General features: G+C 39.0%; 2 protein-coding genes across 2 annotated transcripts; both read right to left on the bottom strand.

The window, feature by feature from the left end:
- Positions 1 to 288: 288 nt before the first annotated feature.
- si:ch211-210p4.6 (malignant fibrous histiocytoma-amplified sequence 1) lies at positions 289 to 7,185 on the bottom strand. Its single transcript, XM_063471094.1, has 10 exons — positions 7,124 to 7,185; positions 4,550 to 5,423; positions 3,537 to 3,834; positions 3,242 to 3,428; positions 2,957 to 3,150; positions 2,120 to 2,619; positions 1,426 to 1,583; positions 1,159 to 1,333; positions 527 to 594; positions 289 to 424 (listed from the first exon to the last, which is right to left on the bottom strand). Exons 1-10 carry the CDS (start codon positions 7,128 to 7,130, stop codon positions 408 to 410), a joined length of 2,478 nt encoding a protein of 825 aa, XP_063327164.1. The 5' UTR covers positions 7,131 to 7,185; the 3' UTR covers positions 289 to 407.
- A 2,127-nt stretch (positions 7,186 to 9,312) lies between these two features.
- LOC134625821 (guanylyl cyclase-activating protein 2-like) lies at positions 9,313 to 11,865 on the bottom strand. Its single transcript, XM_063471138.1, has 4 exons — positions 11,544 to 11,865; positions 11,301 to 11,450; positions 10,410 to 10,518; positions 9,313 to 10,288 (listed from the first exon to the last, which is right to left on the bottom strand). The coding sequence occupies exons 1-4, from the start codon at positions 11,748 to 11,750 to the stop codon at positions 10,161 to 10,163; spliced, it is 594 nt and encodes a 197-aa protein (XP_063327208.1). The 5' UTR covers positions 11,751 to 11,865; the 3' UTR covers positions 9,313 to 10,160.
- Between the last annotated feature and the right edge of the window lie 60,224 nt (positions 11,866 to 72,089).

A 72,089-nucleotide genomic window follows, 5' to 3' on the forward strand; every position in this document is an offset into this window, starting at 1 on the left:
CAGCTTAAATATTTTACATGTAGCAGTTGTAATTTTTCATGTAACACTGTAAGGTGTACAACTTGTCTTCACAAAGAAAAACATAGCTGACAGTCTTCAAGAGCCAGCAGAGGCTGTCATTGTACACATAAACACTGAAACGCTGCATATCAAAATAGAAATGCAAGTAGTCTAACGGAGTATTTTTTAATACATCTATTACAAAACATTTATTACAAAATCAGCCTCAGCCCTGAACCTAATACTTCGTGACACTTGTCACAAAATAGTTTCCAAATAATACTCATATCAGTCACCTAAAAAAGGAGATAAAATTGGCTAGCACAAAAAACATTTTGCCACTAAACATATTGCTTAAGAGGTTGTGATGCTGTGTTTGTCTTCTTTGACGTCATTTTCATCAGTCATCACTGCGAAGTGGCAGCTTTAGAGAAAACACAGTGGTGATTAATAACAATATAAACAATCCCCACATGTTGTTGTATTTTCCCCTTTATTTTATAGAATAAAGCAGACATCAATTTACCTTTTGGAAAAATGAATTCCGTTCGTCGTGTATGGCCTCCCTGGCAAACTAATTTTTCCTCCTTCACACTGTAAAAAATAAAGAGATATAAACAATAACCAGATGAAAATACACAATGAAACTGGGGGAGGAGAAAAACAAGTCAATTCTAGTTATGTGTGCTATCTGTTACAAGCTAACAGTAATTTGTTTTAGCACCGGTGCTAATGGTAAAAGTCGGAGGGCACGGAACATTGGAATTCTGATCATTGCTAGTACATCAGAAGACTTACACAACACTTTCGCCTCATAAAAATCAGAAACAAGCTGCATTTTCACTGTACTGTACAGTTCAAAAATGTATGCAGATGCTTTACAGGCATGGAAGCAAAGCCTAGTCAAATGTGATTTGTTAGTAGTTTAACTAGAAAAATACAACAACCACAAAAACTTCAGTAAACAAGAATGAGGTTTTGTCACAATTATCAATACTGGAGCAGCTACACAGTATATTCATACACATTTAAAAATGTTGGTTTTGATCAGTCCGCAAGTAACCGAAATATCCTCACAACTCTGTACATGTGATTAAACCATAGTCTAGGATTCTGAAAAGCCATCAGGGATGAAATCTTAAGGGATACAACACTTACAGACTGTAAAGGTTGGTGTTGTTCAGTTCCTGCCAGTCCCTCCAGGTAAAATAATGCAGACAGCCTCTCTCTGGACAGGGAGTGTGCACCTGCTGGGTCAGTCCTGGCCACTGCCTTGACAGCACAAACAGCTTGGATATCACTGCCAAGATCAGATCCCACATCTGCCGAAACTCTGAGAAAAGAAATGAGCTACATGTAGTTCTACTGTTGCTGTCGAGCTCTTTTTGGTCCTAAAATAAAAGACACCACAGATTTTCATTTTACCTTCATCCTTCTCAGGTCGTCGGCAGCGTATCTCTATAAACGAATCTCCATCGTTGTCCCCCTGTCTAATCAGAGCAAGTCTGTTTCCACAGCAGAGGAGACACTGCTCCTTTCCCACCCAGTGAGTCGAGTAAAGAGAGCACGTCTTAATGATCAGTCTAAGGGTTACGTGTGGTAACCATGAGAGATCAGAAGATTTATAGTTCATGAGGTTTTTGAGTGGAGTAAGAATAAGAAAAAAAACAATAATTTAGGATTATAAATCAATGAAAACATTGGAAACTGAAGAAATTTACAAAGAAAGTCTAAATGTGAAAGTGTGCCATTATACAGGTGTGTGTGAATTTCATTGTACATATTTGAGTCTTTTATATAGACTCTGCCTTGAAAACTGTGAAAACCAACATACAATTGAAAATATACTTATCTTATAGACCGGGGTAGACAACTCCAGGCCTTAAGTGCTGGTGTCCTGCAGATTTTAGATCACACCCTGGGTCAAAACACCTGAATTAAATGATAAGTTCATTACCAGGCCTCTGGAGAACTTCAAGACATGTTGAGGAGGTCATTTAGCAATTTGAATCAGCTGAGTGCCAGTGTCCTAAAACCTGTAGGACACTGGCACTTGTGGCCTGGAGTTGCCTACCCCTGTTATAGATAGTGACAAACGATTAAATGTTTTCCAAGCTACCTGTGAAAGAAGCCATGTGGAACCTCAGGAAGGATGTACACATGCACTCTGAGATCATCCTGTTTGTTCTCACCCCATTTCTGACATACTATGAGGTCATCCTTCAGATAGATGGGGAAGAGGCAAGCTCCATCAGGGTCTCTCTTCGACTCCCTGCCTGACTCCCAGTGATTTTCTCCTGGGATGAACTCTGGTGCTTGGGGGTTCATGGGGCTTCTGACAAGGGTTGGGTGGCAAACCTCAAAGTGCTGCAACAGGGTGAGAATTATGCCTTCCTCCCTTTTGTTACCCACTACCTCTCTGACCAAATCATCATCATCTATGACCAGTTTCTCTAACTCCCTCCGGACTAAGATGCGCAGGGCTGCATTGTGCAGGGTGCCTCTGCACCGCAAGTCCTCCACCCAGATGAACTTTTGTTTCATCAGAGCTCCTTCTTGCATGAGTAGGTCTCTTGAGATTCCCTCAAGCTGCTGCACCAGGTCATGTCTCACAATGGTCTGCAGTCACAGAAAGCAGTTAGGAGAGTAAAACTGTGGTAACAGTAGTTTAGTGTAGTTTGTAAATTCTGTGGAAATCTTCAGGCAAAGGGATCACAAGAGTGTAGCTGCTTGTTTGACCGTGGCCAGTGCTATCTTTTGGTCTTACCTAACCTAACTGCATTCTGATCCATGTATACATTATATTTATTGGTAAATTGTTTGGGATTAAAATTAAAGTGGAAGTGACACTACCAGGAATCTTCACATTAATGCTTATAAAGGAAACCATTGTAATTTGAAAGGGTTCAAGTAGTGTGTGCATACATAGATCTGAAAAAGAAAAACAGCCACTGACCTTGAACATTGAAATGAGGAATGAAGGCTGGATAAACACTCGGTCACTTAGTACATCAATATCTTCATACCAAATAATAACCCCAATTCTGTGAAGATATCGCAAGAGGAATTGCAATATGGAGTGGAGGTGCTCTCTGCTCTGTGTTACATGGTTCATTATTAAATCACAGAGTTCTTCAAGTAGAATAATACCTGACATAGAAAATGGATACTTTTTATTACAAAGCAAAAACAACTTCTCTGTGTTACTTAAATAAAGTGCGCAGTCATTAACTGGAATTACCATGTTGAGGAATCTGTTCTAGTGTAACAAGGTTTTGGATGGCTTGTTCCACTTCTTCATAACTTTGTGGTAAGATGGTCTCAGAACACAGGAAAGCACTTTCTGATTGAATGCATTTCAAAATATGACTTCTGAATCTTACAATATCCTCAGTCTTTGTGCAGTCAAGAGTTAGAAGATCCAACACCTGAAGGGAAGGTAAAGGAAAACTGTAAAAGGTTCTGCATCCACAGTAACACCCCACTGGGCCTGTGTGGCATTTAAAATGGTATATTTTAATCGTACCAATCATTACCTTCAAATTGTAGTCTAAAAGGGAATCAATCTCATCCACTTGATCCATGTAGAGAAATGGGTCTGTATTTTCTTCCAGATTTTTCTTCTGGTACTTTAAAACCATCTTTCTGTTTACCAGCATTATGTTAACCTTCTCATCAATGTCTTTCTTCTTCTCCATTACCTCTTCCAGGTCTCTGCACTGATCACAGTGTGTTCCCACAAGCATGACCACTGCATTTGGCACACGTAACTGTATGTTGTTTAACCAGAACCAAATCTGGTCTTTGAAAGACTCTGGGTCTGCAGTGCTATAGCTGATAGAAAATCAGAATCATTATTGTCTCATTTTTTTTTTTTTTTGTAGAGCTATGCTATTGGTCTGTAAGATGCTGGGTGTCATAATGTTAGAATGCTGCTGCTCAATAACTGGCATACACATATTATTTTCACAATTGTCATATCTTGGCTAACTAGCACTAAACTCAATGTATAGTTTTTGTTCAAGTAAATATCAGTAGGGCAGAAGGTGCTTGGTCATAAACGCAAGTACTGGGCACATTAAAAAAACAAACAAAAAACTGTTTCTTGACTGAAAGAGTAGGGTTTTTTTCTTTTAACATTTATAAACTAAGTGACATCTAGCAGCCATGTGAATATTGAAAATATCCACTGCTGCTGTCACCTAGATAACTAATATATAATATTATGAATAATATAAACCTAGACATTCTAATATGCTCCTATATATATATATATATATATATATATATATATATATATATATATATATATATATATATATATATATATATATATATATATATATATATATATATATCAACTTCCACAGGCTTCCCTTGCTTTCTAAAAGAAAGGCTAAATATACAATTTACAATTCTTTTAGAAAGATAACTTTTAGATAGCTGGAAGGGCAACAAAAGAACTATGGTCACATTAGTCATATTATTTGACTATCAGTCATATAATTTGACAAAATAACCATCAAAAAAGAAACAATAATTTGCTCACCTGGCCAAATTGACAGTAAGGATAACAAGTGCTCTTGGTGTGATAAAGATATGATGTGTCAGATAGTACTCCTCCTGCCCTGCAAAGTCCCAGAGAAGGAAGCGGACTTCATGGGTGTACAGCCGAGTGATATCTATTCCTTCCGTCCGATCCTTCATTGCAACTGCCACAGGCTTCCCTTCCCTAAGGCTGTGGCAGAGTGTGGACTTCCCAGCCATGGAAGAGCCCAGAAACATTGCTTTAACTGTCCAGGCAGTGTGCGCATTGGGGTTCTCCTCCATTTGAAGGAAGTAGCTCTGAATGTCCATGACCCCTCCAGCACAGACTTCCTCTGGTGGACACCTTAGTGGATTACCCATGGCCTTGAACTTGGTCAGCTCACAGCCACCTTTCTGGAAAAGCTGGGATGGTAGCTCTGTCAGCTGGTTCTTCTCAACCAATAGCTCCCTCAGTTTTGGTAGCCCAACTAGTGGTTCGATGTTTTGCAGGCAGTTTTTGGAAAGGTCCAGGTAAGTAAGACTGGTACACTGGTTTATATCTGAAGGAAGCCTTGCCAGGCGATTGGTGCTGAGTTTTAGGAACTTTAAATTTCTAAGATGTGGGAAGATTCCTTCTGGAATTGATCTGACATTGTTATGATTCATATAGAGTGTCTGTAAATTTTCCAAGTTGCAGATTTCTTGAGAAAACTCGATTATCTTGTTCCTGGACAGATTAAGCTCTGTGATGTTGGTGTTTTTGGAGATGCCGGTGACACGTTTTAGTTTGTTCCTCTGCAAGTCCACACTTGTACATAAAGTAACTGGTGCCAGAAGGTCCCGAGGAAGGTACTTCAGTTTTTGTCCTGATAGATCCCATACCTCCCAACTGGTTACTGTGTTACAAAAATAGGTTAACAACTAGGCACCGTTTCATTAAGCAATTTTACTGACTTGTGTGGTACAACCCTATAAACCAGAGACTAGTTGCTGGATCTACCTAAAAGCTTTGCAGCCACTTCCTCCATCTCATATATGGTGTCGTGGCTGTGTGCAGGCAGGCAGGAAAAGGACCCAAAATGCAGACTCCAGGAAATGAAACGTAAACTCAAAAAACAGCTTTATTGCTGAACACGAAATAAACTGAAGATACAAATTAACTAGACAGGTGAACCAAACACAGAGTGAGGCATGATGGAGATCGCGACAAGCAGCAAAGGAAAATGCAGACACTAAATACAAGTGGGAAAGGGCAAGAGGAAATACCTGGGAACATGGCTGGCACAAATTACACAGACGGGACGGGGAAGCGCAAAACAGAACATGACGCACACTGACGGGAGACTATCAAAGTAAAACAGGAAGTACACAGAGACGCAGACTAGAGGGAGAGAGAGAACACGGAGGAGCACGAGGGAGAGAAGGACATGACGAGCTGGGGAACAGAGATAAACATGACAGAATAAAACACAAGGAGGTAAGAACACACATAACCAATCTAAACACAGCCACACAGAAAGAGACACGGAGGGCAAAGACACAATACTGAATGACTGACTACACAGGGAATATAAGAATCTCACAATAGGATAATTAAAAACTACTAATGAACCAGGACATAACCCATTATACAAAAATACCACAAGAAAAAACAAAATGCTGAGCCAAAAGGGCTCAGAACCATGACATATGGTAGATGAAACTTAAATTAGGTCTTTTGAAATTTAGTTTTATTTTCCCCTACATGTGTAAGTACAGTACTGAACTTAGCTTAACCTACAACTCATTACTGTGATTCAAAGGGTCACAAGACCCAGAGAATACATATGTTAGTAACAAACCTGTTACTAACATATGACTTGGGCCATACACTACAGTAGGCCGATTGATCCAAATATTCATAGTATTGATAACATACCGGTATTAATATCGGATCAATACTAGCATAATAGGATTGATACTGAATTTTGTTAAATTATTTTTTTGGGGAAAGATATACCGCAACCATGTGCTATGAAAAATGTCTGAATCCTTTTGTTCTGACTGTCACATCTATTTTATTTATATCCTTTACCACATTTAAACAACAGAAGTTGACGCTTTAGAAACTCGTCCATTTACATTCTAGGTCTCCAAGAAACCCAGCTGCAACATACATTAAAATATGAAAGCTGAGTTTGTATTGTATTAATTATTAACTAATTATTGTGATTTAGTGGTCATACAAATTTTTGCAGAATTTGCAGATTAATGATGTTTCATCTCATAAATCATGACACACTGTTCTCTCCTACATAAGCTGCCTTTATAGGGTATCGTAAAGTATCGTATAGCACTACCATACATGTATTTTGACAAGACAGCTTCTTTTTTTCTTTCTAACACAATAACAACAGTAAAAGTGTTTTTGGAACATGAAAATTCTCTGATGCTAGGGAAGTTCCCTTAAAATTGTCTTCACATCTGTTTTCACAGCCACACAATCTCAGCTTCCTCTAGAATACATTATGGGACAACACCTTGAAAAATGTCTCATTTAACAACTGTCACAGACCTAAACAATATTAGCACTAGAAGTAGAATTCAAGTTACCTACCAGCCATTTGACTGTGGAATTCTTCTCATGCAATTGAAGGACGGTTTACTTCTTGAGCGTTTATATCAGGAAGTGAACAGCTCTGACTGTTCAGCACACTTCCTGATTCTGAGGCAAACAGGTCACTGATGATTAATATCCCTCTCACTCACTTACAAAACCTTACTGTAAATGGACTGATTCTTTCTTGTATAGTGTTTTCTACTCTCCTGGAGTACTCAAAGCACTCTGTACAACACGCCGCATTCACCCATACAGACCCTTTCACACAAGCACTCTATGCTTTCTACACTAACATACGCATTCAACATTCTAACTCCCTCTTGCTCTCCAATGGATGCATTGGAGAGCAAGAGGGAGTTAGAATCTTGCCCAAGAATATTTGGCATGCAGACTGGGAGATCCAGGAATCGAACCACCAACCACCCCACACTGTGCAGTGCGTGTGCAATTATGCTTGTGGATCATACCTTATGCATTTATAACACATTTAGGATAAAATTCTTCCCATATGTACAACACCAGTGGCATCATATACATATTTTTAAACTGGATTTTTGTTTCAGCTGACAGCATCTGTGACACACAATCCAAAGACAGTGAAAGTTACAGGTTTGTTGCACTCAACTATAGTAACAGAGCTCATATAGTGTGTAAAGGAGGTAGCTTTTGAATACAGAGCACATTGGAACATTGTGTGTTTTGAGGTCATATGGGGGTTTCAGGAAGGCTGCTGAACAGAGAGGGCTCATTGCTCATTATACAGGCCTATATCTCACACAGCGGAAAAAGGGAAGTTAACTGATAATGGTGTGCAATCACCTTAGCTGAGTTGATTAAATTAGGTTCTGTACAGAGGTGGGAAGTGTTACTTCCCACCTCTGTACAGAACACTTTAAACAAATATCTGTACTTTCTACTTCTTACGGTTTCAGAAGTGGCTCATTACTTTTGCTTTAACAAATTTGGGTCGAGTTATTATTTTGTCACTGCAAGCCTTCAAATATCATACCAATATGAGCCTAAACAGAAACGCATGAGTGGCAATCCTGTTTGTGTATTAATCGCCAGAAGATATCGTATAAAAAGAGATGACGTGTGCCAAAGTTGTTATTTATGACACAACACTGGAATGACTGCAGGTGTCCGTAAGTACTCCCTGGCGCTAGTCATAATGCCTCTGCTAACACACTAAGACCTCCACCAAGGATTCCATACTCATCTCATTCTCCCATCTGCCCTTCTGCCCATCGTGACTCTCTTGGAACTGGACTCTCCCTCTCCCGGTTCATTCCCCAGGATACTCTCACGGACACCTCGACCAGGATTCAACAGACTGTGTTCCTCTCGTGTAGCATTGTTACGACTGTTGTCGTAATTTTAATATGTAAATCTGAGTGTGCAGGTGCTCCTCCATGATTGGTGCATCCAGGGTAGACGGATCATACCGATTGGCTAATGACCGGGAGGCAGCGCATAAGAAAACACCGCCAGTGACTGCCAGGTCATTCATCCTCGGCCCAACCCAACCGGCAGACCGTGTGTTCACTGTTTAACTATGTTGGTTTAATGTAGGAGCATGTAGGGGTGGACCGCCTTTTTGTTTGATTACAGTTTTCTCCTGTTTTTGTTAGGTAGGGAGGTATGTAATTGTCGTTTGGTTTAGTTCTTTTGAATAGGTAAGTTGTATTTGCTCCTGAGATTGGCTACCTTTTGTTTGTTGTTTTGGCCTTGGGTTCACCCCGAAGTTATAATTTGCTCCCTTCCTTTGTTTTTAAATTCACTCATTGTAAATAAATCACTGTCTCAAAGTATTAATTGCGTGATGTGCTGCTTGGGGTTGGACGGGGATGGATCACCCCTTATGTTGTGGTCTGGCTGCGCCTAGATGGGCCTTAACAAGCATTCTTTGGCCTCGTTACCTTCCTTGTTTCTCGGCTGTTTGTGAATGTTATAGGTTGGGTCATGTTCTAAGTCTTGAATTTCCGTTTTTGTTCATAAAACCTGTAAATAGTTCTTCTAGTGCATTGAGTCTGCTTTTGGGTCCAACGCTCTCATTTTGACCAGTTCATGACAACTACTTTACAATTTGTTCATTTGTTCTGTCTCAATAAAGAGTGCCAATCAAAGACAACACTTTAGTATTTAGGATACTTGATTTTTTAAAAAAATCACACAAATCACAGGTTGTATTTTTTATTTTTTACTCTCCCTCTGTCTTTTTATTATCCACTTTAAATTCCAACTTATAGTGAGACTTGGTAGGAGGTGCAGTTCACCTTTAGATGGCACCATTGATCTTCACAACAAAAACTAGTGGATCTCTGCACACTAGAACAGGTTTATACATGTTGGATATATACAGCATGGCAGCATGACTTATTCATCTTATGTTTTTGTTTTTCTTAAAGAAAATAAAATATTTCTGTACTGCACTTTCATTGATATGCACAATAATCATGTAGTTATCAAAAACAAAAATAAAAAAAATTCAAATGATTCAATAATGACATCATTATTTACAGCATAAACTTATAAATAGCCTATAAAAAGAAGGCTGCACTTGTCTCTCTCACTCTCTCTCTCTCTATATATATGTGTGTGTATGTGTGTGTATGAGTTATTAAAGCTGTTTCAAATCATTTCAAATAATGTATACAGTTTATGAAGAAAGAAAAGAGCATATTATAATGCCAGCACCAATGAAGTTGAGAGAAGATGATGGCTGAGGGAGTTAAAGTTAGGCCACATGGTATAGAAAAAAGGTGGACAAACAGAGCTAAACATGCGCCTTTGAGGTTTGTTACCTCTGCATTAAAGTGAGTGGGGCAGAAATACAGAACTATGACTCTAGATCCCATTCTGCAATCCCATAACCATCCAGGAGAGCTCTTATATGTCAAGTATAGAGATTGCTTAGAGAAAAGATATTTTCTACCTTACAGTAAGACCAAAAGTGAATCTAATTCCATTTCATAAACAAGGACCCTTGATAATAGTCAAGATTGTTCTCTCTGAGAAAAGCTGCTTTGACAGTTCAGAAGTGTGCACTCTTTCTCCTTTGGTCCATCACCCATCTGGCAGGGTTCATGTCCAGCTTTAAAATATTAAGCAGCCAGGGGTCCTGCTGTGCACCTCTAATGAATTCTTCCATGCTCACAGTACCTGTAAAACACAAGAAACAGCAAAACCTGACTCATTTTCTCACCTTTTCACCATTTCCACTCTTGTTCTATCTACATTTGCATTCACTGCAAATTAATTATCATGATTAAAAAATGCTCACCATCCCCATCAGTATCAACAGCTGCTAATATCCGATCAACAACCTCATCGACAGAAAGATAGGAATCGCTTGTGTTGTCCTTGGAGATTTTCTTAATCCGATAGATGCTCTGGATAAAAACAATAATTTTTATAAAATAAGAAAATATATAACGTTATGTCTTAGGAATTTTAGTACACATCGTTATGTAAATAAAATAATAATTAAGGCAATAATAATAATAGCAGAAATCAATACGATATTGAACTGAAGATTTGGAAATGAGCAGAATAAGATACAAAGAAATTCATTTATTAACTGGAAATATTATGGGCATCACATAAATAACAGCATCACCAGAAGCCATTACATTCTTCATCAGAAATAGAAATGTCCAATAGTTAAAATTCATTCTTAAAAAAAATATCTTAAAAAATTTCTTTTTCTCTCTTTCCATTGTCCTTAGCTTCTGAAATACAAAAATACAGTATATGAGACTTATCAGGCTAAACATATAACACAGTTTAATTATCACGTATTTAAAGTTGTAGACTACCATAAGTAATTTGAAATGTATATTTGGTAGAGTCACGTTTGGTTAAAAAAAAGGTTTGTTGTCCTTTTTTGTACTTATACTCTCAGCACTTACTCTGTTAGGAAATACAGTGAAATCCCAAGGATACAGTGATTTTAAAGCATTCGCATACTCTCTAAAGCAATTGACAGTAAAAGCAAATATTAGGAACTTTACTAGGGAAGTACATATCAAAGACCACAGCTTGTTAAGTATATCTAAACTCTATCATAGACAAAATGTAAAAAATAAATACACTGTGATGCATCATTCTGAACATAAAATTTCTATTTTATAAAACGAAAATATTTTTCTTTTGGTTCACATTTAGGACTTACATCGATTATTGACCGTAGTTCATTCCTGTCCACGTATCCATTTCCATCTTTGTCGTACACCTTGAATGACCAGCGCAGTTTGTGCTCCAGGTCTCCCCGGAAAACAAGATTTAGTGCTGCCACAAACTCAAGGAAATCAATTGTATTGTCCTAAAAGAGAGGTTAGATGAGAACATTTTGGTTACTGTATCACATTTCATGATATGACTGTAAGCCAGGCTGTAGCAGGTTTCATTCTCTCACCCCATTTTTATCAAACGCTCGAAACATGTTCTCTGCATAATCAGAAGCTTCTCCTGTAGCTTCCACACCAAAGAAACGCTTAAACTCATGCAGAAAAAGTAATCCACTTGGGCATTCCAAAACAAACTTTTTGTACATATCCTGAATGATTTTAATGTCTATCTGCTCAGTGCTCTCTGTTTGCTGCGCCTGCCCCATGTCTGTCATGTAATTCAGTCCATAGTCCTGAAACCTTTCTGTACAGCTTCCACGACGAGTTGGACAGACTTAAAATGGACGTCTGACACTCTTAGGTGTTTTTTTTTTATAACCCGCTAGAATCACAGAGCTCTACTTTCTTTATGGGGCTGGTGATTAGTGGCCTTGGGATTACAGTGGTATTACGTTGCTAGGGTTTCCTCTTGCTGAGTTAATTAGGTTTGTGGGCCTACGCCAAACTCAGAAGAGCAACACCAGTGATATTCCAACATTAACATCAAAGGTGTGTGCATTCAGATTGGCATACAGTATACTGGTGTCTGTAAAAAGAACAAAAATAAATCAGTGAATATTAGTGTAATAGCAATAGATGGGAGTTAAATAGCAAGAGACAAAGGACACATCTTGGTTTTTTTTTCCAAAATGTATTATTTTATAAATAAAGACATAAAAAAAGGAAAGTCGAGAGCTTGCAAAATTTGGTTCAATGAGGCAAAAATAAAAAAAATTTGGCTGACTCTACTGCTGACTTACGTGTCCATGTAACTGCTGACTGGGTCATGTTCATGCGGCAATCCTTAACCAGTGTTTCTTTTCTATTTAGAAAAAAGACGCTAAGCGACTAAGACGCTCTAGGTCATCTTATAGATTGCATTAGCACCACAGGCTAGAGAGCCAAATCCTATAGAGTGAAAACATCCCTAAATGTGTCCAAGTTTGCCATTAGTATGTTACATCATTTTAAGAATAGCTTACAATTATTTGTTTGATGCTTAATAATTCTGTTAAAACATAAGCAATAAAAAGCAAGAACTACTTACATAGTTGCTAGGGATTATTTGTAATATTCTGTATCTCTTATTCTCTGTCTTATTATATGTTTTTAAGTAATTCTCCTTTTATTTTGAATCTTTTCTTTCTCTGTTTTTAGTACTTCTAAGATTGTAAAATATTGTGACAGTGTTGTGGTCTCTGGCTCTACTGCAGTGGAGGGGTGGTATGATAAGCTCACGGGATGGTCCTGAGAGGTCGGAGGGGACAGGTGAGATGGAGACAACTAATGAACTCTGCCCCTTTTTAGTGTCTGGAGTCAGGAAGGAGGAGTGTGTTGTGTGGGAAAGCCTGCTTCCCAGTTGAACATAAGGTGCAGAACCAGTGGAAAGTGCTGTTTCAAAATAAAGGTACTACGACTGACACTCAAACGCTGGTGTGGGTCCTGATCCTTTCACACACATTTTGTATATTTTCTTTGACTATAGCTACAAAGAAGTATGTCTGTGTGAAGTGACTTCTCACTTAAATTGTCATTTTAGGGCCCTGGTAGATGATATTACACACTGTCAGTCAGTTTTTAACTGCAAAGCATGAGCAGTAACTATTGACTTTCTGGAGTTTTTTAAAGTGTACCCTGAATCATTTCTTCTTCTTCTTGAAATAATAAAAATGTGAATTTTAATTAAACAGCTTTTCAGAAAAATAAAAATGTTTTTGTATTGTATCTTGAATCCTTTCCAGCATATACAAGCGGACACAAGTCCAGTTGGAAAAGTGGCATTGATAAGCAGTGTTTAATTGTGTTTTCAATCACAATGAGGTGGTATTCAGTGCATCATCTGCCCGAGATCACTGATGTAACTTGGAATTCCCTTTTTGCTGATGTCTCACTTGTTAGCTGGCAGTTTAACAGTGTGATCCACACTTAAATCCCTGAGATCTGATTAGAGGTTACTCTAGATTATCACACAGGTCCAAAAGAAAAATATGTTCACTTGCTATGTGTAGCTGCATGTATCAATTGTCAATCATGATATGTATTTTTGTGTTACGTATGTTACGTCTGTTAACCATAGCAGTTCTCAAAGTTGCAGCAAAAGATTATTGTATAGTAGTTGTTTTAGTGCTCATTTGGACTGCATCAAAAGGGAAGGTTGTAGGAGAGGGAAGCCAACCACCCATACAACTTTCTCCACATTTAACATGCTGCTGCCTTTCCATAAATATGTTTTAAATTCAGATCATCACTGCTTCATCGCTGGCTTGAATCTTTAAGAGGTCAGTGGCTTCTTCTTTTGTTGATCTGATTATGTTGTTGTGTTAGGCTTTATCTGCAAATCCCCTTTTGCACTGAGATTAGCATACTTCCCCAAAGTGCAGCAGGGACAGACTCTGGCAGCAGGGTTAAAGTGCATTTCAGTACATGCTATTGTTACAAGGGGAATGCAGGAGACTATTTTTTTTAAATTTCTATTTATTTATTGTATTTATTTATTACATTGGCTGTGTTCTTCTTTAATTGTTTAATTTTTTTGTGTAGATAGATTAAGAAATAAAAGTAATCAAAATCCTAATTAAAATTATGTATCCCTAAACTCGCTCCAAACTCTTTGCCATCTTGACTGGAGTTGAAATAATCATTTGTAAATGTAATCTTAATTATAGAATTAGTCACACATTCCCCCCATTTCTTGTGTATGACTTATTATAATTCGGCAGTTGGCTTGCTCAAGGTTTGCTAGACATTCTCAGCAGAGGTTGATATGCCACCACTATGTCTGATGTAATCATGTCAAAGACTTTACTGACTCTCTGTTTTATCCATCCATCCATTTTTTACTGCTTATCTGGTTTCAGGTCGCAGAGACATGCAGTCTAAGCAGAAAAGCTCAGACTCCCCTCACCACAGTCACCTCTTTCAGGTCATCTGGGGGCACACTGAGCCAAGCCAGCCGAGATAATCTCTCCAGTCAGATGCCCGAACCACCTCATCTGCCTCCTTTTCTATTTCTACAAGAGAGCAAATGTATTTAAATACTGAAAACTAGAGTAACACATTCCATTTGGTAGCTACTAGAACAAAACAAAAAATTATTTCAACAATATGACACTTTGCTCTTACACGCCTTTCTCTGTAAAGAAATATGAAATTTGCCTTTCTAGAGTCTTTTTGTTCAGTTGTTATACACCTGTTTCCATTAAATGTTGGGTACAGTGTGTAGTTAGACTTATAAACTAAAATCCACTATTGAGTACCTATATTACAGATCATCAGAAGATAAAGATAACTGAATATGTGAAATAAATACATTTTAATGATTCTTGTTGTTGTTCTCTACCAACCACCAGAGGGCGCAGTGTCTCTGTCGCTCCCGTCATGATGTCATTATAACTGAATGAGTAATGGCGGCTAAAGAGTCCTCTCTCTTTTTTCTTTCTTTGTTGTAGAAGCACAGTATGTCAGTAAATGGAAAAGCGTGCCTATGAACAATTTTTATAATTGGAAATTTCATCCCCCTAATTACATATTTTTGCACAACGCTTTTTCCCAGGCTCAGTCTGGGATGCTGCTGCATTTGCTCTCCATAAAGAAACTCAAACAAGACTTGTTTTCCTTCATCTTTTTCTTCTTCTTAATTTTATTTTTATTGAGAAGGCAGGTCAATCAAATTCTTAATTAAAATTACACAACAAGCAACCAACAACAGAGTCAAATCTCCAGTCTCTTACTGAAAATGCCACCATGTATTCTGCTCTGGCTCACTTTCACTGGCCAAAGGGATATTTAACTTATTAACTGAAAGCTATGACTCTGCTTGTAAGGTCACGAGTCAGTTAAGACCTGGTAATGAAGCTTGGCAGGTTGTTCAAATAAGCAGAACTTTGCACTTTAATCCTCATCTGGGCTTTTATTTGAGGTTTTCTTCATGGTAATAGTGCTTTAATATATGTATGGTAAGTTATTCAGCATTATTTAGAAGCCCTCTAGATATTCGGGAAACACACTGTAAAAACGTACAAGCACCCGCGGTCTTAAATAGCCACAAGATTATGGATCTAAAGTTAGAAACACAATTGTGCTCATGTTGAGTGAAGTTAACTGTGAGGATTGTCTGAAAGGATTAAATGAAAGACATCATGGACTATTCTATTTATGTCTTGACGTTGTCCTGCCAATTCCAGTTGTACCATGCACTTCAAAGTATACTCAACTTTTTAATTATTCAATTTGATGGATATTTAAAATCAATTAGATCGTGCTACTTTATTTTAAATAAAGCAACAATAACAAAAATCAACAAAACTACAAAATGGATAATAAGGTTTTTGCTGCCCTTGACAAGATTATGCTCTTTAATAAAAGATTCTAATCATGATGTCTGGTGAGCATTCCAACATTATTCTTATAAAAACCTTCAATTTGTATTGTATTGTATTATATAATGTTTTATTAAATAACAAAATAATTTTTAACAATAACAGAAAACATGTGGTCTGAATTTGTATTGTATAAATGTGCTTCTATGCTCTGTACTGACTGATGCTAAAGAAAGGCAAAATATCAACAAAAAAGAAAGAAAGATCAGAACACTTATGTGATTATGTTTCAACCACAATATACTGTAGCATTATAAAGTATTAGGTTTCGGATAGTGATGCATTAGTGTACAACAGTTAGGCCCCACTTTATTGGTTACACCTATACTGTGCTTGAATTTGACGTTTATGATCAACAAAAAAAATCCCAAGATAGTAAAAAAGAAGAAAAAGAAAAAATATACCCTTTTGTCAGATTGTGTCCACCAGATGGTGACATTGGTTCACTTTTTGAACTACCTGTCTGCACACTTCAGTGTGGATTAAGTACCCCTGATACAGGTTCTGAGACTAAGCACAGAGTGAGTTGTGCATTTACTGATCCATTAATCAGTTTGTAACAATCCAAATGCTTCACGTTCAGAAAAACCTTGCAGAAAAAAAGTTGAATGGATTTGATTATTAATGTTTCTCGTAATGTAAAACACTGAAAGCAAGTAGCATTTACAGTAAATGCTAGTGGGAAGCTATCCCAAAACACAAAACAATACATCACAACTGATAACACAGGCACTACCCAACAATCAAACTTTACTCACAATTGAATTGTGGCAGAATTTATAAAATGAATTAAATCTATCTTATTGTCAGATATAGAATCATTCATCATTACTCTTTTCCTGTCATATTTACATATAATATAACATTATCAGAATAATTTTGTTTTGTCATATACTTAAAACTGCTTAATACCATAGAAGGTGCAAAAAAATGAGTGCAAAAAAAGCATTTATCATTTTTGTGCGCCTTCCATCTGCACAAAACAAGACTCGTTTATGATATTGCAGATCCGACAAGGGAGCTGTGTATCACACTGCATATCTACTAAAGCTTACTTACATTACAATACACCGTTTCAAATTAAATCCTGATGTCTTGCATGATACAGCATTTAAAGTTATAAAACTGCTAAAAGATTGAAATACTAAAGCTCAATTTGATCTTATATCTTTTTCTAAATTAATGGCACCAATAATGTCATGAAATATTGTTTATACTGTATCTCAAATTGTACTGTATTTATTTATTTTTATTTTATATTATATGTTTTCTTCTAAGGCTCTTAAACTTTGTTTTCAAATTCATCAAAATGACTTATTATATTATTATATATATTTGGATAACTGATACACTACAACTCATTTATAACACTTTTTGTATAATGCTTTAGATAAATTTCAAAATAGGATCGCAGAGTATATAGGGTTGATCAATATTTTTGCGCTCTGCAGGTAAATGTCCACTGGGTGGTGACAAAATATCACTTCAAATTAGACACCAATGTTCTATTAATCACACCATTTTCATCTATTACTCATATCTTATAAGAGCTTTCTGTACTTGTGAGTGTTACTGCCTCCATCTGTTACCATCTGTCACTATATGGGATGAAAGTCTTTACTTTTTTCTCCCAAAACAGATGATAAAAAGTTATTTTTTAACATGAATGGATGGATGTTTGTGAGTGTTTAACTAGAACAAAAAATAACCACGATAATGATTTAAAACAAATTTTTATCATCACTTTTATAAATAATTGTTAAAGCACAGCACTTATAGGCTCTCTCCAGCCCTTCTCTTTGTGGGTTGTTTAGTGTTTATCTGAATGATTAAAGCAGCAAGAATGCCTTAGAGCTTTTATGAATGATCAGCCACAGAACGTGAGCAAGAAAAGAAGATTTATCACTTCATTTGTTTTCTGAAGTGATAACAAGACATCAAAATATTTAAATTCCAAATAACTTGGAGGACACTTCCATTTGAACAAACTTTATTTAAGGCTAATAAACCAAAGCTCAGGTTATCCAGAAAGAGAGGTAGCAGTAAGTCAGAGAAAAATCAAGCAAAGAAGCATGGAGGTGTACGAAGGGCAATAAAATGTAAGTGTAAATGTTTTCTGTGGGACTACTTAAGCAACAATGCAAAACAAATCAACGACTGGTCTGGAAGCTTAACATATTTTGGGAAGACACACCGGAAAGCCCAGTGCTATTTGTCCAGCATTACCAATCATTCAGCCTTGCTTCAGCATATCTATCAAGCTTCCCCGTCTGCCCAGATGGAAAGCTATTGTTGACATAAAAGCATCTAGTCCACTTTTAGCATATTGTGTCATGTAAGAAGGCTTTACATTATACTAGAAACTCAGACAGTGAAAAAGGTGGCTTCAGTTGCCGATTGAAAGACCCACAGTGGATGTTACCTGTTTCACCAAACAGAGTTCACACAGTACTTTGATGGCACAGCTTCTAATTACACAGAGTTTTTTTTTCCTCAGCAGCCCTTCTGACATGATGTAGAAGGTACACACTAATGACATTGATGAAGGTACTGCTCTAATTAGGCTTAGAGCATTAACTAATGTGAATAATAACAGCTGTGTTTTCTTTGCAAAAATGCCTACTGTGGAAAAAAAGAAAACGATTTATTATACCTTTGTGCATTACATCCTGCTTAAAGATACTTTCAGACTTGTTTGTATTATTTTTTTCACATCTTCACACCTACTATTGAAATTTGAATCCCTTTTCTGCCAGAGTAAAAAAAAAAGGTCTGATGTAAAGCTCCTAAACTGCAGTTTGTGACTAATACTATATTTAGTACAGCCATAAGATAGTTTTGGGGATAGATTTAACTGTTAACATTTGAAGGTTTTCAACAAGTTCAGCTTATCATGCAACTCTTTATTTATTTGCTAAATTTTGGTTGTAAACAGAGTATATAGGGTATATACAGCACTGCCAGAAAAATTCCACTTTAGTAAAAGAGCAACCCAAATCCTCTTCCATATTATAAAACTGCAGAGAAGAAAGTTGTAATCCATTTTAATATAATTGTCCTTGAAATGGACATTCTGAAATGAAAAAGAACAGGTGTATAAATCTCCTGGATTAAAACCTGTGAGGAGGAAACTTGATTATTTTTATGGTTTGCTTTCAATAAAGATTTATGTAGAATTTCCAGTTAATGGCTAGTTTTTTCCAGTTAATGGCTACTTTCATTTATGCTTGAGAAAAAAAAATCTTCAAGGTCAAACCAGTGTTTCTCCAGACTTTTTCTCACTTGACATCTCATGATGAAAAATCTGCGGAGGTCAACAGTCACCGCTGTTTGTGATTAAAAAGAAGAATGGCTCAGATGAAAGGAGGACACATTGATTTTTAATTTCTCTCTGCACAACACTCTGTCAACATATAGTTTTAGTCCATCCTTTGTCTTTTTTAGTTCACACAAATAGACACACACACACACACACACACACACACACACACACACACACACACACACACACACACACATATAAAATATCTCAAGGACAAGGGAAATATCTCTCTAGGTTACCAACAGAAGGACTTTGGTTCTTTTGCAAGTTGTTTTGCATTTCTATTTTTAATGTGCTGAAGAGTAAAGTCAAAATTGGTGACAGTGACAGACACGTGAAACTTATGCTCCCTTACATCGCTAATGATTATAAAATGTCAAATTGTGTATACATCTGTATACATACAGTATTCGAAAGGCCTACAGATTTCATCAAGATCTTGATGTAATGGATCAGTTTAATCAATTTACATCTGTGTTTAATGCTGTTATAACATTTTGGATATGCAAAATGGCTAAAGAAGAGTTTCTTTGTGGTGCAAAAATTAGTTTCAACACAATAGTAATTAATTTCTACAATCTATATTTCAAAAAGGAGCTGATTTTTTTTTAGCCACTAGCTCTACTGAAGTTCATTACATAGTTAGGCTTGTACACCATGGATCTCTGCTTCAGGAACAAAGTCTGAATGCTGAAAAATAATCTGGTGTCTACACTTTTTAGTAAAAAAAAAAAATATACGTTTGCCCATAGTGCAGTTGTGCTTTGGGTTGAGCACTATAGGAAATTCCGTATTTCATCCCAGAAGCAATGCTGAGCTAAGGAGGGAGAAGCCCTGATACGCTTACAAAAAGACTACACAAAGACTATTTTTTTAACATTGGTCAGTGCTGACTGTCTCAACATGTTGTTACATGGATCTTGAGTTTTCTCTCTTTATATTTTTCCCTTGATGCTTAAATATCTACAAGAATTTAATTCAACTATCTACATTGTTCTTTTGTGGCCTTGGGCATTTCCACATTGCAAACAGTAGATATCCAAGCAAAAACATCCTTTTCTATGCACCATCATCATTTACAAAAGAAAATGCAATAATAAACGATTTAATCAAGGTTGGATTGTATTGTATATTCCCTGACGGTACTCCCGTCAGTGTCTTTGTATTATTTATACTTTAAAGCTACTTTATGAGTTCTATCTTGCTAGTACTAGGTTGAATCTCTTGTTGCTTTAATTGCCTTAACTCTTTCCCAGCAACATGCTGACAAGTGTATAATACAAAACTTCTGCTTACCCAAAGATGCTCTATTGGATTACGATTTGGTGACTTTTGAGGCAGTGTTTAGACTGTAAACATACCACCATGTTCAAGAAAGAATTATAACATAATTTGAACTTTGTGATTGTGCTGCTGAATTATCCTGCTAAAAGCAAACATTAAAAAAGGGAGATGTCAGCCATGGTACGAATATACAGTAGCATTTAAATGATCCTCAGTTAGATATGTGCCTCATTGTGCCAAAATTTGCCCCACACACCAACATTGCCATAAGCCTGAATGTTAGTATTGATAACGTTATTGATAAAATTAAATTTAAAACTTTTATTCTCCAATTTTCATGACCCTGTGCAGTTTGGCCTTAGTTTCCTGTTTTTACCTGGCATCCATTGTGGCATTGTTGTATTAAAATGTCCTCTGGATTTTTCCCAGTAATTTTTAAATTCCAGGAGAAATTCTTTGACTTAAATAGGTTTCACAACCCACAGCAGAGTTAACTGAATAAAGCTGCATTCAGACCACTATTAGCAGCATTTAAAACATGTACCCTGCTCATTGTTTCAATGAAGGCACAGTGTTCATACAACAGGGTGAATACAAAATTGCGGGATTGTCCTGAGAAAAAAAAACAACACAACAACAAGCTTGTGTTTGCCAAAGCAGGATATAATGTGTCAAAGAAGTTCATTCATGAAGAAAATAATTTTAAGTTGAGTTAAATCAAGGTCTCAAAGCAGAATATGAATTACCATTACCTGTGTAACACGGTTTCACAGTTGGTCACTTGAAAGTTAAGAGAGCACTCATTCACTGTTTTCATAATGGCTGCTGTACAGCCCAACTGAGAGTTAGTAAAGCCTTCACATAAATGCAGAAATTTCCTTTGTTTGGAATAAAAACATTGCGGCGACATTAAATGTTGCTGTGCTGTCCTGTTTTTGTGACCAGCTGTTGATGTGTTATGTTCTCTCTTACTCTTTCTGTCTCTCTATTTCGCTAATTCACTCTCCCCATGAGCAAATTGTGAAAAGCTGTGAGCCAAATGTAAGTCTTTGCTGATGAGCTAAGCAGTAGAAAAATGATTTTCTGTGTCCAGTTTCTCTTTGGTGAGGGAAGCAGGGTGCAGTTACAGAGGATTAAAGGCACTGGGACTTTCAACTTGAGTATGCTGTGACTGTAGTCCTGGATTCATTAATGTAGAACTGAGACAACAAAGAAAACTATACAAAGGTGTTTTTTTTTTTTTTTTACCCATTTAAAGTTTATTAAAGTATATATTTTTTCTGGTCTGCCAATGTTCCTGGGTGTTTGAGTTCTTCCTGTTGTTCTGTTCTTTTTGTCACTTCTGCTTTGCTACGCTGTCAAACTCAATTCTCTCACCACTCTGATCAAATATTCTTCTTTCCTGATAAGCCAGTCAGTCTCTGTTCCCAATTCTTTAAAAGTCAGATTCTCATTCATGCAACCTACCTCCTCCCCATCTCCACCTTACTCTATTCAGAAAGCCTCCATCTTCCAATTGCTTTATTACCAGTGTCTATTCTTGGTTTGGGTCCTGTCCTTAGTTTCCTGTCTGAGACGCTGCAAATGGTCATTTAACAAAACTTGAAATTCCTGCATGCAAAATTTATATTTTTTGCACAATTTATTCTCTGTTATTATCATTATTATTATTATTTTATTATTATTTGTGGTATAGCCATAAGATTACATATTATAGCTATTTTAATCGTTTCATTACCAGCGTTGTTTATAGTTTAAATTTCAAAGGTGGAAGAAACATATTCCTTAAACTGATACAAGAGGAATAAATACGTAATTTATGTAAAGGTGGTACAAATCTAATCACACATTACATTTTAGATATACATCACATTACAGGGTATTTCAGACATCCTTCTTCCCAGAAATACTTTCCAGTTCCTTTTGGGGCATCCAGAGGTGGTCCCAGACCAGATTAAATATCTCATTCAGTGGGTTCTGAATCTATCTTGGAGTTTCCTTCCAGCTAGGAATTACTTGAAAACCTTTAAAGGATGCACGTAGGAGACATCATGGGGCACCAGATGCCCAAGCCACCTTGACAGGGGAAGACACACAGCAAACGGCTGTGGGCTGGACTCAAACCCAAGCCAGCCACTCTCTGCCACATGGTATATGGTCACCCACTCATCCCAGTGAGCTAAACTGGTGCGCTCAGGTGCTTATATTAATGACGTTATGCTTCCAGTCATTACTAAGTCTCATTACCATAGTTGAAGGTTGTAATGTAGATGGACTAGTGAATTGAAAGCTTTGGCTTTTGGCCCAGATATCTCTTCATCTTGCACCAATCAGCTTGTATACCTCACACTCCACCTTCCCATCACCCAGTAATAAGATCCCAAGATACCAGAGCTCCCTCACTTGTGAAAACAACCCTCGCTCAATCCAGGGACACCATGCTACCATTTTCCGGCAGTTTTCCACGATTGTATGCCACCTTTAAGAAAGCCTGGTTTTACAGCCTGTCCTCATCAGACACTACAACATATGGGGTTTTGTTTGCTGCCTGTGCTGTGACACACACTGCTCATGGTAAGTCAGACAGGACTTGCTTTCAACTGATTTTCAATAGAAACTCAGACAGCATCCCTTAGCCTCACACTAAGATGCAGTGGGTGCAAAACCCATCTTCATCCACTGGGATAACCCATTTTAAAGACTGACCTTTGCTGAATAACAACATCTTCACATAACAAAGGACAATGCAAACTTTTCATCCAGGAAAATCCCCGTGGCCACACAAGTATTTGCATCATGCGTTTGCATTTTAGACAAGACAATCGAGTCACATGGGCCAGTAACTGTTTGCAATTATGTGGTACATGCAGTTTCTCTGAGATTTTTTAGAGAAAAGAACAAAATCCCTCTGTACATCAGTTTTAGTGCCTTTTTAGCTTTTTGTGGTGTGTTGCCTGTTTCTCTTCTTAAAATGGGCACAAACTGCACATAGCGGAGGAGGGAGAGGTTTGCCCTTTTTACCCCATCATTAACCTTTGTCTCACTTCCCCAGACACAGTGACATGCACTGGTGAGTATCGACCACATGGCTAAGCAGACAGGAAGGATCGGTGTGTGTATGTGTGTGTGTGTGTGTGTGTGTGTGTGTGCACCCATTGTGGCTGTCTGTAAATCATGTCCTTTGTCTTTAGGAACAGTGTCTGGGTCAGTGAACGAGGTCACAGACACGGTCCTAATTGAGTTTCCTGGAAATACTGACTATGGAACTCCGCTGTGAAATTTTCAAAAATAGATTAGTAGTTAGATTGGTATCAGTAGCATTTGTGTGTTTATGTATTATTTAACTGTTATTGTTGTGGTGGTGGTGTCTTGTTTTTTCCAAAATATTGAAAATATTTGACTTTTTTAAAAAGAAATAAACATATATTGTGTATCTGTTGAGAAAATGTTGTTATATTTCATATAGCATCCATATTGATAATGTTTGTGATTTAAATTCTATTTAAAAGTCCCCCAAGCCCTGTCAGTTGCCTTGCTTTTAGGAAACTCAAGGCTGTGTGTGTGTTTAATCCTGACTATTATTCAGACCAGAACCTTTCTCTTATCTGTTACTGTCCAGAAGTTTAGTAACGCCAAAAGCATTCTTATTTGTAATTACTGCCTTGTGAAATTGTTCTAGAAAGAGCTAAGGAGGGTAAGATTAAAAAAAAAGGCAACAATGCAGTAGTACTAGGACTCCAACAATAAGGTTAGAATGCTAGTGTTATTACCTAAAGAGATAAAAATGTCTCTTTCATTGCTCTTACTTTTATATTACACAATACCAGGTTTAAGATGTGGGAGGGAGATTAAAAAAGTGAACAAAAAGGGGGAAATAAATGCAGTGAGTTCAGATTAGTTCAAATTGAATTTGTTTGTGTGATCTATAAAAGTGAGTGAGTATATATAACTCACCACACTACGACTTCTGTGAGTGAAAAAGATGTGAACAACTGCACTATAGTCTGCCTGCATAATTTCCAACTTCGCATTCCTATCGTTACTACCAGCATAATATTGAGAGAGCAGTGAGCTTAGTGTACAATCAGGCATGCAGCTCTGAGAGGATGCACAGCTAAATGTTAATATCAGCTTGCCAAAGTAAACACATGTTCTTGTTCTCTGGGGGTAATGTTTACCATGTTTCTACAGTATCTTAGCTTAATTTCAGGATGCAGACATTAGCTCATAACCTCTAGATCGCAAGCACAACTGAAGGTCAGTCCCTTCAAGATATTTGATAATAAATGCATTGCACAAAATAAATAAAACAGGTAAAAAGTATGAATTCAAAAACAGTATCCCAGCTCAGTATCAGTTTTCATTCCATTCAATAAGTGTTGATCAAAACACTTGTGTAGATCCTTGTATATTGAATGCATAAAATGTTATACAATCTCCTCAACAGTGGTGTGAGGGTGTGGGGAAGAATCTCCCTCACTAAGGTAAAGCACACACTTGCAATGTCTGAAAGGACGTTTTGATTTTGTTATGCTTTTATTTTGAAGTCCACTAACCACTCTTCCTTTTGAGGACAACTTCCTGAAGGCGTGATTCTTGGAGTGAACACATGATTATGTGCTAATGACGTTCACCTGAAAGGAATTTCCTAATTATCAACTATTAGTGGGGTAAACTGTTACATGAGAGCTGAGGGTGGGAGCGAGCTGAATCTTCAGTTTGAGTTGATTTAGCTAGTTTCTATATTATTTAACTGGGGTTTGTTTTGTAGTCAGATGTATGTGGGGTGTGTTAAAATGAGTGCAGTATTTCACTGTATATGTTTGAACCTTTGCTTTTGTAAGAGAAATATAATCAAAGCTCTGGAAAAGGACTGAAGTCTGTTGTGGTTGTTTTTTCTGTCATCTGGTCCTCTTCACATTAATTCCTGACCGCTACAAGTGGTTTCAAAATTTTGAAATTATGAATAAATGCAGTTTCATCCCCAGATCCTTGCTGTAGTGGGTTAAAATGACAAATTTCACTGAATTTTATTATATTTTTATTATAACCAGTATACCAGTATGTACGACACACCTTGCTAGTACTGGGGTTGGTCCCCTTTTTGCATTCATGACTGTCCTTATGACATAGATTCATCAAGGTGTGGAGACATTTAGCCCATATTGACTGAATAGAGACAGAATGCAGTTGCTGGAGATTTGTGAGCTGCATATTCACGATGCGCATCTCCCGTTCCACACCAATCCAAAGAGGCGCTGTTGGATTGAGATCTTGTGAATGTGGAGGTCAATTGAGTGCAGTGATGTGGTGCTCTAACCTACTCACTGGATATTTTCTGTTTGTCAGACCATCCTCTGTAAACCCTAGAGCTGTTTGTGTGGGAAAATCCTAGCAGATCAACCGTTTCTGAAATACTAAAAGCATCCTGCCTAGCACCAATGAACATGCCACATCAAGTTCCAAAGTCATTTAAATCTTTACATTTTTACCCCCATTCCGATTATCGGTTTAAACTTCAGCAGATAGTCTTGAACAATGCACTGAACTGCCTGATTGATTGGATAGATCAATGCAATAGATGCAGCTCGTTACCACAAGTACTACATATTTGTGTTAATGAGCACTTGGACAGGTGTAGTACTTTAAATTTATATGACACCATAAAGCATTATTAAGGTATTAGCAAGTGCTTAATGCATATTTTTATGATATTACTTCTTCTTAGTATGCCATTTATAAAACAGATATGTTTATCCACCTGTTACTGTTACATTTACAGCTATCGCTGCTGGTAATAATCATGATCGTAATCATAGTCATAATAATATTCATACAGGGATCGCCTTCATGGTGCACAGAGCTATGCAACATGATTGCAGTGTTTCTGTTTTCATTTTTGCATTTTATGAAATAACTGGCTGTGTAATATTATTTCATACATTGTTCTTTAACTGTATGTCTTACTACAGACTCATTAGTTTTCTAATGTTTCTATTATTTCAAAAGTGTTTCATAATGGGGTTGGAGTTTCTCTCCAACATGCCATTCAGCCAAAGGATCACCTGATTTCTGAGCATTTGGTGAATAAGCACTGTGCACATTAAAATACACAACCTATGCACACAGCTATGCTTAAGCAGGAGGTGTATTGACTCGGATGTACACATGCACACTCACAGCCTCGCACTTCCTGCAGTGCACACACAGATTGGGTAAACATTGAATTGAATTGAATCCTCCCCCATCTCTATTCCTGCAGTTTTCAGGATATTGAAGTATTGTGATGGTTAATGACAAAATTCTGTTTGTATAAACCTGGACAGGCTGCTAATTCAGATTATGTGAAAACACACATACATTTTGTACGTCCTCCCATTTACTGCTTGCTTTGTTGTCAGCAGAAGCTTGGATTATTGTTGTAGCATATAATGTCCATTTGCTCCATTCATGCATAAACAAATGCTGCTCTTCAAAGTCACACCGCCTTTTTGAAGATGTCATATTACTTCCACGCATAATCACTTCTGTCTTGAGGACATTGTAATGAAAGCCACACAGGATTGTCACTGGCATCTGATGCTTATGCTGCATTAAGCGTGTAGCTGATCTGAGCCATTGAAGCTGTCTGGTTTAGGAGATGGGTGCGTCAGGATGTCAGATTTAAAGGTTGAAGGCCAAATACTCTGCAATTTGTACTTCAAGATGAGGAATTGATTTTTGTCTGGATGTGGAAACCTCTGTTGGTTGGTGTGTGTGCCTGAGTATTACGGTGCATCAGTGCTCTGACAGCATGAGGTTTTACAACTACAATGCAATTTTAATACTCAACAGAGTAGCCCTTTGATGAGCAATTAAGTTAAAAACCCCATTTGTCCTCTTAATTAGTGTCCATCTGCTGTCAGTGATGTTTGACTGTTTCAGTTCGCACTGAATTAGTCGCTGAATTATAGCACTGACATCAAAATCAGTAATTGCCCTTGAAGGAACCCTTGAGTTGCTTCAGCACAGGTATGAAAAATAACGAGCAAGCTGGAAGTTCCCCAGAGAGACAGTGGAGTGAGATGGATTGTCAAACTTGTCACATCGTGAAACAATCTGTGAGGAAAACATCTCAAAATCATACCTGCATATTTTCATAGCCAATCAAGATCATTGTCAAAGTGTGAGAAGCAAACAGATTAAAAAAAACAAACCAAAAAAACATTCCAATCCTAACAAACTGAGGTTGAATACAGAGTCAACAGCAAACATTAAGTCTACACATTCAGCATTGCCCTCAAGGCATATATATATATCATATATAATGATATATATGATATATATATATATATATATATATATATATATATATATATATATATATATATATATGTATATATTAGGGGTGCAACGATACACAAAATTCACGGTTCGGTTCAGTTCGATACTTTGGTGTCACGGTTCGATATTTTTTCGATACAAAAAATGTTCATGCTTTTTTAATTTGTCATTTATTAAAATTATAAATATATATTTTAACTCAAAAGTACAGTTTTTAAATTTAATGTTGCTGAAACGACAAAGTAATAAAAACATAAATATCTCATGGAGAAATCCCTCATCTTTGGAAAAGAGAGTTTATTACAGAGAAATGGCTCTTTCCAAAATAAAAGCTATACTATACGCTTCTTCTGGGGTATATTCTCAGCAGCATATTAAACATATCAGGTCCCCATAAGGAGAATCATGTGCTAACGGCTGTCTAAATGACTCGGGTAAAGTTTGTAGCATGCGTGCTTGTTGTTTTTGTCTGCTTCCACTTGTCTTTGCACTAGGATGATGTCGGAGTAAATGTGCAGTCATATTCGTTGTGTTCCCACTAGTGCTGTCAGCGTTAATCTGAAATGACATTAATGCCACAACACGGCAAATTTCCGTTAACGAGCTACCGCGGATCGCCCCGTGCGTGGGGCTGGACAGCGTCAACACGTTAACGAGCAAACTGCGCTAACGCAGTAGTTCCCACCCATGTAATTGAGCATTGCGTGGCACATCCAACATACTGTTTTACTTTTGTCCATGACGCGCTTACCTTCAGGGTCATACTTCACATGAAGACCAAAACAGTTCCAAAGGCCAGATCTGAATGAGGGTGGGGGAGGTTCAATTTGCCATGTTGCAACGAGCTAAGCTTCTGTCTTGCTAGCTTGCGCTGCGCTCAGTGGATCTGCGCTCGACAGTGCAGCCTAGGCGGAGTAGTCGAACGCAGATCCACTGAGCTCTCAACACAGACAGCATCGTCAGAAGAAAAGTTGATAAAATAAATTAAAAATTTTGTATTGTTCGATACACATGCGTACCAAACCGAAAGCACTGTATCGAATGGTTCAATATCGATACGAGTATCGTTGCACCCCTAATATATATATATATATAATTTTATGAATGCCTCCACAGTCTGTAAAGTTCAAAGATCATCAGCACAAAGAATAAAAATGAACACCCTGGTGCCGCTGCATGTCCATCTATAGCATTGTCCGAAAGGAACAGCAATCTGAATCACTGCAAGATGTCAAGGAGTGTGTGGTGTAGACTGCAGCGCTCTGAAAAACCAAATATAACAGACGCCAATAAAGTTTATACTCCTTCGAGCAACTTACGTTGCGTAACAGTTACTGTTCTTAGATTGAAAAAAGGCAATTTGATGGGCTTCGCTCCTATTTTTTTTTCCTGAGAAAGGAAGGTAAGAAAAAATGAACTCAGTAGCTTCACAGAAGTTGTTATGAAGAATATTATGATGGTATTCTTTATTATGTTTTACAGAAAAGACATTATTTTTAACTGAAAATATTAAGTAACATGGGTCTATCAGTAACAATAGTTAAATTATGCAGGTGACAAAAGACAGTTATTGCATTCAAAGCAAGTTACCCCTTACAAAAAACTATAATTATTTCTACCAGACATACAGCATTTCCCACATAGCTGCTGTGACTCTGTGGTTTATTTGAACTTCAACCAAGTCATTTGGAGATATTTACATAAATGAGGAGTCACCCAAAACAGTGTAACTGCATTAATCAGGTAAACTAATGTAAGGTTCTTGAACCTTTCCAGCTACTTTGTTTTAATGAGTTTAAATTGTTTAAACTGGTCTAATATCACATTAGTGTTTTCTCCCCTTTACATGTGCCTGTGGTATCAGAGAGAGAGGCAGAAAAGAGAGTAATTAAACTGGGAACATGAACGAAAAGATCAATGTAGGAGTCATTGGCCTCAGGTATTTTACCAACTTGAAACCAGATCCTAAATGGAAATGGCTATCAATACCCATCCCTGCTCTCAGAGTTAGCTAAAGTAATGGACCCAAGATATATAATGGTTGGTAAACCTCTAGAGTCATAGCTAAAGTATGAGCAAAGAAAATATGGTGGGACATTAAAAATTCTTTTTTTTTTTTTTTTTTTTTTTAAACCTGTCCCGTTTGGTTCTTTTGCCATCAGAATTATTGTCTAAAGACGAAGAAAGATGCCCAACGGATTTACTTTACCAAATGGACCATCCCAGCCTTGCCGTAATGGTCCATTTGATTTACCTTTTATTGTTTATTTTATTTATTTATTTTTTTTTTACTTGCTAGATATGGGACAGGGGAAAAGAAAAGGGAGAAAGAAAGAGGGGGGAAAAAACAAAACAAACAAACAAAAAAAAAACAGCGGAGAAGAGGGACGGGGATAAAGGGCAAAAAACAAAAACCAACAAAATAAGCAGACAAAAAATACATATATCGATCACCTGGATCACCTGTTGAGAAAGAAAAAAGAAAACAAGCAGAAGAAAACGAGAGTAATAGAATAAACAACATCACAATGATATATGGGAATATAACGCTACATACTTAATATTAAACATTATTGTGCAGCACGTAAGATCGACAGCGCACAGTGTGCTTTGAGGTAGGAGCCAAAAAGGGTGTAGTTTGTGTGTGTGATCACCTGTGTGTACACCTGTGAGCATGAGCGCGCTTGTATTTAAAAGGTTCCTTAATGTAATGATCTGCTAGAGGGTGTGGGGGGCCACAGTCCCATCCTCCAGGGCATGAAGCAGGTATGGAGGAGATCAAAACTCCAGACATCCAGAGGCCCCCAGAACACAAGAGACCAAGGAGGACCAACAGAGGGGCAGCCGCGCCACTGTCCCAGAAAGAGCTGAGGAGAGTCCCAGATGAGGGATCACTCAGCAGCCGCGGAGCAGAAGCCAGGGGGGGTTGCAGTGACGTGCCCGTGAGCTCCGCCGGCAGCCAGCTGTGCCTGAGTGACCGAGCCCCAGGCCGAGAGGCCGAGGGCACCCCACCCCCGAAGTGGCCCGAGCAAGCCCCAGGTTCCAGGCCCCGATAAGCAGCCACCAAGGAGTGAGCCGGTGTGTACCCGGACGCCCACCCCCGGACACAAAGAACCACCAACGCATCGATGTCTGAGGGCGTCTGCCACCGGCAGGGGAAGTGGTGGGGGGAGATAGGCCTCCAAACCTTGGAGGGCCTGAGATGTCCCCAGAGAGGTGGCGTCTGATACCCAACCTGACATATAGACACAGACATACAGGCACACACAGATACAAACATCCATTCCCACCCTCATGCTCTCATAGGCAATTACTCCACACTCAACCAACGTGGAGACAGACATAAAGAGACGCTGTACACACAATCACACTCCCCAAGCGTACTCTAAGAACCGGGTCTAGGTACCCTTGCCCCTGGAGGGGGAAACTGCACCCAGACCCAGGTGGTGTTACCCTTTTCCCTGCAGTGGGGAGAAGCAGACTGCCCCGACTCCGCAGCAGCAGGGAGGCCCCACACCCCAGACCCCAGTCGGACGGCCAACTCCTCCTCCTAGCCCCCCCGCTCCAGCAGGCCGCAGAGACCGGGGGTGTGAGAAGACTCCAAACCTCCCTCTACCCGCTCATATGTAGTGTTGATGTATATGTGTTCTAAGGTGCAATTAAAACCCAGGAGGGCATGGAGCTACCTGCCAGAGAGCAGCAGGTAAGCGCATAGCCCCTCCTGATAGCCCTCAATGTCTACGTGTATTTAAAATTGAGAGGTGGGCAACGACGCCAGGGGTGAGGTGTACACCCTGATGGTAATTTGGAGTCCGTGTTGTGAGCCCACCCCCAAGATCCTATATGTATGTGTTATGAGAGTGTGAGTAATGTGAATGTCTAAGTTGTGAGATAAAATTGAGGCAGAGGCAGCCAGAAGGGGACAGAGGGGGGGGATGCCTCCTCTGCACCCTGGTGACACACCCCTACCCCAAGGCCCTGCATGTGTGGGTGATTGTGGTGGAGCGGGAAGAGGGAGGCAGCTGGAGATGGGGAGGGAAGAAAGGGAGGGGCAAGTGACCCCTCCCTGGGGCCAGCTCCCCCGCTGACCCCAGTAGGCACCCCCATGCTCTGCAACCCGCCAGGGAAAGGGGGCCCAGGCCCATCCGGACCAGGGCCCAGTGCAGCAGCGCCGCCCGGCCCCACAGAGCCCGGGACAGCCCACCCGACTCCACTACAGAGAAAACTGCACCCACCCCATCATCCACTCATCTTCCAGACTACACAAGACAATAGACGCCCAGGCTGAGATCTTCCTCCACCTCTCCTATATCTCCCCCTCCTGCAGAGAGAATTCCTGAGGAGAGGAAAGCTCCTGCAAGATGTGACAACCTCCCCCACCAGTTGAAGAGTCCCCCAGGTGGCTCGATGCACTGGCGGCGCCCTGCGCCAGGACTGGGCCCCCATATACCCACCCGCCCACAACCCCAGCAACACACCAACCAGGACCCGAGCCCCCGAGGCCCGGCCAGGGCCCCAGCCCAGAGACGGAGCGCCCCCAGAACCTCACGCCCGTCCCGGACCCACCCAGGGACATTAAAAATTCTATGGACAATAGTAGCATCAAGTGAAGTTTTTAGTTTTTGGACCCAAGAGAAAGCGATGGTGGCAAACTTTGGTATACAATGACCTGCAGGTCATCCGACATTCACATTATCGGATTTTGATTCTAAATTTCTAGCTTAAACAGCTCAAAGTTATATGCGTGTGTATATTCTGTCTTTAATACTGTATTTTATTTCCTATACTGTATTTTCTATCTGTTAGCTAAAGGTGTGCAATTCTAAAACGTACAGCCCTGAGAAGTCAATTTTTGACATTTTCTGCACAAAAGACAACCTCATTAGAGCCAGAAAAACAAGCTGCAGGGGTTCAGCCAGCAATCACCAAGTGTGACTGTCTCCTCCTCAAACACACAAGTCAAAATTTGAATATCTGCTACTTTAGCCTGCTGAGACAGTCGGTGCCATCACAACCCTATGAAATCTGATTTTCCACAAGCGATTACTCACTAACCCTCCTGATCCAATCTAATAATTGCAACTGGAAATGAGCCTGAGCGAACACCTGGGGCTGTGACACTTCCATTTGTTTCTGAAGAGCAAAATTAATTTCTTTTATACTGTACAATTTCCATAGAATCTCTAATCCTTATGAGCAAAAAGACAAATGGACTTTTTAAGACCATGTTTGGATCTTTGTTAATGTTAGCAAGTGTTAACACGCAGTTTGCACGTGTCCTGGACCCTGGTTTATTTAAAAGATTATTCATGGCAGGTGAATCTAGTATGCAAGTCTTATGCATGCCACAGTTCTTGTAGGCTATGAGCAGATACGAAGCAGCAGTGAGTCAAACAGCTGAAGATCATCCTTGGTGAAGCGACGTTCCTTCGCCTTCGGGTCCACAGAAAACTCATGACATTCTGATTCATAAAGAAGTGCCTTGCTAATGTAGCAGAGGCTGAACAGAGACCCGCATAATTTCTTCATAAAACCTGTATAAAATACACTGATTTGTTTGCCCAAGGATTTGGTTTATGAATTCTGTAGCATGGATAACAAACACTTTTCAAGGCTTTTTAATATGTCTGGCCATGCTTGCTGAATGGTTCTGTGGATCTCATTATTGATCTGCTGGCTGCGCCGTCACTTAGGCTCAAACTGGGTTGTTGCAATAACCCAGATGGGTTGCCATGAAATCTGGGATTTATTATAACTGAAGGATATATCTAAAAAAAATAGCAGAGGACTCCTGTCGTAAACAAATGTTCAGCCACAGTATTAATGGTTAAAAAAATTTTTGATTCTATGTAAGGTGAACACCTGACCACTTTAGTCCATCACCAGACAGACAGTATTGGGAAGTGAAGCACAATACTGGAAGTATTGAAGTGTATTGAGTATGAAAGTGAATGTGGATACATGATTATCATTAAAATGTTATAAAAATTGAAGCAGTACCTATAGAAGCTTTGCAGACACGTGACCGCTTACCACTTGACATTTAACCTGTCGGCCATTTTGGATGTCTAATAATCCTGAAACACAGTGGAAATCCTTAAACATTTCTGATCACACCTGTTTGCGGCTATTCATTGCTATTACTGAAAGGTTATTAACGTGGGCAGAACCACACTTAGCAAATAAATTCTCATGATGTGAGAATATTATCAAAGTGTTGATCAAAGGGAAGGTAGTTCAAAAGTTTTAGGACGCTAGAGTCTAATGTTAGCTGGCACGACGTTAGCTTGTAACGTTATGTTGTTGTTTAGCTATCTCTTGTCAGCTGTCCAGAAATGTGAGGGTCACATGTCTCATCTGCTGACAATAACTAATTGTGACAGTTTTGAGATTAAGTTAAGTATGTTCATTTAAGATTTCTTACCCAAACTAGAGTTCAGGAGTTAGGCTTAAGGTGAGGAGGAAGAGGATGAGATGGAGATGAAAAGGTAAGCGTAGTGGTGGAGGAGGCAGATGAGGTAGATGAGGAAGAAAAAAATAGAAAGAGGTAATGAAAATATAAGTATAAAAACTAAGTAATCATGATAAAACAGATGCTGGTTATTTTAAAAAATTCAAGTAACTTGTAACTCTTATACTGTTTAACTATAAATATATATTTTTTGTATTCTTCTATCTGAAACAACAGGAAACTGTCACCGTGCAGCAGAATATAGGCATTGTGAATAGTGATAATTTCTATGTAAAGTATGTATAAGCGGTTTGACGTCACAATAACATGGCCGACAGTTCTTGAGTGACATGCGCAGGAGGTCACATGCAAAACCTAAATTGAGTGATTATAAAGCCTGCAAGCCTAGTTTATTGCATTGAAAGTAACAGTACAAATCTTGCAATCATGACAAATTTGCAACTCCTTTGAAGAGGTATATATTCAAGAAAAATTAAGTAGTCCAGAAAATTCAGTGTGCTGACATTTATCTAACCGGGCATCTACAACATCCTTTACCTCTCTGCATTCTGCTGTTCATGCAGGAGATGGACTGGAGAGATGATGGATTACAATGGCAAATGGGTACTGTGTGTCTGCCCTTCCTCCATTTTTTTTTGAGTCAATGTATTGTTTCATGTTTTTGTTTTTTAAATGGTTTACAAGGGAAATCCTGCTGTCAAATTGTATTATGTAGTAATTTATGATGTTTAAATTTATGATGTACTGCAAACTGAAACTGAAATAGCTTTGATTGATGCACTTATACAAATGGCTTCATCAACATGTTTTATTAGTTATATCTATCATTATGATACACGTTAAATAAACCCCCCCTCACACCATCTGCCTCTGGCTGCAGATAGCAGGGGTTGTGTGTTCAGGTCGTTTTGCTCTGCACCATCCAGATGCCAATCTGATTTCCTGGAGCTGTTGTTGAGCTGCTGCCATGCATCACTGTGATTGGCACAGCTGTTTCAGAGTGATGAGGCTATTAATGAGACTGGCTAAGAGTGGATTTATTAATCACCACCATATTCAACTTCTGCCAACCCTTTTGTACATTGCAGTGCACATACATGTTCCAAAATAGCTAGTGAACTTGCAGACATGCACATTGCAAGTGACAAACAAGTCCTAAGCAGTAGTTCTTGGGTGCATTGGCTAAGTTTTTAAAGGCTCTAGGTCTTTCATCTATTGGTCTTGGTGAGGGAAGACAAAATACCTGCTTAGTTTCACAAAGGAAAAGCGATTTAACAGCACATAGTAATGATCCAAGACTTACTACTGTATAACAGACTACTACTGTATCTTGTTTCTGCTCAGTGCTGGATAGATCCAAAGGCTCTTAAGCAGTGACTAACAGACTTGCATGTAATTCAAGATTTTTAAGTATTTCTTTCTCTCATTTATCAATACTTACTTCCATTTATATTTTTAAGAGACTTGCTTGTGGTATCCTCATTCCTTCCCTCTACAGCTGGATTATCTTTTACTTAATTCCTAAAGTCAGCGCTTTAGATTTGTCCATTGCACCTCCTTACGTGACATTTAACAACTGCATCTTGCGTTAATTCTTGCAAATCAGTTGTGGGTTTGAACTTCATATTTAACTGCTGGAGTAAATTTTTTTACTCCAGCTAGATACACAAAGGCAGTAGTAAAAGACAGTATTAAAAGATGTGATTTCAATCACATCTTTTCAAACAGCTACCTGCCTGTGTAGGTTTTGTGTAGGTTTTTCCTTATGCTGACAGCACTGCTCTGGACAAGGGACTTTGTATGTGGTGTCTGTGATATCTGGCACCACTAATGTTGGCAGTAGATTGTTTGGACCTCAGTGTATCTTGCTTTTTCCAAATATATTGAGATGTATGGAGTCTGGAGCAAGCTCAAGGCCTTGGGCTCTTTGTCATTCATGAAGAGAAAAGCGTATCAAATAAAGGTTTATGGAATTAAGCATCATATACAAGATGTCTTAAATTTAAAACAGGTTCTACATTTAAAGGAAGTAGCCATGGCTCTAAATACAATAAAAACTGCAACTGCTGTCATGTTTTTGTACCTTTTAACCAGTTGGCATTCTACCTACACACAAATTCACTGTCACAGAACTGTGTGTGTGTTCTTTGCTTTTCGGAGGACTGCATGAAAGGACATCTTTCTGCATTACCTAAATAGCTAAAACACATCTTTGTGCATGAACAGAAATAAAAGATCTATAAAAGTAATGTATAGTAATGTATAGCATATAGTGCACATAACAACAGGGTTCTCAGAACCTCTTTAAACATGTGTTGTTGTTGTTGTTTTTTAAACCTTTTAAAGCTTCTGTTTAAACATGTTGTTTACAATGGTGTGTACCATGTCTGCTGTTTTTTACTAAAGCACTGACTGGCACTGACAGTGACTGACCCCATTCCAAACCCTTCCACGTCCATACCGCAGTTTGCTAGGTTTTGCAAACCTGACAACCTGTAAACAGCTGTTACCTTTAATGGCAGCAACTTCTAAGGATTGAAAGTAAGTTCAAGTATGAATCTAAAAATATTTTGTAAATCAGCCCCCTGATCGCTGAGGTGGCTGAGTGTGCTGCTCTGCTTGGGGAGCCCAATATTGTCTTGAAGTGTTGCTTCCAAGGGGGGTACTTGGTCTGCAGTAATGGTAAGGTGATTGGTGTTTGTTGGACTAACATCCAGATGAATTCCACGACCTATTACAGTGTTGTGCTGTTCTTGATCACCATTATTCAGCCTAACTCTAAGTGTATGACTTTGATGATTTCAATTTATGTAGCTTTCAGCAAAGCGCCATCTCAACAAATGTTTTTAAATGTATTATTTTTATGGAAAAACATCAACAACACCCAGTTTCCTCAACCTACATTTGTAAATTTGCACAGAATATGATCTGACACACTCACATACTGAGTGGGGTATAACAGATTTTTGTCCTTGGAGTTGTAGACATTCAAAAAGAGATGTGCTTAATATTAATAATGTTAAAAATACAGAATATTATTGTGTAGATGACTGTGTAATGTTGTGCTACCCAGTTACTCAATTTTTTCATAATTATGGATTTCTTTTTATTGTCAGAATATTTTGATCAAGTTATTGAGAATCCCTCATTTAAACAGACATGGACTCTGCTCTCAGATGACTCCTTGAGGCATCATTCCCAACAGTGTACTTATATTCATTTCATTAAATATAGCTGAAAAAAAATTGCGCATGTAAGTTCTAAGAATGCAAGGCCCATGGTCATTTCTTCATTGGCAGTGTGGGATTGTAGGGGCAGAAATGGAGAGCTGGAAGCACGAAAAGCTAATGAGACGGTAAGATTCAATTGATGGGATAAAATTAAACAGGAAATGTGCCTGTGGGCATTTGCATAACATACACAAACAGAATTGCCCCAAGCATTTTGCTTTGAAGTGTGTTATTACTGTACTGTGAGATTTTCTTGGCATTAATTGAAATTCTGTATTACTTGCAGTGGATTCATAGGGACTATGATAATTACTTTTAATTATGAAACCCTTTCAAAGAAACGAATGGTTAACATGTCAACTTTTAAGTGTCTGTTAAAAATTCACTTCTTCTTGATTTTTTCCCTTACCCTTTCTTCTTTCTGAACTCCCTCTGATAAACTCTTCTTACATTTTGTGTGCACTTTGTCTCTCCCGGTATGTGCAAAGTTCCCACATGACATATCACATTGTACTGGCTCTGTTATTTGCCTTCTAAACATAAACTGCTGCCAAACATTACAGAATAAAAAAAAAATCACTTATTCTTCTTTCGACTGGTCCCACAGTGAATCATCTGCTTCCATTTCACCCTTTCCCTTGAATCCTCTTCTGTCACACCAAACCTTTGCATGTCCTCCTTCGCTCAGTCCATAACATGACATAAAATCATGAATAACATCTTCAACTCTACCAGCTTTAAATGTTTGACCCCAGGTATTTAAACTGATTTACCAACACTACCTCCCCTCATGTCTCTCTCTCATTTACACACATATATTCTGTCTTGCTTCTATTGGTATTCAGTCCTCTTCTCTCCAGTGCATAGCTCCATCTCTCCAGACTTTATTTCACCTGCTCCCTACTCTCACTACAGATTACTAGGTCATCTGTGAACATCATAGTCCACAGAGACTTCTGCCTGATCTCTGGTCCCTGATGCAAGCCCACCCCACCTTGAAAGCATCTGTCTTTCCAACCGCTCACCTCACCCCTGTCTCGCTAACCTGCATGTCCTACATCCCCCTCACATAATTCTCTGCCAGTACTGACTTCTCCAGTAAGCACCACAGTTCCTCTCCCCATCACATGCTGTCTCTAGATCTACAAAGACATAATGCAAGTCCTTCTGGCCTTCTCTGTACCTCTCTATTAACAGTTTCAAAGTAAAGATTGCATCTATAGTGTGCTTTCTCAGCATGAAGCTATACTGCTGGTCACTGATTGACACCTCTCTTCTTAGCTTAGCTTCAACAACTCTTTCTCACAGCTACATGGTATGACTCATCAGCTTTACCCCCCTGTAGTTACTTTGCTCTTGAAAATTGATACCAGTACACTTCTTCTCCGATCCTTAGGCATCCTGTCACTTTCCAGGATTCTGTTTAACTGGTTAAAAAGTGCAGCAACCTCTTTCCAAGACATTTCCTTACAGACACCTGCCCTCCATCTTTTCAGCTCAGTCTGTCCGCATAGCTAATACAGCTTTTGCCACGTTTCTCTTTACTCTATGCCTAGCCTCAAAGTACTCCTGTCTACTTTTTTCACCTCCCTGACTATCTCACTTTTTCTTTGCTAAACTCTTCTTTCCAGAACTGCATTCGAGTCTCCTTGTTCTCTTTCCTCTGTTCAGAGGCAACACCAAAGACCTTCTTGGCAGTTTCTCTCCCAGTCATCTGGTAACCCTTCCCTAACACCCAGAGCCTGTCTCAACTCCTCAGCGAACTCTGCACATCATTCTTCCTTCTTTAACTTCCATCATTTAATCTTTGGCTCGCTTCCTCGCAATGGTTTCCACAGTCATCCAACAGACTACCATCCAATGCTGCTTAGCTATATTCTCCCCTGACACCACCTAGCAGACTCCTATTTTTTTAAAGGTAGCACCTTCTGCAAAGGATATATTCCACCTGTGCGCACCTGCCTCTACTCTTAAATGTCACCGCATGTTCCCCCCTCTTCTTGAAGTATCTATTCACAACAGCCATTTCGATCATTGTCACAAAATCCACCACCATCTGTCCTTCTGCATTTCTCTTCTTAACACCAAAAGTCCACAAATGTCTTCTCCAATCACCAGTCTCTCCCTTCTGAGGACACTCTCTACTACTTCATCCAACTTACTCCATATTTCCTCTTTCTCTTCCAATGACAACATTCAAAACCACCCCTTTGAGGAACTCCTGATCCTGTCTGATACTCTCTTCACTTCCACAACACTATTCACATATTCTTCCTTCAACATTACCCCTACTCCATTTCTCTTCCTGTCTACACCATTGTAGAACACTTTGAATGCACTTTTGGTGGCCTTGGTTCCCTTCCACCTGGTCTCCTGGACAAACAGTACACCTGAAATATATTATTTATGTGGACGAACATTAAAATTCACTCATTACTAATAGGTAAAAAAAGAAAATATGTAAATCTGACAGAAATCGGAGTTCAAGTTCATAATGTGTTAAACTGCTAAGCCCAATAGTGTGTTTGGCACCAAAATTTCAAGTGAGGAAATAAAAAGACCTGCAGATATCAAAATAAACTGAGCAAATTGGAACTGCAAAATAGCAGTCATGAAATGATTCTTGTTATGGTCTAGTAATATTTTCAGATAGATAGTGCAGAGATGCCAATGGGTGTCTCTCCTATTTTAACTATTATTCGAAATGGAACACGAGGAATGTGCTTTTTTTTATCTTTTAGCATTATGCAAGCGACTGCTTTAATTCCCCCATCATACTCCAGATGCAATCTAATAATTCAGATGATTAATTTGGTTTAGAGAAAACTGTTTGGGATAAATAAACTACAGTGACAACAGCATACTTAGGGTAGTGTAATTCACCCTAAATAGTAGAATTTGTTTTGCTCGTGCCTCTCTTTGCCCCTATGTCTCTTCTGGCTTGCACCTTTTCCAGATTCATTTCTTTTCCACACTGTTTTTCTAGTCTGCTGCTCACCCCTCCCCCGCTGCCCGTGCTCTCTTCCCCGCTGTCACTGTGTGACAGATCGATGCTGTATCCTTTCGGCTTCCCCTTGCAACTGTATTCTCCTGGTAATTGAGCTCAGCTGGTCTCCCAGGGGGCCACTGATTTTCACAGGCACTTCTAGGAGCACACTCCCTCTTCTGTCATCTACATCATCCCTTGCTCCTTCCATCCAGCCTTTTATTTTGCTATCTTCTGCCATCCCACTTGCAGCTGCCACCTGTAAAACCTCTAAAACCAATACCCGAAAGCTGTAATTGGTTTTGATTTCCACCTGCTATGTCATCTCGCTCTCCTTCTACTGCCTACTGAGTATGGCTACGCTGCACTCTCAAACAAATATTTCCCCCTTTTACAAATCCAAACTTTGGGATTTCAAACAATGACAGAGAGCGAAGAAACAGACTGTCAGCTTCTGCCAGTTTGCTTGAAGCTTTGTGGGACTGTAAGCCTTACAGATGGAAATTTATATTAGGGCTGGCTGCCAGAGCCACTTAAACCATGACATTTTTAGTTAGAAAAGCCATTTAATTTAAAGTTAATCCTACCAAATGGGGTAGGACAGGCAGACCTCAGAGGTATACTTTTTTGTCTTATTTCATGTATATGTTATTTTATCATTTTTCCCAACTTGGTCAATCACTTTTCTCCTTATGGCTTCATATCAATGTCTCAGATTTTATTAATTATTTTTGAAAAAAGGCCACATCAGCCATTTTGAAGATAATGCAAATTATTTTGCTTAATGAAATGAAATGTTTATACACTTTATTTTTGGTGTTTAAGCACTATGTTTTATTTCATTTGCGTGACTCTGTGTCGGCAAAAGTTTTTCCTTAAAAACTTCCATTACATGATGCATGCTGCATATGGGTGTGCTAGAGATGAAGTATGAAACTGAGCATGGGACCAGAACCTCACAATTATATTCTAAATATATTCTGTGATTGGAGGATTCCTGTGGCTGCATCAATGAATTAATTATTTTTAAATGTGCATGAGGAGATTTTAAATGTTTGGTAATATGTTGGACAGCTGATAGGCAAGAGAGATTTGTTAACAAAAAAAAAAAGCCAAATGGCTTTGACAGGAAACCAAGATGATTAAGATAAATGATTGATTAATCAGACTGGGAGGACAAAGTGGCAGTCATATAATGCATGAGAGCATTTCGATTGTATGGAGTAGAGAAGGCTAAAAATATGAATCCAAAAATGACAACATTTCCATATTAGACTATCTTTTCATAATTTTCTGAAATATACAATATGTGACATGGTATTATAAATGTTCTCTTATATGTGTCTAGTCAGCTATAAAGACGTGTCTCTATGTTCCACTTTTAAAAAAGGGAAACTGGATCTTTGATAAGCAGGATACTGTAGACAGCTGTGGGGAGTGATTTATGTAGTTGTTATTGATAGTTATGACAATAATTTATTGGCAGCTGGAGTTACTTATAACTCATCTGCAGCCCAGATGAGCATTATTTAATGAGTTTCCACTCTCCAAACAACTTTGTAAGTGCTTACACCTGCTTTATCTGTGTGTACCAACTTCACACCGTCACTGATGTCACATTTAAAGGAGCAGCAATTTTTTAAAATCTAGACATTTTCTTGGGGATCCCTTGTACACAACAAAGGTGGGTATGATTTTTTTTGTTTGCAGCACCTTGGGCTCCTGTCAGTTACAACATCCAGTGTGGTGCATATCTCATGACCTGCACCTCCATGTCCAGCCACCTATCCAGTTTCTCTTCAAAACCTTTGTTTTTTCGTGTGTAGAAAAACCTTTAAACTTGTTGTTAATGTTGAGAAAGGGTACATTTTATTCAGAACCATTTCCTAACCCAAAACAAATAGTTTGGATGCTTACAACGAATCAAATGAATGAAAAAAAAAATACAATCAGCTATGCTTTGAAATAAGTTAACTATGATCTTCTGTGTTGTATATGATTCAAAAGTGTTGTTGATTCACATCTTACACATACAAAAACCTAATTGGTTTCTAACTTACTTTGTGAAAACTATATAATGCGATGGGCAGCAGAGTGTATCTGGACAGCCTGTGGCTCTGAAGGTGCCTGCTGATGGAAGACTAATGTGGCATAACCATATCTATCAGCATGACCTCTTCCCTTTGTCCAGTGGCTCATAAATAACGCTAGCAGCTTCTTGTACATTTTTCAACTGATTTTCAGTTTAACTTTTCCCTTGACTGAGTACTCAAACTGAAACATACAGGGTAAACATTTTGGATACTCTATTTTAAAATGGGAAAATAGAACCACAGTAAAGCGAGTAGCTAACAGGACTAAGTGCCAGAAAAATGCCCCTCAGCTGAAATTCACAGGTGTTTTTTTTTTTAAATTTATGCTAGTTTTATTTTATCTGTAAGCTATGTTTAGTTTTTATGCAAATCAACTAGAGTTCTGTTGTACACACCCTGCCAAGCTTCATTTGAAAATTTGTAGTTGAAAGTTTGCCATTAAATCCACTAAATAGCACACATTGCCTGTCTTCAGTTTCACTGAATATGTAGGGGATAATACAAAGGAACAAAACTGTAAGTTACAACAGAAATCCTGAGATCACTGCCCTTTGATGTCTATCAACTATTGTAAGCACGCTACTGGAAATGATTTTTAGAATAAATAGTATTTTAAATGATCTTTTATTCACATGGCTGCTATAAATATCTAGTGCTGTTTCAGAATGTAGAGCATTTATAAGAAGTATGAATTGGAAGGTCACTTGGAGCAGCATGGAAGAGTGAGTGATACATGCTGTTGAGAATGAAACATGTAAACAAGAACTGGGCCCTCTTCCAGGGCCCTATTCCAAGAAGCGGGTTTAACAACCCTGCGATTGTTAACGCTGAGTTGAGGGAAACTCTGGGTTTTTCTGTTCCAGAAAGAGAGTTAAATAAAACTGTACAAACTTTGTTAGACTTTGTGAACTTAACCTGCTCCCTGGCAGGTTTTCTTCAACAAACTTTCTTTCTGACTCGTCCCTCCTGTTGCACGTGAAACTTCTGACTCACACAATTTTTAATGTCTTCATTCAGAAAGTCGCCATGAAAGAGCATAGCAGAGCAAATTAATCTGCATAAATTTACATTTTTACAATCCGTGAAATCCGATGTCGACATCCTTATTTTTATTTTTTCTACTAATCAGTAGTCAATGTAAGGACAGAGAAAGCAACTGCATTGCAGATTTATTTAGCTCAGCTCAGAATAAAATCAAAAATTTCCATCTACCTAACTCTGTGACTGTTAGTAGTAAGAGCTGTCAGGCCCATTTTCTTGCACTGGAAACATCTACTGTACATTACTGGATCATTTACCATACTGTATATTACTGTAGCAATCACTGTCGGGGCGGCTGCAGCTCACGAGGTAGAGTGGATCATCAACCAACTGGAAAATCGATGGCTTGATCCCTGGTCTCTCCAGTCTGCATGTCCTTGGGCAACATACCAAGCCCAGAGTTGCCCCTAATACATCCATTGAAGTGTGACTGTGTGTGTGAATGTTGGACAAGGTGCTTGGGTACAGAAAAAAACCCTTACATATATCAGCGAGTATGCAATTGGGTGACTGAGGCTTGTAAACATGTTTTGAGTGCCCAGTTAGAATATAAAAGATAAATAATAAACAAGTTTTATTTAAATAAAACTTATCTCCATCCATCCATCTTCTTCCGCTTATCCGGGGCAAGCCTAAGCAGAGAAGCCCAGACCTCCCTCTCCCCGGCCACCTCCTCTAGCTTGCCCGGGAACACCAAGGTGTTTCCAGGCCAGCCGAGAGATAGAATCCCTCCAGCGTGTCATGGGTCTGCCCCAGGGACTCCTCCCCGTTGGGAAATGCTCGGAACACCTATAGGAGGCGCCCACGAAGCATCCTTGGCAGATGCCTCAGCCACCTCAACTGGCTCCTTTCGATGTGGAGGAGCATTTCCGCCGCTTGTATCCGCGATCTCATTCTTTCGGTCACTACCCACAGCTCGTAACTGAAGGTGATGGTAGGGACATAGATCAACTGGTAAATCGAGAGCTTCACTTTTACACTCAGCTCTCTCTTCACCACGACAGACCATTACAGCGTCCGCGTCACTCTCCCGCTCCATTCTCCTGTCACTGATGAACAAGACACCTAAAATACTTGAACTCCTCCACTTGGGGAAAGAATCTTTCCCTGACCTGGAGTGGGCACTCCACAGTTTTCCAGCTGAGGACCATGGCGTGAGATTTGTAGGTGCTGATTCTCTTTCACACCGCTTCACACTCCGCTACGGACCATTCCAGTGGGAGCTGGAGGCCATCACCCGATGAAGCCAAAAGAACCACATCATCTGCAAAAAGCAGAGATGAGATTCTGAGACCACGGAAGTAGAAGCCTTCCGCTACTTGGCTACACCTAGAAATTCTGTCCATGAAAATTCTGAACAGAATCACTGATAAAGGACAGCTCTGACAGAGTCTATTACCTAACGGAAACGAGTCTGACTTATTATAATCAGTCACATTGATGGAAAAACGTTTGTCACAGGTGAGATCATCAAGATGGTGTGTATATTGAAGTGAAGTCGAGGCTGAAATAACTTTAAGACTATAAAACCAAACTAAACATGTTTTAAAGTGACCTCTTATATGCAGACAGCAAACTGTGCCTTGGTCAGAGTCCATTGCACAGCAACACAGATCTCAAATAGATAAGGATAATAGATTCACACTGGGTCTGTTCATTGTGCCCTTGTTTTGTCCAGATACGATCTCTATTCCTTATTCAAAATGGCTTATTTTTCTAAATTCATATTGAAATTACTCAAATCTAGGAGACTATCATGCACATAGTTTTGTAAAAACTTTTTTGACACATTTTCTTTATTTATAAAACTTTACATTAATTGAACATTCATTTTCTTTCATTAACGCTCTCTATTATTAACAGCTACTCAGCAAAATATCTCTTCTGCTGTTGTGAGGGATCCATCATTAATCAGTGAAGACTGATATTAGATCAAATTAAACGTGGCTACACTTGGGAGGGTTAAAGCATTTTTTTCATGAGCCTAAGCATTTTATGTCGGAAATAATGGGATGTTACCTAAAAGTAGGAGTTGTTCCACATATCTGTACATTAAATGTTTAATGAACATTAGTTAAAAAATGAAATTGTCATAAACTGTTGCAAAAACCATTTTTTTCTTTTATATCTAGGCTAACTGATAGCTATCACATCAGTCCATCAGTAAACTGTGTCATATTGGTTTCTTCATATTTTTGCCTTCAGTTTCTATTATCTACATTTTCACCAAACTAATAATTGCAACCTGTTTAAGATAAACGTCATGTTCCTTAGTGACACATATCGAGATCCCTTGGTCCACTGGTTTAAAATTTAGCTGCTGCTCTTTCTTTACACATTGCCACAGTGAATCATGGCATCAGAGTGCCACAGCTCATGATGGCTTTCTTTTCTCTAGTTATACACGCACTCAGAGTTTGACTGAACTTGGATCAGCCAAGTTTCTGAAATGAGTAGCCGATGTCAGAGTTAATGAAGTTTGAGTTTAGTTTAAATTATTAAAATGTGGAACATGCTTCCTGGAATAGGGCCTGGTTAGAAGAAGTCCCAAACACACTGATGAAGTGGAGGGAGCCAAATCCAGGGAAACACACGAGACACTAGAGACAGAAAAAAGAATGAGAATAAAATCAAAATTCAATATTATCACAAAAATCAGACCTAAACATGACAACAACAGAGCAGAGCAGAGGTGGAAAAGTACTGTTTATATAACATTTGATATTATTTATTTAAAAACTTAGCACAAAAATTAAGTAAACTTGTGTTTGGTTGATTAATCCTTTGCTGTAAAAAAGCTTCTTGGCAATAAACCTTATGGCATTGGAAAACCTAGTTATTTCCCTGAAAATGATGCCAAAAACTTGCCAGATCTTCGTTGCCAATGCCAAACAGCTTATTCTGCTTATGACTCTTATTTTGAGTTTCTCGTACCTCAGGTGTTGACAATCAGGTGCCTGATTAGCATCACATCTAGGCATGGACCCCGCTACAGCAGTCACTTGAGCCCCTTTTCTTTTAGTACCTATTTGATCGACTCGCCACGGATCTCCATGACGCGACTAGGACCAACTGGTTTTCCATTACAATCTGGATTGTAATGGAGGTGTGTGGTTGTCGTGATAGCAACATGTCCGAGCGTAATTAATATGTGACGTGAATGCTACAACAAAGGTGGAGTTCAAGGCAAGAATATACCTGCTGCTCGGTCTGTGGCTTTTTGTTAGACTCGGGGGACCACAGTGTTGTTTTTTTGTTGCCATTTACCTCGTTACCGGGTTTCAAAAATGGCGGTTTTAATTTTTGTGAAAAGGTCTCTCATGACTCATTGAGTGACACTACTGACCAGCCAGTCGATGGCTGGCGACGTCACATTTTAGCACCTCCTTAGATTGCTTGGAATCCTGGCCGGGCAGGCACTAAAAAAGTATCTGGTTCCAAGTACTATGTCCTAATGAAAAAGGTGTTTTGTGCTTTGGGCAACCTGAAGTTGCTGTTCCACAAAACCAAATTGCAGCACAATTTAAAGTGACACAGACTACAGTGGTCCCTCACTATAACGTGGTTCACCTTTCACAGCCTCGCTGTTTAGCAGATTTTTTTCTGTGCATCTTTTTTTTTTCTTTGACAGCGCATTGTGTTCTGCGTCCTGATCGGCTGTAGACCATTGTCAATCACTCTCCTCCATGCTGTGTCTCCTGTACAGTACAGAATGCGTTCAGCTTGTCAAATTTACATAAATCTTTGATTGTTAACAGTGTGACTCGGAAGTGTTGTACTGTATGTTTGTACGTTTTCTCCCCAGCAAACACAACACTGTCGACGAAACGTTTTGCAAAGGCACCTGTTGTAGCACCCAAAAGGCAGAGGAAGATGCTACCATTGCACAAAAAGTTGGACTTCTGGACATGCTAAAGGAATGTAGAAGTTATTGGTTTTTTGGACCATAAGGCACACCGCATTATAAGGTGCATTAAGCAAAAAAAAAAAAAAAAAAACAGTCACATAAGTCCAACTTTACTCAACTCATTCTTCTTGCTTCCTCTTCTTCCATACCATTAATTCATTAATGTTGAATTATCTCGCAGCTGCTCTATTCCCATGTTGTGGACCTAAAACAACAGGGTTTGACCTTTGGTTTCATTCTATAATACTGGAATTGAAGGTTTGAGAGTGTTTAAACAAGAGAGAAAAGTGTGAAAATGTTCATGCCTGTCTGAGAAAAGTGTATAAAGTGTGTCGTGAGGCGTTTTACAGCCTTAAAACATCTATAATAATTGTAAAAAATAAAGCTGGCTACTTCGCGGATTTCACATATTTTTGGAAAGTAACTCCCGGGATAAACGAGGGACCACTGTACTTACCGAATACACTTGAACCCTTGTGAGAGCTTGGGTGTCCTGTTTGTGCTGGAGAGACCAACACAACCTCATTGGCTGACTTGCAACAATGATGGTTGAAGAATGGGCTGTGCCATCCAACAGCAGTAAGTGACCAAACTGGTGACCAGCATGAGGAGGAGGTACCGGGCTGGTGTGGCTGTGTATTGTGTGTATGATATTTTCCACATGCTACTGAAGCTGATACTTGTTAAATGAATAAGTTGTTAGGTAGTCAACATATCTTGTGTCTTCACACAACCAATCAATCTAATAAACAACACCAAACGAGAGTCAAAAGCAGAATGAGCTGCTTGGCAGTAGCAAAGAAGATTTAGCTTTTTCATGGGCACAGCCCACATACTCGACTCTACAGTTCAACCCACAAATGCACAGTTTAAGGGGGAATAAACAGACTTTCCAAAGGTATAAGATGTATTGCCAAGATGCATTGTACAAAAATTTAATAATAATAACCAAACACATATTTTCTTACTTTTTATGCCAAGTTTATTTAGCAACATTCGCCTGTTTTACATCATCGCCTTGCTCAAACTCCCAAACTCATTCTCAAGGTTTACCAAGTATGCCTTATAGCATTGTTAGGCACTAAAACTGATTCAAGTGACATTTCAATTGAAGCAACAACAAAATTAGATTAAATAACAGACAATGGGAAAGAAATACATTCAAAAGAACATTTTTTTTCTGACACTGGAAGGTTCAGAGCATCCCTTTTCATCATATTATACCTAAACAGGACCTCTCTGTATGTGTTCTCTGTAATACAGTTTCAGAGATATTTCTCAATTGAATGAAGGTGTGCACTCTGTATAGTGTTCCTGTTGTCTCTCTTATGGGGGATTTACTGGACACTTTGTCTGCTGTAGCCTGTCTGAGGCACTGATTCACAATGCTTTTGAACATTGCTTTCTAGTATGCAACTATTGCCTGTACATTGCGTCGAGATTTTTTGATCTAGATTTTTTTGTTGCTGAAACACCTGGATAGGCTAATCTGAAGCTTTCATTATGCTAAGTAGCTGCGCTATGTGGGCCAGTCTGTTAGGGTCAGACAATTGTATTTTTTTATTGTGATATTGTATATCATATACATTATCGCTTATTACTGATGACTGGACAGAGGGTAACAGCTGGCATAATTCATAAATGTTAGCATAGCTCATCTAACAGCACATGTACTGTGTTTTTGGTTCATTTTGTCAGATGCATATACCTGAGAAGAACTATACTAGTGCATTAATTTCTCTGTTTTAAAACTGAGAATATTATATGTTATATTTAGGATTAAGAATGCCAGACTACATATGTAGCTGCCGAAGGACTGGGAGGAAAAATGGATACAACAAACATAAAAAGGCGTGAAGTAATAAAAGGAGCATTAAAGTATTCCAGATAAAATGCTGTGACAGACCACAGGGTGATACTTATTAAATCTCCCTTCAGGCATTGGGTGAATGGCTAGCCTGTCCAATGCTACTATGTGAATAAATTAGATGATAGTTTTATATTTTATACTGAATGAACCAAGATGAACTTGGAATAGGAAATCAAATGGCAAATCCCTTTGGCTTATGCAGAAAACAAAGAATACTGTGTGCATATTCTTTGACGTTTTTCTTTGAATATTTTTTGAGATTCCTGGAAGCACAAATAGACATACCCAGAATGGCTAACTGAAGGTTGGACTATCCTGATCCCTAAGGATTCCCTAGTTCAACTAGGCCAATTATCTGCCTCAGCACAACTTGGAAGCTCCTGTCAGGCGTCAGATACCCTGCTGGGATTATAAACTGGCCAAAGGAGGACATATAAGCCACTGACATCTAAATATGAAAGCTCATAGCATGCATGGAGTCCAGCACCATGTAAGACTGTATGCTAAGCTGAAGGACTAGTGAGTTTCAGAACCTCGATCTAGGGTGAAACAACAAACCATGAGTACAACCATGAATACATCTATAACATGACCAAAACTGATCATGTGCTAAGACAGCAAAAACCTGAGAAAGGAGCAGGAGGAGGAACAGACCCCTGCACACTATGTACCACTGTCAGACAGAAGAAAGTTTCTGATATCAAAAAATCTGTCATTAACTCTGTAATGTCACCACAGTGCTCCATGATCTCACCTAAGTGTAAACATGGACCTATATAAAGTTTAAAAAATGTCATCTGGATGAGACAAACTGTATTACTGACACAGTCACAAATATTGTGCAGGATGAAAACATTCTGTAACGACTAGGTTAGAAATGCTTCTTTAAACCTCATAATGTTAAGAGAGTTTTAAAGCACAAATTTGCAGTAAATGTAAAATTTGCTCATGCTCGCCTGTCTGTGTTTAAGAGATATGGTGGACTGTGGCAAAGTGTCTGCAGCTTCAAAGAGGGATTATGGTTTTTTAGACATTACTGTAATAACAGCATTAGGAATCAATCTTTTATTCAAACATGAGAGGTAACCTTGCCAAAGAAAAGCAATTAAATTGACAAAATTAAACTGTGACAGTAGGGTGTCTTGTAGCAACTATAAAATGAGTTTGGAGCTGTTGTTTTTAAAGCTGTCTCAGAATTTAGATGCTTAAGTTGCTTTGGGAGTTGCTAAGCACTTTACTGTGCAACGACAACATTGATGACTATATTAAAAACTTGGCAACTACAGTTCTCGGCACCATTCTTGGCTCTCTGTTTAAAGCTCTGTTGGTTTATTCATTACAGCAAGTTTAATAAAATATGTAAACATTCTATATCATGAATCAGTATACATACAGTCACTGGACACTTACTACTTCACTTTTTTACTACCTTCCTGGACATACCTGGATTTAATACCCGTTTGCCTTCAGAATAGAAAACTCTTTGTGGCACAGATTCAACAAGGTGCAGGAAAAATTCCCCAGAGACTTTTATCCTTATTGATATGATAACATTACACATTTGCTGGACATCCATGATGGGAATATCCTGTTACACCATATCCCAGATATACTCAGCTGGATTTAATTTTGTGACTTTGGGGGCTATTTGAGCACAGTGAACTGTTGAAAAAAAACAAGTCTAAGATGATATGAGCTTTGCGACATGGTGTGTTATCCTGATGGAAGCAGAGGATGGATGAACTGTGGTTTTAAACGGATGCATTAGGTCAGCAGCAATACTCAGGTAGGCTGTGGCATTTAAACACTACTCAGCTGGTAAGAAGCCCAGAGTGTACCAAGAAAATCTCCCACCCATCATTAAACCACAACCACTAGAAAGAGTCAGGATGGATCGATGCGTTCATGTTGCTTTCAAATTCTCACCCTACCATCTGAATGTTGAAGCAGAAATCCAGGCTCTTCATATGTCTGTGACGGTTCTCAGTCATCCAGGTCGTCGTAGTCTAAGGAACTTGGAAAGAAAAGTGTCTGGACTTCTTTAAGTTGCTTGATACTTAAAGAAGTTGCTTCTTCATACAAAGCAACATTTGTTGACAGTCTTTTATTGTCCAATTCTAGTGAGCCCAGACGAAGGAGATTCAGTTTCCTATTCGTAGCTGAGAGCAGTGACACTCAGTGTGCCTTCTGTTGTTGTTGCCATCAGTTTCAGGGTTCAGCATGTGATGCATTCAAAGATGCTCTTCTACATACCTTGGCTATAATGAATGGTCATTTGAGTTACTGTTGCTTTCCTCTCAAGTCTAAGCAGTCTGACCATTCTCTGCTGACCTCTGAGAATAACAGAGAACTGCAGCTCAGTGGATATTTTCTCTACTTCAGACTTCTCTCTCTTGAATACAACCTAGAAAGTGTTGTGTGGGAAAGATTCATTAGATCAGCAGTTTCTGAGATACTCAGCAGCAATCATGCCTCATTCAACGTGATTTAAAAGATATTTCATCCCTATTCTGATGCCCGAATGCACTGGGTTGCTTTGTTACCATATTGGCTGATTAGGTATTTGCACTAACAAGCAGTAAACAGGTATAGCTAACAAAACCGATCACTTTGTTAGGTCCAGAAAGACAACCGATAGATTACAACACCCTGAAGTGAACTAGTGCTATAACATCAAAGGAGATTTTTTTTATCCCTACAAGAAATTCTTTTTAAGTTATGTCTATGGGATCAATGCTTTGACTTGGACATCCCCCAAGTGTGTCTAACATGGTCAAAGGGCCAGAATTTTCAGATATTCAGATCAATATCACAAGAGTTATTGGATGTATTGGCACACAATTTAGTACAGATTTTGTACAGATATTTTAAGTGAATATTTTTAATTTGTCGAATTCAAAAACCATTTTCAAAAACCATTAAATGGATTTCAAAGACCACGCTTGCTTTACAATAACCTGCAGTTATGATAAGCGTATTGTGTGGCACAGGGACTATGCTGCAATCACCTTAAATAAGCGACATTCCCTTTTGCTCCAGCTCTGAACTGTATTTAGTAATTAAATGTTTGCACGTTAATGAATATTGTATTATACTCCCTGAACATCATTTTGCTACAAATTTCTAGTTATAGATAACTGAAAATTCAGTTGCTTGGGCTAGTGTAAAATTGACATTGGTTCTAGTGTTTATTGAGAGCAGATGGCCAATGAAAACTGAAACTTAGAAAAACACAAAAGGTGAGTGCCTTTTTGTTTTTACCCTTTATCTTGGTGTTCTCAACTTTAGCTATTTTTAGTCTGATGGAAGACAAAATATGACATATTGGGTTAATGATCTGTGATAAAGGTATCAAATTTATTTGTTTTTAGACTGGGCCAAAAGTGTCACATTGCCACACCAAGCCTGATAAAGTGACACAGGAGAAATTTAGCATTTGACTCCCTGGCAGCTGCAACTTCATGATTCCAGTAGACTAAAACTAGTTGTAGCGTGAGTTAAAACTATTTGCCTTTCTACAAAATAAATGAGAGTAAATGTCTTAGAAAGTATGCTAAAGACACAGGTCACTCAAGTAAGGTCTGTAAATGATTTAGTAGTGGTACATAGGTCAGGTGTGGGTTGAAGACTTGCTCTTCCATCTCTTGGCATTTGGGTTGTCTTCTGCTTTTAGGATGGGTGGTAAAGAAAAAAAACCTGAATTTGAGATTTTATGATTAGAAAGTCTGTGCAGCATACCACAGATTTAATAACAGGAGATTTAATAATATCAGTTTCTCGCCTTCAAACTGAGCTTATGTTCACTGGTGTATCATTGCAGCACTGGTTTAACTTCAGTAAAATTAGGAAAGGGGGTGCAGAGCTCCACACACATTGGATTCTGGTATGGTTGACAGTCTGCAGCACACAGCGCACAGCATGAAGGAGGTTTTGATTCATATTTGATATTTTACTGGCGAGACTTATTCTGACCTTACAAAATCCAGAGAGGCCTTTATTCTATTCTTGCTGACTGGATATGATATTTGTCCTCAAAGAAACCTATATTTTTAATGTTTTTTACCCACTTTTATGTGTAAGCTCTGGACAGCTTTTTTCTTCATTCCTTTATTTTTGATGTGGCGGATCATCCATGTTGATGAGAATTGGGTCGCTGACTTTGACATAGCAGTTGTTAGCAATTAACCTTTGAAGGGTCCGTAGTTTCCTAGGTGACATGTCAGGTTGACAACCAATAGCATACTTGTTGACAGTGTAGAGGTTATGCAAAATAAACTTGTATTCCAGAGTGAGAGTGTCAAAGAAAAGATCTGCAATGCAAGATTTTTGTCCTTCATGAAATAAAATCACTATACTGTTTTCAGTTTGCTACTGATGAAGTACGTATTCAAGAGGGGACATAATGGGACTTCATTAAAGCACGTCTGCCTGGCGTGGTGACAACAAATACCTCATGAAAAATCCAGCCCTAAAAATAAAAAAATGAAAAAGGACTTTCCATGCTTACTCTGTTGTGCCACATATTTCTGAAAGAGATTAAAAATATCTTCCCAAAAAACCCACAACCAGACACTTTCAACACACCATCACAATATGTTTCCATTATAACAGAAGTGGGATTCACATGGTGGTAAATTTTCAATAATCTAGAATCATCTTGCTTTGCTTCGATGAGCTTTATGAACATGTTTGTGTCGATTGGGACCTCAGTGAATACAGTATCTATATTCTATATCCTTTTGAGTATAACTCGCCATAATTCACAACACTTCCTCATTCAGTTCCTTATGCTATTCTCATCCTCATAAGCATCATTTAATCAGGTGGTTGGGGAACATAAAATTTGCTGATAGGTTATTGTCAAGCCTTGAAAATATGGAGGCAAAAAGGTGAAAAAAGGGAAGGCTGTATTGGCTATCTTGGGGGTGTTTTTGTACGTGGATGTTCTAATAAGTGGTCTGTCAAAGAAAACACAAAATACTCTGTGCAATTAATTATTTTCTTTCCTTTTTTTCAGATGACCTACTGCCTTGACTTGATGCTGGTCTTCTGTATGATTTTTATTTCTTTCCAAGCACAGCTGGTACAAAGAGAATCATTATATATAATAACAGTATTAAATTATGTTTTTTAAACATGAGCAATGCATCCTAGAGTGTTTGTAAACATTACTGAGCGGAGCTGCATGCTCTTTTCATTTTCACTTTATAGAAGCAGCGTCGTTACTGGTGGCTCTGCGTGGCACACGCACTATATTGATATTTATGTAAATATAGCATAAACATGGATTTTGCTGACAACACTAAGCCAAAATGTGTCCAGTTACAGTTACCCAATATAATATTACTGTGATAAGTGAAAGTAGCATATCTGACAAGGTCTGTTGAGACAGAGGTCAAGGCAACAACAACACTGACAACATGAGAAATTTTATTGCTAGATTTTTGTGTTGGAGAGATATTCACTTCTATAATTATGACCAGCTATGGTTGTCGGTGAATACCCAATACTACACATACACAAATGAACAGAAACATACATAAATGCCTTGACACGTGCACGCAGAAGCTGAAAAATATGAGATAGAGCAAGTCCTGTTGCACTGTACTCGTGATGCTGTCAGATGCACTCAGTCTCATTTCAGGCTGCAAAAACTTGCTCTCTTGACTAGGCCAAATCAGCCAATCAGAAGAGGGATGGAGTGACCTCCTAAGCCCTAGATGAGGCACTTTTGTGATGGCAGCCACTGAAAGAGTAATTGAATGTCACAATAGCTGACAGCCCAAGTGACAACCTGGAAGAGCACCTGCTGGTGAGACATGTCTTGAAACGAGGATTTCTGAGAGTGAAAGGAGCACATAGAGATTTCAGAATGAATCACGCAGTCCTTGACAGGTTGCACTGTTAGGCAGTAAAATTCATGTCCAAATACATAGATGTAATCTTGTCCTTCTCTGAGGTGAAACAGAAACTGTGCATTGAATTTAATATACATCACATGAAGTTATTAATGTTGGTCACACCATTATTTGCCCCTTTCCTCATTTCTTAGATTTTTTGCATATTTACCACACTTATATATTTCAGATCATCAGTTTTAATATAAGATAGTGATAACCTGAGTGAATACAAAATAAAGTTTTTAAATGATGATTTCTTTATTTAAAACAACAACAACAAAAACATCTATCTAAACCTACCTGGTCCTATGAAAAAGTAATTACCCCCAATCCTAAAAACTGGTTATGCCAATCTTGGTTGGCAATGAGAACTGCATCAAGCAATGCTTCTTTGCAGAAGAATATCACAGTCCTGAAGCAACATTGTTCTGCCTCACACACAGACTGCCGCCACCGACTATAGATGTCTCTTAGTGTGCATTAGCGTGCTGAGCTCTGTTAGCATTCAGCTATCAATAAACGAGTGCAACAGACCATCATACTACCACCACCATGTTTGGCGCTTTGCATGTTTTCTTTTTTGAAATGCCGAGTTAGTTTTACGCCAGAGAAAACAGTCATTGGCAAAAGTCTTGGCAATCATCAAAATATTTTCTATTAAATGTGGGCCTTTGTATTATATTTGGTCAGCAGCAGCTTTCACATGGGGACTCTCACATGGATGCCATTTTTGTCCAGACTCTGGTCAGTTTCTTACTATTAAATTATGAACACTGACCTTAACTAAAACAAGTGAGACCTTCAGTTCTACAGATGTTGTTGTGTGTAGTAGTGATGTGTCGGTCGCGAACGATACGGCTCTTAGAAGTGAACGACGCGAACCAGCTCCTTATTGGGAACTGTGGGTTTTTTTTCTCTTTCTCTCATCCTCTCTCTCGCACTTTTTTCCCGCTTCACTCCGCTCACGAACCTTGTGCTTTGCGCTGGGAAGAGGGGGGAGGGGCTGTAGTTACACTCGCAGTAGCACAGGAACAGAGCGGGAGGGAGAGACAGAGAAAGAGAGCCAGGGACAACAACGTCATATTAGAAAGGTACAGTAATCATCCACAACTATTTTCAGTTGCAGATGATAAAGGATTCAGAAAGTTTAATCATGCAGGCCCATATGACAGAGAATGTGCACCTTCTTTTTGTTTTCATATTTTAATTTATATTTAATTGCGTTGTGGTTTGCAGTGTTTTGTGTTGTTTCACGTTAAATTTGTTTAAAAGGAAAAAGCTGAAAATTTAAATAGTTAAAAGTTGAAATGTAAATAGTTGGTTTTTGTATTATATGATTTATTTATTATATTTTATGTGGAGTGAAAACCAGTAATATTTACGGTGGCCGCTAGAGACAAAGCACGTACAAACTCCGAAGCACGTACAAACCCCGAAGCACGTAAAAACTCCAAAACACGTATTGATGCATGCTCAATCATCCAGGTAAGTAAATCTCCAAAAGTTGATTCTGTTTCACCATCTTACAATGCTGTGATTGCAGCCATTCCCCAACTCTCTGTGAATGGTACTCATGGCCATTGATCAGTGGGCTTTGATCAGTGGTTGTTGATCAATGGTCATGAGAATTTGCATAATTAAGATTAAAGAACTGACCTCCCAGCCCATTGTTCCTTCAGTGGGCTGGTTTCAGTCATTATGCAAATGTACGGTTTATAAGATTGGGGAAACCTGCAGTCAGCCAAGACTGAAGAAGTCACTTGGATGAGTGACGAAACGTTTCTCCCACAAAACGCTACGTCCAGATGAACAGAATCAACTTTTGGAGATCCAAAACACGTAAAAACTCCAAAACACGTAAAAACTCCATAGCACGTACAAACTCCGAAGCAGGTACAAACTCCACAATACGTACAAAACACAACAGAAGTGCTCCAGGATGCTATGCGCAGTGTTGAGCTTTTGTTACCTAGTGGCTACACAAGCCAGGAAGTACCAATGACCGGATTTGGTGTGTGGTAGTAACAGGTAAATGAACATTTTTTTAAAATTATTTGAATATATTTGAGTGCTTGTGTATAAATACACAAACAATACACATATGCTTTCAATTGTGTAATTTAAGTGATCTAGGTAGCTCTGTTTTGGAAGTTCAGTTAACGCTAGAAATGTGTTTTGGAGTTTGTACGTGCTTTGGAGTTTGTATGTGCTTTGTCTCTAGGGGCCACCATATATATTTATATATAAACATATATAAATAAAACCATGTTTTTTTTTGTGCATAATTTTATATTGTTGTTAATAATAAATTAATTAAAGCAACAAAACGACCTGAAGAGCCGGTTGGGAGCCGAAAGAGCCGGTTCTCTAAAATGAGCCGGAAATCCCATCACTAGTGTGTAGGGCCAGTTAGATTTGGATGGCTTTTTGTTACCTCACATTCAGTCCCACATTCACACCTATGGGCAATTTGGACTAATCAATTAGCCTATCCCCACAAACTGCATGTCTTTTGACGGTGGGAGGAAGGGACACGGAGGGAACCCACGCAAACACGGGGAGAACATGCACACTCTACACAAAAAGACCCTGGAATGATGGTGGAATTGAACTCAGGACCTTCTTGCTGTGCGGCAACAGTGCTAACCACCATGCCACCATGCTGCCACCTTAACACTAGAAGTCCCAGGCTTTTCTAACCCTCTGTCAGCCAAGTGGAAGCTAACTTGGCTAGTCTGTTAGCATCAATTCATATGTAAATTGGGTCGTTACCTGAGAATTGTGGAGGGGAGTGGGGGAGTGTGAATGATTGCGGATTTCTAACTGCAAACTGCCTCTTTGTTTGTGTGTGGGGAGGGGGAACTGCTAAAAGCTGTGAACTTCATTTTGTGTTCGTCTTGATGCATTCTCAATCATCCAGGAAAATAAATCTCCAAAAGATTTATTGATAAAAACAGTACAAAAAAACCAAAAAATATTTCTACAAAAACAACCATTTGTACACATATTTACAGATAATAATAAAAAGTGAGTGAGTACATTTCAATCACTCACAATCCTGGCACTGCCATGGTATCTGTAGTCTGTATTTACCACATGTGTATCTGTAGCAGTGAACACATCGCACAGTGGCATGATTGTTCTTGCATTTGTGTTTGACCTGACACGTGGCTCTTTTTCCAGGGCTAGGTGTGGAGGGTTGTGTCCGGAAGCAACTGTTCTTTTCTTGCCTTCTTCCCAGCCATATGAGAGTTAGCCAACTCTCTTGCAAACTCCACCAGGAAGTCCACCCGTCTTTCCTGCGTCCCGGTGCATGCTTGATACAGCACATGTGCATTCAGTGCTGCCATGTCAATCATGTTATAGGACCGTGTACTCCCGCACCATCTGGTCCATCACATCCACGCCACACTTTGTGGTGTTGTAAAGGGTGACAGTGTTTGTCTTCCTTTTGGTGGTGTTATCAGTCTGAACCACGCTGTGCATGCTGCTAAGAATATAGACTGTCTTCTTCCGTTTGGCTGCATACGCCGTCAGCGTGGCAGCAGAGGTTGAAAACACCTAAGAAATAAGATAAATTGTTATTTCCATAGCACTTTTACACACAATGAAACACATAAACATAGAACCACAAAAGACCTGCAGCCTACCTGAGTGGTGAATTCATTGCGATCTGTGTATCTAGCGGATTGAGGAATTTCCCGGCGAATCTTGCTGACTGTGCCGAGGATGGTGGTTTTCCGTCTAAGAAGTTTTTGCGCAAGTGAAAGCGATGTGAAGAAATTGTCCGTGGTAACATTTCTGCCCTTGTCTAGGAATGGTTCCATCAGCCTCATCACTACATTTTCAGACAGTCTCTCCCCACTGGGACGATTGGGGTCCTTGCCAAGATATGGGAGGACATTGCAAATGTACTTGGATTTTAGGTCGCAGGCCACCCAAAACTTGATCCCCAAACTTGTCAGGTTTACTTGCAATATACTGCAGGAAACAGCACCGAGTCTTTGATCTTGATCTTGATCAAAGATCTTGATCTTGCGGGGGGTTACTAGGGTTCCATGACTACGTGACTGCTGGTCAGCAAACCTGGGAAACTCACAGATCATTGGAACTATGCCGCGTAACCGCTTCCAAGACATCATGCAACACCTACGCTTTGATGACAGGTCCACCCGCAGTGATCGAGCAAAGACTGATAAGTTCGCTGCAGTTTCCAGTGTGTGGGGATCATTTGTCACCAACTGCATCACGTGCTACAACCCTGGTCTACATATCACCGTTGATGAACAGCTCTTCCCATCAAAGACTCGGTGCTGTTTCCTGCAGTATATTGCAAGTAAACCTGACAGTTTCGGGATCAAGTTTTGGGTGGCCTGCGACCTAAAATCCAAGTACATTTGCAATGTCCTCCTATATCTTGGCAAGGACCCCAATCGTCCCAGTGGGGAGAGACTGTCTGAAAATGTAGTGATGAGGCTGATGGAACCATTCCTAGACAAGGGCAGAAATGTTACCACGGACAATTTCTTCACATCGCTTTCACTTGCGCAAAAACTTCTTAGACGGAAAACCACCATCCTCGGCACAGTCAGCAAGATTCGCCGGGAAATTCCTCAATCCGCTAGATACACAAATCGCAATGAATTCACCACTCAGGTATGTTGCAGGTCTTTTGTGGTTCTATGTTTATGTGTTTCATTGTGTGTAAAAGTGCTATGGAAATAACAATTTATCTTATTTCTTAGGTGTTTTCAACCACTGCTGCCACGCTGACGGCGTATGCAGCCAAACGGAATAAGACAGTCTATATTCTTAGCAGCATGCACAGCGTGGTTCAGACTGATAACACCACCAAAAGGAAGCCAAACACTGTCACCCTTTACAACACCACAAAGTGTGGCGTGGATGTGATGGACCAGATGGTGCGGGAGTACACGGTCCGCAGAGGAACACGGCGCTGGCCAGTTGCCGTGTTCTATAACATGATTGACATGGCAGCACTGAATGCACATGTGCTGTATCAAGCATGCACCGGGACGCAGGAAAGACGGGTGGACTTCCTGGTGGAGTTTGCAAGAGAGTTGGCTAACTCTCATATGGCTGGGAAGAAGGCAAGAAAAGAACAGTTGCTTCGGACACAACCCTCCACACCTAGCCCTGGAAAAAGAGCCACGTGTCAGGTCAAACACAAATGCAAGAACAATCATGCCACTGTGCGATGTGTTCACTGCTACAGATACACATGTGGTAAATGCAGACTACAGATATCATAGCAGTGCCAGGATTGTGAGTGATTGCTGAAAATGTTGAAATGTACTCACTCACTTTTTATTGTTATTTGTAAATATGTGTACAAATGGTTGTTTTTTTATTTTTGTTTTTTTGTACTGTTTTATCAATAAATCTCAGCAACAAAGGAAATACACCCATGTGTGTTGATTTCTCCCTAAGGCAAACTGAAAGACACGTTTCCTTGTGGCTCAGGAAACTAACCTCTCCAAGTGATTCAGCATGGCCCCACCTTATTTACATAACAAAAGCAGCTGTTCACAGGTGATTAGGGATATTAGCTAAAAGTCTACCAGCCATTTGGCTCGACGGTGGGTTTTATAGGTAGAAAAGCCAAATGGCTCTTCTCTGGGACTTCTAGTGTTAAATCAAAATATAATTTAAAAGTTGCATTTTATATTTCTTTCTTTGTCTAGTATAAAAATTTGTTTGATCTTAAAAATTTAAATGTAACACATATGCAAAAACAAAAAACAAACAAGAAACAAGAAATCAGAATGGGGGCAACTGCTTTTTTCACAGCACTGCCAGGTTGGTTATCAGCATCATAGTATAATGTTCCATCTCAAGGACTCCCTGGAAAGATGCTGCTTAGAGAGTATAGTTAAAAGTGGATTAGCGTGGCTCAGTGAAGATGATGAATTAATGAAGGCTTGACATCAGCTATGCGACTTGAGTAAATTTTGTTGATGCAGAAAATCTGTTACTCCACAGATGTGAAACAAAACTCAGTGAAAGAGACACATCTGCTGTCATTTGTCTTTTTTATTGACTAATTAAAAAAGCTAACTTTTTTACTTTGATTTCTAATCAAAGCATCTCTCTACCTCTACCTGCTGTATATGCTTATAATTCATTATGCTTCTTGTAACAATGCTTCTGTCTTATTATAACATGTCATGAGATGCACTGACAGATAATTATAGTCCCACACACTGACACAAACCTCTATCCTAATGGGAACATACACAAGAAATGTCATTTAGTGTTTAAGTAGGAACACAAAGTCAACTAATGAAATAGTCAAAGCACTCACCACAATGATTCTGATGCAGAAAAGGATACAAACAGAAATGAAGGCTACAATGCTATGAGGTCTGACTGCTAATCACTGCCATTTTATCACCTGTTAATTGTGGTGCAAGAAGAAAACACTTTCTTTATTCACCCATTGAACGGGTAACTAGAGAACCTTTGTAATGCACAAAACAACATACAGCGCTTTACAAATTAATAGGTCACTCAATATAAGATTCATGCCACAGTATTGATTTACCAAAACCCTTTTTTATATTTGTACAGACTGTTTAACCTGTTATCACCAAGGGGCTTTCTGAGCTTCCTGCTCGAAAAGGACATGTCCAAAGTGAATGGAGTATTTCTCTGCAGTTACAAACTCTTTATAAACAATCATGGTATCAAATAAAAGTAACACTTGTGAAATTTCATCAGAGGTGTTAATATTACAGCAGATTTTTTGCTGTGTCAAAGTTACTGAGACTGGAATATAGAATAAGTATGTAGGTTTTTTCCTTGCCTAATTTATTTTTGGATTTTATTGCATATAACCACTTTGAAAATATGACATTTAACTCCAGAAAACCAGTAATCACCATATGAACATTATCTGTGCAAGGATTTATGCTTCTGAAATGAAACAGTGAAAAACTACAGCACTTTTAATAAATAGATAGCCAGGCGTGATATTTGATGACAATGATATTTTAATGCTAAAACTGAATGTAGTGTTTTACATAAAACAAAGAAAAACTGAAAAAAAAATGGTAAAGCACATTATTATTTTTAAATTAAGATTACAGTTTACAGTTACAGATATGCATTTGCATTCCTGAACAGAATAATTAATTTTAGTGGTTGTATTGACTAAAAGAAGTCCAGAGTTCCAGCTCAAATTTGGGTATAAAAAATGAATTCAGTTCAATGAATACAGTAAATAATTTTTTGACATATTTATTACATATTTTTGTTTTCTTACTTTTATGACAAGTAATTGTATAAGGGTAAATATAATTGTTTGACAAGTGACTGTAATGTGATTACTTAATTTCTTACAGTAATTATTACACTACTGTCATAAAAATGTAATTTGATTACAGAAGCAAGTTACAGTATCACCACCAAGTATCACCCAGCACTGTGCATAATTATACTGACATAACTGCCCCTAACACTATAAAATATAACAAATCAATAAGTGTCAAGAGTGAAGGAATCACATGTAATCACTCATAAGGCCACTGGGCTCTCTTTACCTACCTTGATGTGCTTTTCCCTGTGTGTCTGGCCAGTTACTGCATTGCTCTGTCAACACACCAGAGGCCCTAAATAAACAAGCATGGAAAGGCTCTGTAGTGCAGAATTGCGATCAATATAATGTAGTGATATTCTGCCGGTTCAGCAACACCTTCTAGTCAAAGGCCATTTCACGAGAATCGATAGCTGTACGCTATGCTCCGGACAGGAACACAAGTACTAACAGTGAGACGTAGGAGATGATCTAAATTCTCAAAATTCTTTCAGCTTTACTTTGGAATATGTGCTAGAATCACTTACCAGCCTTTTTGACATCATTTGTCAAAAATATTGGTTTTAGTCTTGCTTTCTTAAAATTATACAGCTAAAACATCACAATTTGCAGAATGAGACTGGATAAAAAAGAATGAGAGAAAATTTTCATGCCATAATCTTTTCTCAGTCGGTCACTCGTGCATGAATAAGACAGTTTTGTCTTGTTCATGCATGAGTGTCTTGTAGAGTAGAATGGCTCAACAGTAATGGATCCCCACCCTACTTATCCATAGTCAAGGCACGGGCAGCAATTAAGTAGTCTAAAGTGGAGAAGGTAAGGTGATGCAATTGCAGTAACATAGCCAGCTAACAGTGTTTTATAGCCCTCCCGAGCTTAATATGATGAGTGTGTTTTCTGCCTAGTTCAAAGTAGACAATCTGAAGACCATCTTAAAGATGCTGACATACAGTATGAAGCAAAACAGCATGCCCCAAACCTAATGAAGAGAAATCTGAAGACTTTATCTGATGAAACACACAGGAAATAGTGGAGTCCATGTGGAACATAAACCTTTTGAAGTTTATGAGTTCTAAAACAGTCTTGTCACTGTCTTATACAGAAGAGAGTCCAGGCTACCCAATGTATATTCATGATTCCAAATCCCTTTTCAATAATAGTGCTGATCTTTATCAGCTAAGGCGTTTTTTTGCTGCTTGGCTTTTTTGAGTCACTGAACTTCAAACAGAATGCTTTGCATACACAAACTTTCTCTTCTGTAATTACTTGGTGCCAACTATTTTTATTTCAAGGCAGGCCTTCTTTTGCTTATAATTATATGCAGCAGGGCAGCTGCTATTATGCTTTAATTCAGTGGGGGTGGATACAGGTCATTCATTCTGCAAGCTGGCCTCACTAATGGAAACACAGATTGCTAGAGTCAATAAGCTGAGATTTGTTTAGGATGGGAATTGTCAATAGGACGATAAGAAAAACACACACTACTGTATGGTATAAAGTATGATGAGGATTAGATTGACAAGTCACTTATAATACTGCATTGGACAGAAGAAAATCATTGAAAATGAAAGGAATATAACCTTTATGTATGAGTGTGAGAACTTCATATTTTGAAATAACTACTTTCCTATTATTTTAAAAATATATACAGTGGCTTGCAAAAGTATTCGGCCCCCTTGAACTTTCCCACATTTTGTCACATTACAGCCACAAACATGAATCAATTTTATTGGAATTCCACGTGAAAGACCAATACAAAGTGGTGTACACTTGAGAAGTGGAACGAAAATCATACATGATTCCAAACATTTTTTACAAATAAATAACTGCAAAGTGGGGTGTGCGTAATTATTCAGCCCCCTTTGGTCTGAGTCAGTCAGTTGCCCATAGACATTGCCTGATGAGTGCTAATGACTAAATAGAGTGCACCTGTGTCTAATCTAATGGTCAGAGTTGATGGGAAGATGGATGGAGCCAAATACAGGGCAATCTTGGAAGAAAACCTCTTGGAGTCTGCAAAAGACTTGAGACTGGGGCGGAAGTTCACCTTCCAGCAGGACAACGACCCTAAACATAAAGCCAGGGCAACAATGGAATGGTTTAAAACAAAACATATCCATGTGTTACGGTGTGTTCACACCGAACGCGATAGAGGCGGCCAGAGCGTCAGGTTTACATGTAAAGTCAATGGAAAGAGCGCGATGACACGCGATTGCGCGTCCAGCGAAAATTCGGAGGCAGATTTGCGTCGCGAAAACGCCAAAACGCCTGAAACGCGCATCAGTGTAGCGCGTGGGGCGCGTTTGACTCGCGAAAAAAACCACGCGCGTAAATTTTTGTGTTGCATTTTGTGCATACGCGTGTTTCGCCTCTACCGCTCGAGTTGGAAAATCTGAACTCCAGCGTCAAATCGCGCCGCGACAACCAATCAGGAGCCTGGTGACGTGGCTGTGACCTAGGTCAAAGGGGCAGATCCAGCCAAAGCCCTTCATTCTTTAATGGAGGGAAGGCTAATCAATGCCGTAGCAAACAACCCGGAGCTGTACGACACCAGCTGCTTTGTGTACCGAGACAGGAATATAAAGGACCGAGCTTGGAGGAAGAAATGTGAAGAGATCGGGCAACCTGGTAAGTTCATTCATTTCTCTTTTTACATTTTTCACTGACCCGAGGAAGCCGCACAAAAGCTAGCAAGCCACCGCTATTTTCCCACTGATGTACAAATACCGTTCTGCTTTTATGCATGTTGTCATATAGGAATATATTTTGTTTATTAATAAACAGCACACAGTGGTCCCGCTCATCCGTCACTGCCTCGCTTTTTCGCTGATTTCTTTTTATTTTTTTTGCACAGTACAGCATTGCATTCTGCAGCCTGATTGACAAATCTCCTCCGTGCTGTGTCTCCTGCGCTTGTAAAATTTATCATGTTTTGTTTTGATAACCATCACATCCAATAGATAAAACAGCACAAAAACACCCATAACTATGACCTTCATTCGGAAATAGACACCTGCACCGCGAGGGAAAAAGGCGCACGAAAGTGGCAGGCAGATGAAGACAAAACACTGCATAATAATACTTTTACGTTTTGCAATCTACAAAGGTTTGCACTTTGAGAAACAACTTGTGAGAACTGTGAGTAATGTTCATGTGTGTGGGGAAAAAAGTGTATAAAGTGCGTGGTGAGGGGCTAGTTATTCTGAGACCCCCTGCTGCAATAAATGAGGGACCACTGTATATACTTTCTCTGTGATTATTGTTTAAAACCTGTTAACATTTAATATTGTCTTGATAGAACCAGCTGATTCTTCAGCAGATCATCCCCTGTTGCTTCTCTTTGCTCCCCAGTCCCTGAGCTCCTGCTGCTGCACCCACAGGTATGTAATTGTAGCATCAGATGTACAGCACGCACTGATAACTTTTTACTCGGTGGGATTCCCTTGTGATCACCTTTACTAAATATCTACAACCAATCTGATTATATCCTGTTTTTTTTTCTTTTCAATGTTGAAATGAAAATCTAGCATCAGCCTTCTCATTTCTTTGTGTTTTGTGCTGTGTTTTACACGCCCAGAGAGGAGGACAGCTCCGAGGCAGATGAGGGACGGGTCCCAGGACGGTCCATCGGTGGTGGAGCTGGCCATCCTGGTGTCCCTGAAGAGGCCACGCCAGTCTCCAATGGAGCATTTCCTCCTCAGCCTTGTTCCTGCTCTGGAGAGCAGCTGGGTCCTTTTTATTCCTGTCTCTCTGTAAATACTTATATTTTATATATTTATGTTTAATGTTTTTCTGTTTGAGAATTTTAATATTATTTCAAATAAATTTGTATAATGACTAATGTCTCAGTTCTACTACACACCAAATGTTGGCACACGGCTTGACACATGTAGAATTTATTTCATATTATACTAATGACAAAATATACTAATACAGTGGGATGCAAAAGTTTGGGCAACCTTGTTAATAGCCATTATTTTCCTGTATAAATCGTTGGTTGTTACAATAAAAAATGTCAGTTAAATATATCATACAGGAGACACACACAGTGATATTTCAGAAGTGAAAAGAAGTTTACTGGATTTACAGAAAGTGCAATAATTGTTTAAACAAAATCAAGCAGGTGCATAAATTTGGGCACCACAAAAAAAGAAATGAAATAAATATTTAGTGTATATCAATGTGTGTGTCTCCTATATGATATATAGGGTGCCTTTGTCTGGACGTGCTCCCCATCCAGAGCTCCACAGCAGAGAGGGAAGTTCCAGTGCTCCTGGAATCCCTCTGTGATGGACCGCCAGTCTCCAGGTGAAGGCACAGCCATGAAGTCGTCCACTAGACAGTCCCAGATGGCCGTCGCTACCTGGGGGGGTGATCTGGCACACCGTGGACACACCGACTCTGAAACTGAACGAGATGGTCCTGAAGGAGTCCCCGGTGGCAAGGGACCTGGACAAAATTGTTCAAAATTAGTATTATGTGTACTGCAGTTACAAAATACATTATTCAAATTCCAAAATACTTTTGTGATGTCAGATTTAAATTACAAAACAAATCTTACATAAAACATTTTGTAATTATAAGGATAATTACATAATATATATTAGATATAATATAAAACAGTTGTTTTGTTTTAACTTTAACATATCATAATTTGATTGGTAGCAACTTTTACCACTACAGTGAGCCAATTACTCATAATCCCTAGACATGTCAGTCAGGTAGGAATGAAGTAAGACATTAATAGAAATAAAGAGTTGTATTTTGACATGTAGCCCTTTCCTTGCTTAAATCATTGTTAATATTTTTGAAAAATTAACCTGTGATAAGACAGCATATCAAGATATATGGTTCTATCTAGCATATTCTAACTAAAGATGAACCAAACTGTTCACAATTGTATCTAGCTCTCAGTTTGAAGAAAGGCTGATGACCCCTGTTATAGAGTCTGACAGCTGCAAGGATTATATACAAATATTCAACTATACCAGAATTAAACCAGGTGTAAATTAAAAAAAAGGAGAGTATCACTACAAAGATTACCAACAGTGGGCTTCATACCACAGTTTGATATCAGCAAACACCGAGAGCATACACTGATGGACACCACAGCCATGCTATCATTGCTAACACTGATAACAGCATAAATCAAATTAAATCGGGACTTGATGAGACCTTTCGAGAATCACTAGAAATATTATAAACAGTCGTCCGTACCACAGTTTGCTATCAGTAAACACCGACGGCATTCACTGTTAGCATACCACAGCCATGTTAGCAGTGTATAAACGGATGGTTTAGCATATATTAGCACAGGTATCAATAAAAGACTACCACATTAAACACTTTTACTAACCTCAGGCAGGCGCTCTGCAGGTGGGATTGAGCACCTGTAGTTGGTGTCTAGGCGGGCGATTCTGGGACCGACGCGGGACAGCAGGTCCTCAAACTGGGCAAGTGAAAGACAGTGATATCGCTGTCATCGCCATCATCCAGACGCAGCTCCTGGGGCAAGTGGTGAAACTCATCAAACTGCTCACGCCTCTGGAGGACCGGACCCAGGTACGGCGAGGACGTCCTTAACGCCGCTGCTCTGCTCTCCACAGTAAATAGAGAAGGGAGACTCTCTCTGCAAGCGCTAGCTCGGCAGCTGCTATCTAGCAAAGATACCGTCTGGCACAACTTCCTCCCACATTTCCGGTTCACGCGCGTGAGACGATGCAATTTTGAGGCGCGATGGATTTCTGTTGGACACGCGTTGAGGTGCGAATGTGCACGCGTCAAATTAGGGGCGTTTGGGGCGTTTTCGCCCGCGCCCATTGCGTTCGAAGTGAACGCACCGTTAGAATGGCCCAGTCAGAGTCCAGATCTAAATCCAATCGAGAATCTGTGGCAAGATCTGAAAACTGCTGTTCACAAACGCTGTCCATCTAATCTGACTGAGCTGGAGCTGTTTTGCAAAGAAGAATGGGCAAGGATTTCAGTCTCTAGATGTGCAAAGCTGGTAGAGACATACCCTAAAAGACTGGCAGCTGTAATTGCAGCAAAAGGTGGTTATACAAAGTATTGACTCAGGGGGCTGAATAATTATGCACACCCCACTTTTCAGTTATTTATTTGTAAAAACTGTTTGGAACCATGTATGATTTTCGTTCCACTTCTCAAGTGTACACCACTTTGTATTGGTCTTTCACGTGGAATTCCAATAAAATTGATTCATGTTTGTGGCTGTAATGTGACAAAATGTGGAAAAGTTCAAGGGGGCCGAATACTTTTGCAAGCCACTGTAAAACAGAAAGATGATTCTTTAACCCCAATCCTACCGACTGGGGTCCATGTTTTTTTTGTCATACTTCATATGTTTATATTTGATTTTTATTTTTTTTAAACAACCATATTGATAGCTTGGCTTACTTTACAGGAAGTCAGATTTGTGGGTGTTGAACTCTTCTAGGGCTGCCCTTTGTCACTGATTCTGTTCATAATATCTTTGGAAATAATCTCTGCACCTAGAAACGTTCGGTGGTCTCAGGATCTTGTCTCAGCTTTTTGCAGATGATGTGGTTCTGTTGGCTTCATTGAGCCATGACCTCCAAGTTGCACTGGGTTTGTGGCCGACTGTAGAGCAGCTGGGATAAGAATTAGTACCTTGAAGTCTGAGACCATGGTTGTCAAAGGGTGGAGAGCCCACTGTATGTTGGGAACGAGTCAAGTTTAAGGATCTCTGGGTTTGGTGATGAGTGTGCAGAGAGTGAAGTGGGTAATTGACACATAGGTTGGTGTGGTAATGGCAGCGATGCAGAAGCTGTTTAGATTTGTTGCAGTGAGGAGAGAGCTGAGAATGAAAATAAAGTGGTTGTTCATTTACAGTTTGCAACTGCACCCTGTTGGCCTACAGCACTACAGGCCGTTGTTAGTAATCTGGGTCCCAAATAATCCAGTATGGAAATCTCATTCTTGATGATTCCCATGTTTCATTTGATAAAGATTTTGATGTGCTTACTGATGCAACCCTTCCATTTTTCTGGGCTTGGGACCAGCACTATGAGTACACTGGCTTGTGGCTGAGTTTTTACAATAGGAATAGAAAAATAAAGTAAAAAGCTGTGTAACAAAAAGGTTCAATGAGTAGCTAGAGTAGTCTAGGGCTTATCACCCCCCATTTTCTCGCCAGTTTTAATAGATAACACCAACTCTAAATCAATCAATCAATCAATGTACACTTCATCTTTGGAAATCCCTTCCAAAAGCAGCTTAAAAATGTAGGGGTGATGGACAACAAAAACACATTCAAGTCAGTATCTGTTAGATTGCAAGTCTGTCATTTTGATTTTGAGTGCAAAATTCACTCTTCTTGTCACTGTTCCTCCCCTGCGACTCAGCAAGAGACTGCTGTCTGTGCAAACAGACAAAGTTCTACTCTGATAGGGCTGTAAGAATATTGATATATAATAATTTAATTTGCCCGAGTGTGCTGAAGCGTCATTTGCTTCATCTTAACTATCGGACACATTTTTCTCTCAGAAGGACTTGCCTGCTTTCACCTGCATTAAAATCATTACAGAGAGGGATCTTTTCATAGCTGGTATGGGCAGAAGAAACAATTGCAATGACAGAAACTGCATTTGAATGGTCTAAAAATGGAGATGGTAAGACAGATCTGAAAAACCCAATCCTTTTACAAATTACATTTCCATGATGGTGAAGCCATTATTTCTCCACTTTCTGGTTTCCAGGCACTACATTACAGTCAAAGTAAAAAGAAAGTTCATCCATTGTCAGTTTTATGGTTTGACGTATCAGGATATACTTAATAAATAATATTTATCAGATGTTAAAATTAGCTATCAGTCTCATACATCATTGTAGAGGAATTATGCCAAATCTTTGTAACAGCATTGTATCAGTTCATGAGGTTTGAATTCATACATTTACACAGCTCTCTTAAGATTGGGCTACTGCATTTCAGTCAGGTTGGGGGCTGGACTTTAAGTTGGGCATGGCAACACAGTCATTCTTTTCTTTTTCTTCTTCTTCTTTTTTCTGTTGTAGATTTGCTGCTGTGCTTGGGATTATTATCATGTTACATTAACCCATTTTGGCCAAACCTTAGCGGTAATATAGATGTCCCCATATTTGACTCCAGAATCCTTTGCTATACAGAGTTTGTTATTGACTCACTGACTGCTGGATGCCCAGGCCCTGTGGCTGTGAAACAAGGTCAAATCATCACCAATGTGCTTGACAGTTGGTATGAAAGTGTTTTTTGCCAGACGGGGTGCTGTGCATTAATCTACAACAGGGGTCTCAAACTTAAGTGAGCTGTGGGCCACTGCTGGCACTGTCATCTAGTGATGGGATTCCCGGCTCTTTTTAGAAAACCGGCTCTTTCGGCTCGGCTCAATAAAAAGAGCCGACTCTTTCGGCTCCGAACCGCCTCTTTAGGTTGTTTTGTTGCTTTAGTTAATTTATTATTAACAACAATATAAAATTATGCACAAAAGGAATTACTAATGTAAAAAAAAAAAGTGGTTTTATTTATATATGTTTATATATAAATATATGCGGCGGCCCCTAGAGACAAAGCACGTACAAACTCCAAAACACATTTCTAGCGTTAACTGAACTTCCAAAACAGAGCTACCTAGATCACTTAAATTACACATTGATAGCATATGTGTATTGTTTGTATATTTATACACAAGCACTCAAACAATTCAAAAAAATGTTCATTTACCTGTTACTACCACACACCAAATCCGGTCGTCGGTACTTGCTGGCTTGTGTAGCCACTAGGTAACAAAAGCTCAACACTGCGCCTAGCATTCTGGAGCACTTCTGTTGTCTTTTGTACGTGCTTCGGGGTTTGTACATGCTATGGAGTTTTTACGTGCGTCTGAGTTTTTACGTGTCTTGGAGTTTGCACGTGCTTCGGGGTTTGTACGTGCTTCGGAGTTTTTTCGTGTTTTGGAGTTTGTACGTGCTTCAGAGTTCGGACGTGTTTTGAAGTTTGTACGTGCTTTGTCTCTAGGGGCCACCGTAAATATACTTTTATTTATTCACTCTACACAAAATGTAATAAATAAATCATATAATACAAAAACCAACTATTCACATTTCAACTTTTATCTATTTAAATTTTCAGCTTTTTCCTTTTAAACAAATTTAACGTGAAACAACACAAAACACTGCAAACCACAACACAATTAAATATAAATTAAAATATGAAAACAAAAAGAAGATGCACATTCTCTGTCATATGGGCCTGCATGAATAAACTTTCTGTATCCTTTGAAAATAGTTGTGGATGATTACTATACCTTTCTAATGAAACATTGTTGTCCCTGGCTCTCTTTCTCTCTCTCTCCCTCCTGCTCTGTTCCTGTGCTAGTGCGAGTGTAACTACCGCCCCTCCCCCCTCTTCCCAGCGCA

Source organism: Pelmatolapia mariae, linkage group LG1, assembly GCF_036321145.2.
Source record: "Pelmatolapia mariae isolate MD_Pm_ZW linkage group LG1, Pm_UMD_F_2, whole genome shotgun sequence".
NCBI lineage: Eukaryota > Metazoa > Chordata > Actinopteri > Cichliformes > Cichlidae > Pelmatolapia > Pelmatolapia mariae.

Coding starts and splice junctions, on each gene's coding strand:
- si:ch211-210p4.6 (XM_063471094.1), bottom strand. Junction 1,584..2,119: donor CCACATGGCTTCTTTCACAG/GTAGCTTGGAAA, acceptor CGTAACCCTTAG/ACTGATCATTAAGACGTGCT. Junction 595..1,158: donor AACACCAACCTTTACAGTCT/GTAAGTGTTGTA, acceptor TATTTTTTACAG/TGTGAAGGAGGAAAAATTAG.
- LOC134625821 (XM_063471138.1), bottom strand. CDS start 11,750: ATGACAGACATGGGGCAGGCGCAGCAAACAGAGAGCACTGAGCAGATA. Junction 10,519..11,300: donor AACTACGGTCAATAATCGAT/GTAAGTCCTAAA, acceptor GTTTTTATCCAG/AGCATCTATCGGATTAAGAA. Junction 10,289..10,409: donor TGTTGATACTGATGGGGATG/GTGAGCATTTTT, acceptor TGTGTTTTACAG/GTACTGTGAGCATGGAAGAA.